Source organism: Diabrotica virgifera, chromosome 7 (assembly GCF_917563875.1).
Source record: "Diabrotica virgifera virgifera chromosome 7, PGI_DIABVI_V3a".
NCBI lineage: Eukaryota > Metazoa > Arthropoda > Insecta > Coleoptera > Chrysomelidae > Diabrotica > Diabrotica virgifera.
In genome coordinates, this window is record NC_065449.1 from 206362849 (window position 1) to 206434937 (window position 72089).

Consider the following 72089-nt stretch of genomic DNA (forward strand, 5'->3'; position numbering starts at 1 on the left):
TCACAGTTTCGTAAGAAGTTTGATTCAAAATCAAGAAAATTATTGTTCGTTGGATATGATGGATATTCATCAAATTATAGACTGTGGGATTGTGAGAAGAGAAGAATTGAAGTGAGCTGCAATGTAAATTTTGATGAAAACGAAACAATTAAAAATAAGAAGGAAAACTTTAGATTAAAATTTGAACTCCTAGATGATAATGAAGAAAGAGACTATGATGATATGTACGATATTCAAGAAAGTGACAATGAAGAGAGTTTAGACATGTCACAAGGTAGTAGGTCTCAAGCAACAGATCATGATGATGAGGATTTTGATTGTAATCTGTTCTATGATGCCAATAATGATCGTATTAATGATAGACAGCTACGTAACAGAAATACACTGTCTAAGCCGGACTATTATGGTGTAGCAAACTACTGTGACATACTTGAACCCATAAGTTATGAAAGTGCAATAAAGTGTGAGGACTCTAGCAAGTGGCAACAAGCAATGGAAGAAGAAATAGACGCCCTAAGTTTAATAACACATGGGACTTAGTAAAATTGCCCGATGGTGCAAAAGTGACAGACAATAAGTGGGTTTATCGTGTTAAGACTGACTCAGATGGTAATCCTGTTCGTTATAAAGCACGTCTGGTTGCACGCGGTTTTATGCAAGAACGTGGGATAGACTATGAAGACACTTTCGCGCCGGTTGTGCGGTATGACTCAGTGCGGATTTTGTTATCGTTAGCAGTGGAAAAGGATCTTAGACTTGCTAACTTTGATGTACAGATTGCATTCCTGTATGGTGACCTACCAGAGTGTGTGTATATGAAGCAGCCAACTGGTTTTGAAAGTAAGAAGTCACACAACTTAGTGTGTAAATTGAATAAAAGCTTATATGGACTTAAGCAATCACCACGATGCTGGAACCAGAAGTTTGTATCTTTTCTTAATACATTTGACTTTAGACAATTAAAAAGTGATCAATGTGTTTTTGTTGGTAATTTTGCAAATTCTGAAACTTATTTAGCAATTTATGTTGATGATGGACTTGTCATGTCAAAATCAGAAAGTGCTATTAATGAACTTCTAGAATCTTTAAAGCAAATATTTAAAATAACTGTAAATTTAAATAATAAATTACATTTTGTTGGACTTGAGATTGAACAAGATCTTAGTGCAGGTACAATTGCTATTCATCAACATAATTATATAGAAAAACTTCTTGTTAAATTTAATATGACTAATGCTAACCCATTAAAGATTCCTGCAGAGCCTAGTGTACCTTTGTCTAAAGTAAATATTATAAATTGTAATAAATCTTTGCCATATCGTGAGGCTGTTGGTTCACTAATATTTCTAGCAACCACCAGTCGCCCAGATATTACATTTGCAGTTAATCAGGTAAGCAGATTCTTTAATGCTTGGAGTGATGAACATTGGAAAGCAGTAAAACGAATTTTTAGATATCTGAAATATACTGCTCATTATAAAATTGTGTACCGAAAGACTACACAAATCAAGGTAATAGGCTACACTGATGCAGATTATGCTGGCTGTCTGGATACAAGAAAATCTACTAGTGGATATGTATTTATACTAGGCAATGGCCCTATTACCTGGAAGAGTCAAAAACAGAACGAAGTGGCACAATCAACGACAGAGGCCGAATATGTGTCCTTGGCTTTTGGTGTTAGAGAAGCTTTATGACTTAGAAATTTTTTAAAAGAGATTGGAATTGATGTCTCACCTGTCAACATCTTTGTTGATAATCAATCTGCCATTAAGCTAACACAGGCACAACAATTTCATAGCAGAACAAAGCATATTGATATTAAGGTTCACTTTGTTCGAGATGAGTGTGAAAACAAGAACATATGTGTAAGCTATGTCAATACAAGTAATCAGTTAGCGGACTTGTTCACTAAAGCATTGTCAAAGACAGTTTTTAACAATTTATTGAATAAGTTAAATTTGTCAATTTAAACTTTGTATTTGTTAATGTGTTAGGTCTTTGTTTTAGCATTTGTTGTCAAATCTTGAATAAGTGGGAGTGTTAATGTAAGCTCCCGAACTAATGTAATATTCAAGATATAAAGAAAAAGAAGAATTGAGTTTTTAAGGTTATGTTCAAGTTAGGTTACATGAATGTCACACATGTTTTAATTAATATTTTCAGCTTTCTCAGGCTAATTGTTTAATAAACTTTTTACTAATCGACAGGAGAGTTATTTTATTTATCAGGTATTTTGGGGAGACGGGCATTAACGACTAAAAACAATGTTTCATAATGAAATAAGTCCAAAAGACTTATCAAGAACTGATAGAATAAGGTTTGACCTTGAATTTAGGTACTTCGTAATTTCAAAAATGATATTTTATACGTGTGTTTTTAAGCCTTTAAAATTGTCATCTTTCGTTCTCTTTTCAGTTTTAAATTGTTTATAACTAGAAAACGATCAACTTTAGAGAAACATTACACAAGACCTTTTTTGTTAAGAATGACCTAAAAAATCTGAAATAATATTTGCCCGGGTCGAGAAGTTTTTTTTATTTATAAAAAATGTCATTTTCTAATTATTAATTAATTATAGTTAGGACAAGATTGGATCGGGCAACCCTTGTTTTTGTAATTGTTAACAGTCTAAATTACATATCCAATAATTTTTATCCATTAAACAGGGCCCGGATTACGTACACTCGATACGCATCGTATCCGCCATGTTTTCCCATAGCGCCTTACGGGAAAACATGGCGGATACGATTCGTATCGAGTGTTCGTAATCCCTATGCAGATTGGTGCAAATCGACCTTATATCGTATCTTAGACTAACATCTTTAGAGGCTATCACAGGTCTCCCTCCACTGGAATTATATGTATTGAATAGCCATACCAATACTACTGGGATTATACTTAAGGAATCCATCTTTGTGATGAACTTAGATATCATGACACCAAAACTAATCATCGCTGGGAAGATTAATACAATTGTACCATCCAAAGAACAAAAAGTTCCAAATATTAATGAGAACTTAATATGGTTCATTGCTGGATCTAAAACTGCCCTTCGTATTAGATCAGGACTCTTTGGGAAGGCATGTAATAATTATAATAAATCTTACAGCCTAGGTCAATATACAACTGTGTTCCAGGCTGAAGCTTTTGCTTAGGTGGCCTGCATGGATGAAATCATGAACGGAGATCCCAAAGGAAAGAGAATCAACATTTTTACAGATAATCAAGGTGCAATTATGGCAGTAAAGAACCCACTGACCAAATAAAATCTATTGAGGAACTGCAAAGATCTTCTCATCGACCTGGTCAAAGATATTAATCTATCTTTATTATGGGAGCTGGGTCATGAAGGGATGCATGAGTATAAACGAGCGCAGCTTTGTTATCAAAACAAGGCTCGAGAGAAACCTTTTTAGGTCCAGAACCATTCTGTGGTATCACTAAAAATTTTACAAAAACGAGGTGCAGAAGTGACTGATTCATCAAAAGATTCAAAAGGAATCGAAAACTAAGCAAGGGCAAATCCAATTTAAATCAAGTTTAAAAAAATATTATGATAAATATACCTTTATCTTGTGCGGTTAATAAAGATGATGAGATAGTTTGCTTTAATTTTCCAAATGTAGTTCCTCCATCGTTTTCGTTGGCAGTATTTCCAGCTCCGGGCTCCGTTGTTACACCGATCTGGATCTGAAATCAAAAACGTCACTATTAGATTTATTTCAATGGTTTTCTGATTTAAAAAATATATTTGTTGGTTGTGTATAACAAACTTTTGTGCATTCTGCGAATGTTAGCATGAGTTTATTTTTAGCGTACTTCAGCGTGTATAATATTCGAAGATAAATGAAATGGATAATATTATTAAATTTTAGAAATTTTTTTATTGAACTAAGTTGCTGACCGAACTTACTTCTTAAGGCCCTGATCGACAGGCGAGTAAAACCGCGGTTTTATTCACCGACAAGCCTGGCTCGCGGCTCGTCAGTTTGTTTTATTTTTTATTTGGCTCGTCGTTCAAAACTGCGCGTGTATCGGATGGCGAGCCAAGCCGGCAGTTTTCGACGACCGTTGAAGTGAAAAGACCAGTTTTTAATCATGGACATGCGAACTCTCATCCACGACTTTTTATTAGAATCTATATATTGCTTACGAGAGTGTTCTTGTTTATGGAAATGTACATCGCCAGAGTACACTGAAAAAAATATTGTACATAGTACCAATGAACGCCAATCATTGACTTTTTTTACATTGATTCAATGAAAATTTCGTTAATACTATAAACATGTAGTCATTAAGTAACGACCATATTCATTATTACAATGTAATTCTATTCATTAAAAAATAATGAATAGAATCATTATTCCAATGAATCTTTTTAGCTATCCAATGACTTTCTTCATAATACTAATAATTTGTTCATTGTATATATGAAATTATACATCAGGATTATGCGGTTAAATTAATGAATATAAAACGTTGCACTAATGTACAGTGTTCTTTAAATTACGAACTCGTTTATTGAATCAACGTTTTCGTAACATCAAATCAATGTTTTCGACTTTGATTAATAACTCGATACATTGTTTTGATGTAACGCTATCATTGTATTCATGTAATATACCTGAATCAATGATCAATTCATTGTAGCAATGATCTTGTACATAAACCGATACATTTCTTAAAACTCTCTAAGTGTTTTTATTGGTGTAAAAAATCACGTGACAACAGTTGCAGCCTCCTAGCAGACAGTGACCCTGCAGACTCTGAGGAGTGGTGTTTGGCACTAGTGATTTGGTTGGTTTTTCTAAGGTATGTATTTACATATATTTTTAACTATTTATAAATTATTTTGTTGGATTTCTATAAAAATAAGTTGTACTTCTATTTCCACTTTTGCAGATTGATATGGACTTTGGAGTGGCATTTGGAAATGGACTTATTGATGGATGGGACAGCAATAATTTCGAAAGAATTATCTCCTTTCTTCGGTGTGAAAGTCATATCAAAAATAAAACAAATACATTTTTATTTGAAAAGATTACCCATGAAGACATTACGGAATGTAAGTACCTATTTCATTATTCAATCCTGCATATTTAGTATTACTTAATTTTTGTTGTCTGTAAATTTTTCAAAAGCTAATTCGACACATAGGTAAAAGAAAATATGAACCATTTGAAAATATTTCTAAATGGTATAATCTTATAAAAGATTAGTAAATTAAATCTTTAGGTGATTAAACCGTAAATAATTGAAAAATATTATTAACCCTTGCAGTCGGTAGTATTTATCAAAGTAAAAATAAACATCTCAACATCTTGCAATTTTTTTCAGGATAAATTAAAATATTTCTATAAAAAAAGTGATACCCAAAAATACAACTATGTTCACTATTTAGATTTATTTTTTTTTATAATAATAATTAATATAAATTGTAGATGGCTAACATGCAGTTATTCTTTGGGTTCTACATCGATATTTTGTACGAACTAATAAAATATACCATCAGAGATTTCCAGTAATCATTCTTAAATCGAGAAGACCCAGCAAGAAGTCGAAGATCATCATATTAGATTTTTGAAATCAAAGAAAAATGCCATTCAACCATTTGTTTTTTGTATGGGTGGTGATTATTAATCCCAGAGAGATGTTGTATTTATGGAGATGTTATTGTAGATGTATTTATTTTCACGATATCAGGTATACATTTTTTATATAATATAAATATATTTTTATATCTTTTATAAGAAGAATCAATTTCTGTTATATTTAGTTATTCAGTTTTTTTCCAAATTACATTATAAAAAGTTGTTTGTGTTAAATAAAAATATATGTTTTTTTTTTCTTTAAACTTATAGATAGGTATTACTTAACATTAGTTTGAGAATCGGCAAAAAATCGTTGCTTCAACCTATATTTGTAATATTTATGTAGATATTAAGTCGCCATTTTGTTTACTTATTAACTATTTGTATGTTATATACAAATATACACGAAGATGACATTCACTGAACCATAAAAGTACGTAAATGTAATGAAAAAAACATTGATTCAAAAACGCATTAATTTTCGTCCAATGATCAGTATCGTTGGTCCAATGTAAGTAGATACATTAACTAATGCTCAAAAACATTAATTTTTATGAATTAGTACGTTCATTCAATGTACTTTCGAGTTAAGAATTAATGTACCGATACATTGATTCAATGTACCGATCCATTGATTCAATGTACCGATACATTGATTCTTAACTAGAAAGTACATTGAATGAACGTACTAATTCATAAAAATTAATGTTTTTGAGCATTACTTAATGTATCTACTTACATTGGACCAATGATACTGATCTTTGGACGAAAATTAATGCTCCCCGTTTTTGAATCAATGTTTTTTTCATTATATTTACGTACTTTTTTGGTTCAGTGTACAAAAACAAAGCAATTCGACTTACTGCATATGAAAAGTACAGGGGAAAAACAAGGAATGTCACATTTTATACATACTGAGATAAACACCAATAAAGGTTTAATTCTTATGATATCTAAAAACTACTTAGGAGATTCTTAGCAGAATTCTAGCAATTATTAGTCTATAATCTTAATATAACATTAATCTATATTAACTTATTAATTTAATAATGCACCAAAAAACTGCTAACATTCCTTATTTTTGTCCAGTGACGTGCGGACAATCCTGGTCCTTCGCCTGGATACAAATTCTTAAAAAATTTATATATAGACTGATCTTTCTGGTTATTGTTCTGAATCGATACTTTAGTCGATAGTACTCAGTTTTTGCTATCACATGGCGAGAAAAGCCAAAATTCATGGAAAAGTGACATTCCTTGTTTTTCCCCTGTACTCTTCATATGTTAAACTCTTAACCCTTAAGTACTAACATCTAAAATCAATGACGTAAACACTAACTGACCGCCTGACAGACGGGTTTAACATTTTGGTCGTAATTTTTGTTTTTGTTAAATATTTTAATGCAACAAAATATCTCGACAACTTACTGAAAGTACTGATTATCTAAAAAGTACAGTAATTGATCTAGTTTTTTTGTATTTATTAAAATACAAAACTTTGTAACAAGAATAGAAGGATTGTTTGTGTGACTTTTTATTCCTGAAAAAAAGTGTAATAAAAATGAAACAAATTAAAGAATCTTGATAAAAACTTATAATCGAGTTGAACAAAGAGTAATAAAGATGAAAATAAAAAAATTTAAAAAATATTAAAACAAAAAAAAACTGACAGGCACTAAAATTTGTACAGTGTAGCAATGGTAGTCAGTGGCAACATTTTCATCACAAATTGATCCCACTTCGCTTACGTCGTCTTCTACCTCATCAAGTCATTTCAAAAGAGTTTCCTTATATTCTTTATCCCCTTATTTCAACCTTTTGACGAACTGGGGCACATTATGTTTAATGACGAACTGGGCACAAACACTAACACCCCATCTGTTAGACGGAAATCACACTTTGAGTCTAAATATCTTTCGAATAACAACCTGCAGCAAATTGCCAAATTCAATACTAGTAAATAACAACCCAACTTGAAAAGTCATAAACGGATGACCTTCAAATTTTTCTAGGAAGGGAAATATCCCACTTTCAACAAACGATGCCGTCTGAGAGACGGTGTGTTAGTACTTAAGGGTTAAATATCGTAAAAAACATGAACCCATCTCAACTAGAGCCGATGTCAAGAAAAAAATTCAATCATTGCGAGCTTCGTACGGGAAATAAAGTAACAAGGTTACGACATGTTGGCTGTGGACGGTTGACACGACTGTTTTGCCCGCTAGTCGATCAACACCAACGAGCCGTGAGTAAAACCGTCGTTCTTAAAACCGCGGTATTATGGCTCGCACGTCGATCACCCACTTTAGGATAGAAATATAGTGAAGCAGCGTACCTCGCCTGGCACCTTGCCTCGATGCTCGATGCGATACGATATGTTCTGCCATGGCAAATATGCAATTTGTGGCGATCTGCGCGGCGAGTTGTCTGGCTAGGTACGGTGGTACGGTGCTTCACTATATTTGTACATTTAAGGTATGGTCTATCTACTGCGGATTTCGTAAGCGAAATATCTGCGCAATGCAGAGTCTGCATGGATTGCTTTGTGTTTATTAAATGCGTCTGTTCTATTTAGACAAAAAAGACAAAGTTAAATACATTACGGTTCTAAACAGATTTGTTACCAGTAGCGACCATAGAATGGTACGAGGTAAAATAGAAATAAGCATAAAGAAGGAGAGGTATAAGATGATTAAAAAGAAGAACAAATCAAAACCATGGATGAAACCATCAGATGTAGATAGTTTTCAGTAACGTATTTCAGATATACTTAGCAGTTCTGAAGCAGAAAGTAATATAAACGACTTAAATAATATATTAACAAATTCCTTACTGGAAAGTCAAAACAAATTCTGTCCTAGAACTCAAAAAGAAGAGAAGATCGGCCAAAATACCAGGTAACTAATGCAGAAAAGGAAAGAAATGAGAAGCGACACGGAAACTAAAACTAACGAACTACAAAAATTAAATAAAGAAATATCCAAAGCTATTAGACAAGACACTTGAAAATACAACCAAGAAAAAATCGAACATGCCAGTGAGAACAACAATAGCAGTATGAAAGTATTGAGAAGAACACTAAGAACGGGGACTAGTCAGATAATAAATATTAAAGATAGAAATGGTCATCTTACAACCAACAGAGAGGAAACTCTTAAAATAGTTGAAGACTTCTACAAATTGCTGTACAAAAACCAACACAAAGTAAATAGCAAAGAAGATCAAGTACCAAAAATATTAACAAGGAAAAAGGGCATTGTCAGCCAAGGATCAGAACTGCTACCGGAAATCACAATAGACCAAATAAAACTAGCCCCAAGAAAAGATAAGAATAACAAATCTCCAGGCGAAGATTGTGTAGTTACTGATGCAATCAAAATCGGAGGCACTTGTCTTTAGGGATGGCGGTTTTTGACAAAACACCGGTTTTCGGTTATACCGGTTTTTTTTGCTTACGGTTTAACCTAGCGGTTATAACCGGCTTTTGGAAAATCCGGTTTTCGGTTTTTAATCCAATAGGTTACAAAGTTACATTTACAATACACTTTAGTTTGCGATACTCCATTCGACTCGATATCAATATGATCAAAATTAGTGCATATTATCGAAAGAACATGTATTACTTTTAACACATTTGTATATTTGTAGAAAAGGTACATTTTAACTCGTTTAATACTTCCTGTATGAGTGTATCGTTTTGAAATCGTAGAGAAATTCTTGGAGATTCGTATTGGTAATGAGTAATTCGATATTCATAGTCAGAGCATTATTTTTGGTAATCAGAAAAAGTCATTCACCCACTTTCAATGTCAAGAGTTAAGTGTGAAAAATAGATGATGTTTGCGTCTAATTCAACCAGATCACTTCTTACGTAAATATTATGATTACAAATACCTTTTCAAGGAAATATTATAATTAAACTTAATAATTGTTTCTGGCTGATGTGAGATTGCACTTTCAGTTTGCTTCTGTATTTCATAAAATAAAATAAAATTTTGAATTGTGGTTTTGTTTGGAATAATTACTTGAGAATAATAATTGTGATTGGGATCCAAAATAATACCTAACCTAATCCTAATCACCGTAAAAACTTAATAACCAGTTTTTACTTTAAAAAGAAAGAACCGGTTATAACCGGGACAAAAAAACAACCGGTTAAACCGGTTATTGCGAAGTAAAAAAACCGGTTTTAGGTTTAAACCGGTAGGTTTTTCCTATCCCTACTTGTCTTCTTAAGAAAATAAAAAAACCTTTGTAACATGTGCCTTTTAGATAGTAATATACCCGACAAATGGCACAATGCTGAAGTAATTCTATTGTACAAAAAAGGAGATCCCCATGAATTAGAAAATTACAGACCTATAAGCCTTCTTAGTCACTTATACAAACTCCTTACAAGAATAGTAAGAATAATAACGAATCGTCTTAGGAAAAAACTTGATTTCTACCAGCGAATGGAGCAAGAGGGATATCGTACCGGATTTGGAACAACTGATTACCTACAGAGCATTAAAACGGTAATAGAAAATACTATCGAATACAATCGACCACTCGTTTTGGCTTTTGTAGATTTCCATAAAGGCTTTGACACGGTAGAATTTGACAAAATTCTGGAAGCACTACAAGCATGCCGCATTGACTACCGATACACAAGGTTAATTCACGATACATACAAGAACGCAATTATGTCGGTGAAAACACAGACTATATCCCAATCGGCAGAGGAGTCCGACAGGGCGATACCTTATCGCCTAAACTGTTTACCGCAGTACTAGAATATGCTTGTAAAAAACTTAACTGGGAAGAACGAGGCCTGAATATTGACGGTAGAAAATTAACACCTTTGAAATTCGCAGACGACATAGTTTTATTCTCTAACAACCTCAAGGAGATATGTACAATGCTACATGAACTTCAGTTAGTGTGTGCCAGTGTAGGTCTTAAAATAAACATCTCCAAAACAAAATTCATGACAAACCTAGTACCTAGCGGAAATATCAATATTGGAGACATCGAAGTAGAGTTAGTGGAAAAATACATACATATACCTTGGACACGAAATAAAGATTACAAGAGACAACCAAACATGCGAACTACGAAGAAGAATAAACCTAGTATGGGCAACCTATGGAAAACTCAAAGACATCTTTAAAAGCGATATACCAATTTCTTTAAAACGTAAAACATTTGACCAATGTGTGTTGACCGTGATGAATTATGGTGCCGAAACTTTAGCATTGACAGCTACAACTTCTAAAATGCTGCAAATAGCTCAGAGGAAAATGGAAAGGTCAATGCTAAGTATATCGCTTCGTGATCAAGTTAGAAATGAAGACTTAAGACGAAGAACAGGAGTTACCGATGTAATTTACCGAATTGCCACCCTGAAATGAAAATGGGCCGGACACGTCGCCCGAATCAGTAATGGGAGGTGGGCCACCTACTCGTTGGACTGACGATCTCTAGAAAATGTCAAGAAATTGGATGCAAACTGCTCAAAATAAAGCACAATAGACAAAAATGAGGGAGGACTATGTCCAGCAGTGGACGCAAAGGGCTGGAGAAGGAGGATGATGATGATGTTCTATTTATCGCGCACTCTGCACACGCAACGGAATCGTCCGTCGCGGACGTGGGTCGCTATTGACTGTGGGGCGATTTCGACAACTGGTCCGCAACAGTGAATGCAACATCCAACGAGACCAGTGCACAAGATGTAGAAGAAGATGCCTAATCGGAACTACCAATACACACCAACCCGTAGCAACAGCCATTCTGAAAGAACACCGTGACAGCGAAGCCCATCTAGTGAGACTGAAAGGGACTAATTAAAAGCAATTTTCAAAAAAAATCATCTCAGAAAGTCACCTTCGCAAATTATCAATATTTTTGTAGGAATACATCTAATCATATTATGTATGTATTAATTGTGCCAAGGACGTTTAATAAACTGTTTGAAGAGTAAAAAATCTCATTTAGAAAGTTCTTTTTAATCTCTTTTATTCGAAATAAAATTAATTATATTCTTTTTCATGAGTGAGCAATTCTATAGGTTTCATTTTTCCCGTTTTATTGGGGTTTCGTATTGATTACTTAGCTGATAATTGCTGTAATAAGCGGATTTAAATTTTATTTGAAAATATTACCTATAGGATCTATAAATTCAGTAAAATATATTATAAAATACACAGAAACAGAGTTAATTTCCATCAAATCTTATAGAATCTGGTCTTAAGGTGATACAGTAGCGATCAACAGGTAGCCAAAACGCGTTCCAAGATTGCGGCTATAATTTTGAATACTTTTTCGAGGAGATATTTGGCACACGTATTCGTAATATAATAAAGAATGGCGGTACAGAGCCCAATTTGAAAAATATATTAATATGTGGAAATTACTCTGTAATTAAATACAATATTAAAAAAAAACGAGCCTGTACCGCCATTAAGAAGAACAAAAAAATACACTTTCTTCAAATAAACTTTTTTATCCGATGCCTACATTTTGTGTCATTTTGGAACTACTAATGAAATAAAAAATTTTGTGTGTCACTGGCGAGAACTGCCGTTCTTTGGTAATATTATATAGCAGTTCCTTATCTTTTGTACATAGTAGATGAGTATAATTTCTATGACGGAAAATAATACAACCCTTGCTGACGATTATTGCCTACTATTAATATAGAATTTTCCTAGGAAAATTTAATTCTCTTTTGTAAAGAACATTGCAAATGCTGCGAAAATATTCTCCCTTATGCCATCTGCTTCACCTTATAATACAAGAAAAAGTGGAGGGAAAGAAATGGATTGGTCGAAAGAAACTTTCATGGCTGCGTATTATCAGGCAATGGTGTGACTCCACAGTAGAAGAATTATTTCGCGCAGCAGCCGATAGAGTAAGGTTTTAGTCGAGGCATTGAAGCACAAAACAAGGCCTTACTGTCGATTTTTGCCGCAGTAAGACGGATTTTAATGCAGTTTGGTGCGTTGGATTCGTGAGAATGTCAGGAAACTTTGTGAACTAATTTAATGAATAAGAAATCTCAAATTGCATTTGTACATGAAAAAAATGCATTTCAAAAGTGCATTTTGACATAAGCAATTATTATAAATTTGTAACTCGGTCAATAGTAGGAAAAATTGACCCAATTTTCTTACTCGGGGGTTTTTGGGGTCGCTGAAAACGAATATGAGGTCGTCGAGAGTGTGCAAACTACCTGGTGTCTGCAGCGGGTGTAATAAACGTCTTCCTCTGGAGTATGGTGGTAATTTATCATATAATTGGCTTAAACTCATTACTCGGGGGTTTTGGGCTCGCTGAAAATAAATATGAGGTCGGCGAGAGTGTGCAAAGTACCTGGTGCCTGCAGCGGGTGTAATAAACGTCTTACTCTGGAGTATTATAGCAATTTATCATATAATTAGTTTAAACTCGTTACTCAGGGGGTTTTTGGGGTCGCTGAAAATGAATATGAGGTCGGCGAGAGTGTGCAAACTACCTGGTGCCTGCAGCGGGTGTAATAAACGTCTTCCTCTGGAGTATTGTGGTAATTTATCATATAATTGGCTTAATCTCGTTACTCGGGGGGTTTTTGGGGTCGCTGAAAATGAATATGAGGTCGGTGAGAGTGTGCAAACTACCTGGTGCCTGCAGCGGGTGTAATAAACGTCTTCCTCTGGACTATTTTGTTAATTTTTTGGTAATTTGTTAAATAATTGGCCCACACTTGTTACTCGGAGGTCTTTGGGGTCACTGAAAATAAATATCGCGACGACTAAGTTCTAATTTCATAGGATATTATAAAAAACATGATTCTTTTGTTCAGGATCTCCATTTTCTTTAATTTGGCGCTTAAAATTATGTTGGCAGTATTGATACATTCTTGACTAATTTCATTTAGGATTTATTGCCTTTCTCTCTCACACGTTTGTATACACTAATATAACGGTTACACGTAAAAAAAGTTTAAAAACGATTTATAAACACGGTAATTTTCGAGAACAGCAAAAACGGTGTTACTCGCTCAGGTACTCGTGTCGAATTTTTTCGTAAAAAATATTGATTAATATATTTTTGAACAAATCATTTTAGTAATATATTTCTATGATAGTGTTTATAAATTCAAGTGTGTCTTTCATCAATAATTCAGGTAAATAATGGTGCTTATATATAGATGATCTAACTCGTATTTCATCTGAAATTCAAACTTACGATCTTTTTTCAGTTATCTCATTACTGCTCGTATCAAGTAAAAGTGATTGATATATAGGGTGAGGCAGAGAAAGGGCCTATTAGAAATATCTCGAGAACTTAAGGTAAGAGAATCATGAAAATTTGAATACAGGGGTTTTGAGGTATGAACTATTTAATGAAAATATTTTGGTCTCTATGCTACTTCCGGTTATACCGGAAGTTGATTGTAACTTCGTTTTTTTAAATGGGACACCCTGTATATTTTTACATTTTTGGATTCTGCTCGATGTCTTCTTTCTTTTGTTGTATGTCAGACTGCGGCAACTCATGCGGGTGAAGGAAGCATGGGTTAGTTTGTAATTTAGCCTGCAAAAATTGAGCAGGCTCTGATTGCACAAATATTGCATTGGACTCGAGAGTGGAAGGCAATAATGAAGAAGAAGATGATAAGGATGAAGAAAATGAATTTTAAAGATAAAATACGCTAAATTTTGTATAATGAACTTTTTAGCCATAAATATATTATAATAATAAAAATTTATGTTTATTTATAATAAAAATACCACCCTTTTCGATCACTATAGTTACATCGAAGAAAATGGAATAAACCAAAAACCCCGTGTAACGGGTTAAAACTAATTATATGATAAATTGCCATACTACTCCAGAGGAAGACGTTTATTACACCCGCTGCAGGCACCAAGTAGTTTGCACACTCTCACCGACCTCATATTCATTTTCAGCGACCCCAAAAACCCCCGAGTAACGATTTTAAGCCAATTATATGATAAATTACCACAATACTCCAGAGGAAGACGTTTATTACACCCGCTGCAGGCACCAGGTACTTTGCACACTCTCGCCGACCTCATATTCATTTTCAGCGACCCCAAAAACCCCCGAGTAACGAGTTTAAGCCAATTATATGTTAAATTACCACAATACTCCAGAAGAAGACGTTTATTACACCCACTTCAGGCACCAGGTAGTTTGCACACTCTCGCTGACCTCATATTCATTTTCAACGACCCCAAAAACCCCCCGAGTAACGAGTTTAAACTAATTATATGATAAATTGCCATAATACTCCAGAGGAAGACGTTTATTACACCCGCTGCAGGCACCAGGTACTTTGCACACTTTCAATTCAATTCAGTTTATTGATGTCAATATACAAAGTATTTACATAAGTCAAAGTTTCGCCGACCTCATATTCATTTTCAGCGACCCCAAAAACCCCCGAATAATGAGTTTAAGCCAATTATATGATAAATTACCACAATACTCCAGAGGAAGACGTTTATTACACCGGCTGCAGGCACTAGGTAGTTTGCACACTCTCGCTGACCTCATATTCGTTTTCAGCGACCCCAAAAACCCCCGAGTAAGAAAATTGAGTCAATTTTTCCTACTATTTACCGAGTTACAAATTTATAATAATTGCCTATTTCAAAATGCACTTCTGAAATGCATTTTTCTCATGTACAAATGCAATTTGAGATTTCTTATTTATTAAATTAGTTCACAAAGTTTCCTGACATTCTCACGAATCCAACGCACCAATCCGCATTAAAATCCGTCTTACTGCAAAAAAATCGACACCTCAATCCTTCAATGCCTCGACTATTTCAGGAAATTGTAAATATGATGACGGCCAACGTCTGAATACAGACAGGGCACCTAAAGAAGAAGAAAAAGATGTCATTTTACGAACCGATAGAGAAGTAGTGATTATATTTTTACAAATTTTGGCATGGTCACTGGTAACTTAATGGTATTCATTATGACCTCAAGATGTTAATATGTCAGTGTCCGTAATTTTCTCCTTTATGCCACTTGAAAGTTTTGTTATTTTTCACGATAAGGAACCTGCAAAAAAGATATTCTGGAAAATTTCGCGGAAAATAAGGGAAATGCGATTTTTAACAAGTAGCACCAGGGTTCAACTCTAAATTTCCCTTTCTTTCTGTTTATCTCATATGACATTTTCAGTAAACAAAAAGGCATAAGTGATAAAATCGTAGTTGAACTTCATTATAAAATCCTACAGTCTATCTGTAAAAACTATTTTTTATGTAGATATTAACTTGCTTTAACTTGTAACGTCCTTATTATACCATAATATTATAATCAAGCAAAAGCCGCTTGAGGAGGAGCTTTGCAATAAAAAATTCAAAGTGATTTGCTAAGCTGATGATGCGGTGATAAATCTGAAGATCAGGACAATCTAAGGAGACTAAAGAATAAAGGTTTGAAATAGTAGCAAAATTAGTTAATGTAGATCTCGGTAAAAGGCAGTCTACGGAGAAACAAATAAGTATATGATCATTAAAAGCAAAACACGAATTTACAAAACCTCTGTAAGGCCTATTGTGACCTACGTCACAGAAACATGAGCAAGAACAATCACGCCCAGATGCATGATGTGACTGGTATGATAAATATACATATAATCTTGGCGTATGCCTTCCAACGTGGTTAATTAGACTTATCATCCGATGTTGATCACAAGACTTTGCTCTTGTTTTTTTCGGTATGGCGACAAAAGTTGACTACTGTGAAGTCTACTACTTTTTTCTTTCTATTGAAGTCAATCGAAAGAAAATACCATGATTAGTAAGTCAATAACATATCGAGTTTTATATCTTAGTATCGAGTACAAATTTTATATTTTAGTATTACTTAATGTATATCTATGTATTATTAATATTATTTATAATATAAACATATTATAGTCAGAATTTGGTATTAGTCTTTTGAAGGTAAATTAAATGTAAGACCAAATACTTACGATGTCGGGATAGTATTACGAGGTTTTTTCCTGGTTTTCCCTCGTGATTTACTATGGAATCTCTAATGCAAGAATTTTACCGTCATCGTTGCATTTGGTTGTCGTTTTAAAGACAGGTCACATGCTATGTTTTTTTTGTGACGGATATTCTTGAGTTGGGACTGATTTCATGTAATCGAATGAACTATATTTTAGTAAAGTCGTCCCAGGAACGCAACTCATAAATGTAGGGTCGGTAGACTAAAGCACATAAGTCCAAAACTATAGATTTTCAGAAATTGAATAAAACTGTATAAAAAAATAATTCAATATTTCTTAAAAACAATTCTTAAAATTTCTTTTACAAATTTTGGCATGGTCACTGGTAACTTAATGGTATTCATTATGACCTCAAGATGTTAATATGTCAGTGTCCGTAATTTTCTCCTTTATGCCACTTGAAAGTTTTGTTATTTTTCACGATAAGGAACCTGCAAAAAAGACATTCCGGAAAATTTCGCGGAAAATAAGGGAAATGCAATTTTTAACAAGAAGCACCAGGGTTCAACTCTAAATTTCCCTTTCTTTCTGTTTATCTCATATGACATTTTCAGTAAACAAAAAGGCATAAGTGATAAAATCGTAGTTGAACTTCATTATAAAATCCTACAGTCTATCTGTAAAAACTATTTTTTATGTAGATATTAACTTGCTTTAACTTGTAACGTCCTTATTATACCATACTATTATAATCAAGCAAAAACCGCTTGAGGAGGAGCTTTACAATAAAAAATTCAAAGTGATTTGCTAAGCTGATGATGCGGTGATAAATCTGAAGATCAGGACAATCTACGGAGACTAAAGAATAAAGGTTTGAAATAGTAGCAAAATTAGTTAATGTAGAACTCGGTAAAAGGCAGTCTACGGAGAAACAAATAAGTATATGATCATTAAAAACAAAACACGAATTTACAAAACCTCTGTAAGGCCTATTGTGACCTACGTCACAGAAACATGAGCAAGAACAATCACGCCCAGATGCATGATGTGACTGGGATGATAAATATACATATAATCTTGGTGTATGCCTTCCAACGTGGTTAATTAGACTTATCATCCGATGTTGATCACAAGACTTTGCTTTTGTTTTTTTCGGTATGGCGACAAAAGTTGACTACTGTGAAGTCTACTACTTTTTTCTTTCTATTGAAGTCAATCGAAAGAAAATACCATGATTAGTCAGTCAATAACATATCGAGTTTTATATCTTAGTATCGAGTACAAATTTTATATTTTAGTATTACTTAATGTATATCTATGTATTATTAATATTATTTATAATATAAACATATTATAGTCAGAATTTGGTATTAGCCTTTTGAAGGTAAATTAAATGTAAGACCAAATACTTACGATGTCGGGATAGTATCACGAGGTTTTTTCCTGGTTTTCCCTCGTGATTTACTATGGAATCTCTAATGCAAGAATTTTACGGTCATCGTTGCATTTGGTTGTCGTTTTAAAGACAGATCACATGCTATGTTTTTTTTGTGACGGATATTCTTGAGTTGGGACTGATTTCATGTAATCGAATGAACTATATTTTAGTAAAGTCGTCCCAGGAACGCAACTCATAAATGTAGGGTCGGTAGACTAAAGCACATAAGTCCAAAACTATAGATTTTCAGAAATTGAATAAAACTGTATAAAAAAATAATTCAATATTTCTTAAAAAAATTTGTTGCCTTTTATGAGAGTGTGTATACCATATTTACTAGTAGCTAAGTATGACACTATAAAAAAGTATGGAAAATTGTTTTTCCTGACTTATGTTAAAAAGAACACAAGCATATATGACTTATGTCTAACAGAACAACTAGGTATTTTAATTTGTTACCACACAATATTTTCTTCAATCAATCCATGTTAGCTACATTTTCCTTACTAGACAAATCTACATAAAATTTATGTAGAAAAAAAATTATGTTATTATGAAAAAATTAATTTGGTATTAATGTTAGTAGAGAAACTAAGTTATCTTTTTTTCTGATACAACTGGAATGTTACTAGGTATAAAGGATGGGTACAGACCAAAAAAACAACTGTCATCAATACGCCTAACTTGACGCTCAACTTTGATGTATCCAAAAAGCATAGGCACCATGTTGGATAAGACCTATCATATTCACAGCAACTCGGATACATAATATTAAGAAAAATAAATATTTAGAATATTATAGAAATTTAATCAATGATGTATCAAAGTTGCGCCTGAAGTTAGGCGAGTTGATGACAGATGAGATTTTGGGGGTGACCCATAAAGGATGCCCTCCGTCTTAAAAAAATGTATCTTGTGAAATTCTGATTCCATTTGTAAGGTGTCTTTGTAGGATACCATTCCAAATTCCGTATCATAGCGGAGCCACCTTTTGTCCAACCATTTAAACTCCTTTCCATCTACATCTTTATTTCTGAATACCAAAGTCAAAAGTCCAAATAGTCAGTATTTCCACAACTTTAAATTTGTTACTGCTGGCCTAATAAGTTGACTTTAGTCCTCCAGTCACGAGGATAATATATTTGGATTTCTGTTTTATTTTTCTTCTTTTCTATTATCCCATGAACTGTTCAACTTCTAAATGGCTATGTCCGGGAACCATAAATTAATGGTCGATTCTCTCTAACTGTAAGTTATGTACAGCCCACGTAAACATAGAACCCACGTGAGAATTTCTATTCTCACCTCCACAGGTATCAGAGTAAAATAATACACTTCTTGTGTTATTAGATAGGTTTGTTTGAAGATGTTTAAAGAGACAAGATGCAATCTGATTCGCTCCTCTTGCAGAAGTAGATTCATGCCACTCATATCATACAGCTTTTCCAGTTTTATTGTCATGTATGGTCAAATTGAACGTCTACAACTTTATTAAAAGCTACATAAGAAGTCAATGATGAAGTCGGTAAACACTGTTGTAAATCACATGTACATATACACTTGTACGGTACTATCATTTTGATACGTTTGTGTGTCGTTTTTTTAGATTTGTAAGCTCGATATGCTGTCATTTTATGATTATGATGTTGAGAAGTTATTTCAGTTTTGGTTTGCTCATCTTGACAAAGTTGAATTTGTATTTTAAACTTATCACAAGTGTAGGAGGTATCAACGCGAGGTTTTTGAAACACTATCCTAATTTGTTAAATTCTTGGCTGTAAGTTTTTATTGAAGGGGGTTTGATAGACAAATAGTTTATATATTTTGGTAATTGTTAGGAGGGAAGGCAAATACTTCTTTGTTTTACTCTTTTTGGTGTAGTGACTTTCTTACGACGGAAGAGACAAAATATGATTTTTATTTCCTTTCTTTTGTCATTGGATATTTTATTTTTAGGTGCAGTAAGTTGTTCCACGCATATCATTAAATTTTTGTGCCACCTACTGAAGACTGTTTCTTCATTGCCGCCCCCTACAAACCCCTTAACGCAGTCCATCTATTACAACAAAATATGTATACGTCTTCATATGAAATTTCTGTTTTTCAGGGTCTATTTCGCGTTGTTTTTGAGAAGCTTTTTCTTCAATCTCTATTAATGATGACATGTAAGCAGACCTTTTTTTATATGTACCCATTAGCCAATATTCATTGGATATCGCTTCTTTCTTAACCATGTTTTAAGTAGGTACTTAAAGTTAAATATCTCTATATCCTTAAACAAGTAAGACCATAACGTCAGGTACTTGAGGTACCTAACAACTTAAGTCATACTTATAAATCAGCAAACCTGAGTATATCAGTTGTACTTTTTCACAAAAGTCAAATTATGTTCTTTATAACGTCTAAAGATTTATAGGAATTGAAAGGTTGAAAAAGTACGATACTTAAAATCAATGTGAAATAAACGTGTATGACTTATGTACTTGAGTCAGTCGTTGGAGAAAAAATATATAGACATGTGCATGTACAAAAAGAAAAATCGGTTTTTTTTTTGACTGATGTGCTTTAGTCTACCGGCCCTAGAAATATTGGCGGTATCATTTTAAAGTCTTCTACTTTAAAATGTATAATATACGTCTGAAATGCCAATATAAATGAGTCAGATTAAATAAATTATTAGAGGATTTTTTTACTTAGCAACAACATTTTTGTTTATTTTAGTAGTATTTTGTATTTTGACAACGAAACCCGATTTGGGCTTCGAAACGTTAATAAAATCTTTTTTTGGTAAAATTGTGGCTTATTCCCATTAAAAATAGTTGATTAAAAAATGCCACAAGAAAATAGCTTCAGGACAACATTAAGTTGACTACTTATTGCGGTATTTTGAAACTTACGTAAACAGCATGTAGTTCTCTTTGTCTTTGTCTGACAACTTATACATTTATGTTAAATATAATCTGGAAAACGTAATCCCATCTGAACGGTAAAACGTTAATATTGTTCGTCCGCTATAACTTTTCCCATGCGTCACGATTCATTTTCAAACAAATTAAGTCAAAACATAAAGTGGAACGTACGCCGATGTGTGTAGTATATAGTATACAGTATACAAAATGTATGCAATATGGTGCAAATGTCTGGAATAAATTCGATATTTCGTAAACCGGAAAGCATGATTTGAGTTTCCACTAGACTTGTGTTATGGACGGATTTTACGGGCTGTGATTGGTCGTATTCAAATCAATGACATAAAAAAATTTAAAAGAAATACGTCAACAACGGTATATATTAACCCTGTTTTCTCGTTTGTTTTTGTTTATGCAGTGTGTTTATGTTATACAAAAGAAAAATATTGATATTTTAGTTATTAATCTTGGATTTTGAGACTATTTTATACGTTTATACTTGTTCTTTGGTATTCATTTTTAAACAGCCATATTATTTCCAGCAAAAGTTATGGAACGTTTACAGATAGTAATATTTATAAAAAAAACAAATTACTTTCTGTTTGCTTCCTATTTTTGTAAATTTTTAAAGCTTCCTCTCAGACTCATCTGAGTATAAGGTGGTTAATTTTTCCGAAATAAATGGAAAGGATGGCGCATTTAATGCAGTGATTTGAGCTAATATAACAACACAAGAAGATGCTCAAAATTGTCAAAAAGAATATGAAAATGTTAATAAAGTAAATTTTAGAGTTCTAAGAACTTATCCAAATGATTCTATGAAGCTTGTTTTCAAGGTAAATATTGATGTTAATATATTCACTTTCTAACTTTATGGGTTTTATATTTTGTAGGGATGAATAATTAACATTGGAGAGAATTTTTAAGTATTTTGCTAAGCAACAAATTTTGTGTTCATTTTGATTTAAAGTTCAAAACATATATTCATATATTGTAAGATATTAAATAGATTTTTTTATTGCAGAAAGACTATCGATGCCATCACAATATCAGGCTAATTTGCCTTCATCAAAGACAAAAAATCCGTCATCTAAACATGTTAACTGTCAGGCATTTTTAAGAATTACAGTGAAACAATCGAGTATGAAAAGGTAAAGTCTATTTGCTAATCTGAGACACAACTACTGTCTAGTGACTTTGGTAATTTTTTTTTGAGAAGTTAGGTTGCTAGACGTAACTGGAAAAGACTACACAACCGAACATAACTACTAGTAGCCAATATTATTATTAACAGTAAACAGGCATAAATAACATAACATACACCATACACCAATCAATAATTATTTATTTACACCTTTATAATGTATTGATAACAGATGAGAAAAGTATTTATTGTACAAAATAAAAATATTTTATAGAAAGAAATTCCACAAAATTTTATGAGTTTAGTATACACTCCCATTATTTCCAACAATTATTTTTTTTTTGTGAAAGATTAAGTTGATTTGAGCAGTTAATAGTATTGGGTAGGAATTTTTGTGTTGTAAAGACAACACATATATTACGATTACAGATATTAAAGCTGCTTTTGATTCTATAAATAGAGAAATAATATGGTCAGTAATGGAAGACCTGCAAAGCCCACAAAAGATAATAAGCGTGGCAAAAAGTACATATAAAAGTATATAGAAATGTACTGGCCAAAGTACAAATAAACGGAAACAGATCGCCAATAATAAACCTAAGAAGAGGAATAAAACAAGGGGACAGTCTCAGCCCAGTTCCATTCATATTAGTAATGGATCGAGTAATGAAGAGTGCTAAAAGAAGGTCAAGGCAAACAGTCAACAATAGGGTATAGGAATTTAGTACCAGTGAAAATGGAAGGATTACTATATGCAGATGACCTAGAAATAATAGGAGACGATAAAGAAAAAATGCAAAAATTAATGAATATATGGGTGGAAGAAATAGAAAATTTGAAAATGGAGGTAAATGTAAAGAAAATAAAGACCATGATAGTAACCCAAAAGAAAAGGGAAGAAATAAACCAAACGTTATTTAGTCGCAAAAATGAAATAATGGAAACAATCTCGACATTTGAATACCTGGGAGTAATAATATCAGAGGATGGAGAGGTAGACAAAGAAATCCCATACAGGGCGAAAAAAGCAAATAAGATCTACTTTGCACTAAATAAAACAATATTTGGAAAGGAAGAAATAGAGAAAGAAATAAAACTAAAGGTATACAATGCAATATACGTACCAACTTTAATATTATGCAAGTGAAACATGGGTAAACAATGCAAAAATAGACAGTACAATAAGCGCAGCGGAGATGAAGCAGTTGAGAAAAATAGCAGGAAAACCAAAATTGGACAGAATAAGAAATGAGGATATTAGACAAAGGCTAAGACAGTAATCGATAATAACGAAGATCCAAAAAAGAAATTAATTTGGTATGGACACATTAACCGAATGGACCTGGGAAGACTACCAAAGCAGGTGATGGAATCAAAAAGGTATGGTAAAAGAAGGAAAGGTAGGCCAAGAAAAAGCTGATCGATCAGATTATAGAAATTGGGCAGGAAAAACACATAAACAAATGAAAGAGTTAGCAAAGGACCACAAGAAACGGAAGAGATGGATAGAGGATGAAAAGACCTCCGACACCCCTGAGGGGCATAAGGAGTTTCGAGAAAGAAGAATTTGTCACTCAGATAGGTTCTTCTAAACTGTGGTGGTAATTCAATGGCTTCTCCAAATAACGCTTCAACAGGAGTGGATCTCATGGCACCTAGACAAACAATCAATTGAATTCAGCAATTGATCGTTACATTTATTTTATTTAATAAATTGGTGCCAGCAGATGCATATAAGATGCTGGCATAGTCTATGATCGACCTTATGTATGATCTACAGAACAGCTCACTAATAAAAAATTTAAAAAACGTTCTATTTGTTTTTTTTTCTCTATACCTACCATTAATTCCATCACAAAAGTTAGTACGACTGTTTATTTTATGGCAATTCATTTAATTAAATTAAATATGTATTGCAGTTTAGGCAGGGGAATAGCCACTCTCGTATTAAAATTTCCTTCTGAAGTTCTTACAACCCTTAAACTTTTATATGTTAATACTTTGTTACAGTCTCGGAGCCAATTTAGTACATCAGATCAAATAAGTCTGAAAGTTAATCACACATTTTTAAGACACAAATAAATATAATATTATCTCTTTTATAAGTATAAATTATAGTATTTATTTTCTTATAACATTATTACCCCCTAGTTATATAATTTTTGCTGAATGTAGATCGGAGAAAACTATAAGTACTTAATAAAAAACAGCATACAAAGTACGTAAATACTCTGAAAAATATTAACTTTACATTTATAAATATATTTATATGTATTATAATATTTATTGTAGAAGAACTATAACTTTACAAATTTAAAATGTAAAAATATGTATAACCTTAAAACTGCACCTGTCCTTGATTTGAATACGACCAATCACAGCCCGTAAAATCCGTCCATAACACAAGTCTAGTGGAAACTCAAATCATGCAACCGGAGACTTCAAGGAAAGATCCCGAAACAGGTCGATTTTTATTTTTAAAGTACGATATTTTGGCATATATTTCATACGAGTGACGTCATCCATATAGACGTGATGACGTAATCGATTATTTTTTTAAATGAAACTAGGGGTCGTGTGATAGCTCATTTGAAAGGTTTTTTAATTCTCTATTCAGTAATATAAATATTAACATAATTGTTTATAAACAGTGTCCAAAAAAATGTTTTAAAACTAAATTAATTGACAAAAAAAGAAGAATGTATGTAATTTATTTAATTCAAAATATATTTTACTATTGTCAGAAAACAGAAAAAGATGTTTATTTGACAAATAAGCATTGTTTTTCGCTTAAATTCAATGTTCAAACCAGCTCCCGCCAACCACCTGCCTCATGAAAGTTGGAACATTTAATTTCAGCGAAAAGCAATGATTATTGGTCAAATAAACATTTTTTTATGTTTTCTGACACCAGTAAAATGTATTTTGAATTAAATAAATTACATACATTCTTCTTTTTGTCAATTAATTTAATTTAAAAAAATTGTTTTTGGACACTGTGTCTGTGTATAAACAATTATGTTAATATTTATATGGCCATTTAAAAAAATCGTCGATAATGTCATCACGTCCATATGGATGACGTCACTCGTATGAAATATATGCCAAAATATCGTAATTTAAAAATAAAAATCGACCTGTTTCGGGATTTTTCCTTAAAGTCGCCGGTTTACGAAATATCGAATTTATTCCAGACATTTGCACCATACTGTAGACACATCGACGTTCGTTTCACTTTATGTTTTGAATTAATTTGTTTGAAAAGTAATCGTGACGCATGAGAAAAGTTATAGCAGACGAACAATAATAAAGTTAATTTTACAATATAAAGTTTATAATTATTCAGTTTCCATTACTTTAAAAACTACAATTGTTTAATCCGAATGTTCATTTTTGTTCTATTGTTATACACAGACGAACCGAATAAATACAACCCATAGGTTCGTTGTGTTTACTGTTTTATAGCATTAATGGAAATTTATTTTACTTTTGAATACACATTCAGCTTTGTGTTCATTGTGGTTTTTATGTTGTAATTTATCAAAATTATTTCCATTTAAATTATGACTGCCAGATACAGATATAATCGAACTGAACAAAAATATTTATAACTCGCATTAGGTGAAAATGGTGATTTAATATCTTTTGATATTTTATACTGTCGACTACATTGAATAAATACAGATCTGGACTCGCGAAATATTAAAGTTTTGAAGGTAAAAGTAATTTTAATTTTTTTTTATAGATATTTTGAAAAAACTCAAAATGAAATTTTCATCTGCACGCCGGGGTTTTGTCCTAGTTGGGTCGGAGAGAGCAGCATATGTGCCTCCTGATGAGAGACTAATAAGTTCGAAGCCGGTGGAGGTGCTTGCTGCACTCTCTGGTTGAACTGGAATAATGATGCGGCTGTAGTTTCGTGTTGCAACGAAACTGAAAATGGTTATTAGTTTTTGATTTACATGTTTACTCTGATTGGAGTACGAAGGGAACCATTCTCGTTGGAACTTTACAGCGCTGAGTAGATGGGACGTGAATTATAAATTGTAAAATTCCCTCATCTTCCTTAGTCTCAGCATCCGTTATGGCTTGCAAATTGTAGAAGCCTCGGAGGTGTTACCAGAGAAGGTTCCCATTGTTTTCAGTCTAGTAGGATGTAGAATATCATTTTTGGATGTTGTTTTATGTGCTATTACAGCGTTTCCCAACCGGTGGGTCGCGGCGTGGCTCTTACAGTAGCTGAGTGGCGTACAGAATACAGAATAGCGTATCATCATGGGTGAGGGATGGGTCGCGAATATGAAAAAACATCAGAAAGTGGGTAGCCAGACATAAAAGGTTGGGAACCACTGTGCTATTAGATTGAAAACTTAGTTTTTTTGCTAGCAGTTGCCGCTAGGGCATCCCTGCCATTTCGTTTGTTGCAATCCGTGACTGCACGCCGAAGTTTTGTCCTAGTTGGGTCGGAGAGAGCAGCATATGTGCCTCCTGATGAGAGTCTAATAAGTTTCGAAGCCGGTGGAGGTGCTTGCTGCACTCTCTGGTTGAACTGGAATAATGATGCGGCTGTAGTTTCGTGTTGCAACGAAACTGAAAATGGTTATTAATTTTTGATTTACATGTTTACTCTGATTGGAGTACGAAGGGAACCATTCTCGTTGGAACTTTACAGCGCTGAGTAGATGGGACGTGAATTATAAATTGTAAAATTCCCTCATCTTCCTTAGTCTCAGCATCCGTTATGGCTTGCAAATTGTAGAAGCCTCGGAGGTGTTACCAGAGAAGGTTCCCATTGTTTTCAGTCTAGTAGGATGTAGAATATCATTTTTGGATGTTGTTTTATGTGCTATTACAGCGTTTCCCAACCGGTGGGTCGCGGCGTGGCTCTTAGAGTAGCTGAGTGGCGTACAGAATACAGAATAGCGTATCATCATGGGTGAGCGATGGGTCGCGAATATGAAAAAACATCAGAAAGTGGGTAGCCAGACATAAAAGTTTGGGAACCATTGTGCTATTAGATTGAAAACTTAGTTTTTTTTTTATTTTTATTAATATTACGTACCTTTTTCGTTGAGTGTACTTTAACTTCTTTAATCCGTCTGAAAAATACGGTTTTTCGAGGTTTGCAAAGTAGGCTTCCATTGCAGCGATTAACTCCTGATTCGCCTTGAATTCCTAGCTGGCGAGTGATTTTTTTTAAGTTTGGAAACAAAGATAAGTCGCTCAGGAGCAAATCTGGATAATATGGTGGATGGGATAACAGTTCAAAGCCCAATTCGACCAATTTGGCCATTGCAACGTGAAAGTTAGAGTTATCATGGTGAAAGAGAACTTTTTCTTCGGTAAATTGGGTCATTTTTTCTGCAATTCGGCCCAATAAATCGGTATAGTACAGCACTGTGACCGTTTTGCTCTTCTCCAGGATGTCGATGTAGATCACACCCGGTAAATCTCAGAAAACGGTACCTAGCTATCACCTTTCCAGACGATAAGACAGTCTTCGCCTTCTTCGGAGAACGTTCGCGAGTTGACGTCATTTTTTCGACTGTTCTTTAGACTTTGGTGTGTACTAGTAGATGCATGTTTCGTTAACGTTTATGAAACAACATAATATAAACTCCTTCGGATTACGCTTGAATAGCCTCAAACACTGTTGCTCTCGTTGTTCGGAGTGAGCAAACGCTGAATCCATCGCCCCGACAGCTTTCTCATGTACAAAATTTCATGCAGAATATACTCCAATAGCAAATAATATCTCATAACGAAGGCACTAAAATAAACCTAAAGGGTGTACTGGCCGACGTTCGTTACCCATAAAGAAAAATTAAGCCAAAATACCAAAGAGTTACTAAGTAAAAGAAGACAACTGACGGAAAAATACGACTCCAACTACACAATACCGAAGAAATTAAATAAAGATATCCACCGATCAATCCGAAAAGTTTTAAGAGAAAAACAAATACAAGAGAAATAACTCAAATAATTCAAGAAAACAAAAGTTTAAAAGTTTTGCGGCGAAACACGAATAACATTGGCAACAAAAATATGTACAGAATAAGAAACAAAGACAACAACATTGCTACGAATAGAGCCGAAATCCTTAAGGTTGTCGAATCATTTTATCGCGAAATGTATGAGACCAACAACGCAAAGCAAGATCAGCCCCTGCCCAAAATCACAAACCAGGGATCAGAATTAATGCCAGAAGTAACACCATACGAAGTTAATCCATTAACGCCCAAATTAATTTTTTTTTGAAGTTTTGGGCAATTCTTATATATCTTAAAGATGTTGGTTAAAACTGACTAAAAATAATTTTTTTTTGTAAAATTTATGTACAGGGGTTAAAAAAAATGCTGATACCATATGGTATCAGTGGGCGTTTAGGTTAATTTTATTGCAAAAATTAAAACTAAAATTACATGTTGGTAAATAAAAATTACAACATGTTCTATTATTCATTTTGTATGCAGTGCTGCAAAACAATTAAACATAATCCCACGTTACATTTTTGGCACATTGTTGGGCCAATAATTTACAATATCTAACTGCACATCGTCTTCTTCGGCAAGAAACTCTTATATGAAATGATCTACAGCATCAAACCGTACATCTGGAAAAATATTCTTGTTAAGAGCAGTAGTTCTTCTAGCTCTTTTTGGAGCGGTACCATACTTGTTCAAATAAACTTATACGATTTCCTGTCTATAATTCGCCATCTATAATTCGCTATATAAGCCATCTATAATTCAGTAGGAAGCTACTGCTTGGTCTATAAGATCAGTTCCCCCATCTTATTATTATAGCCATCAATTCATTGAGGACGAGGCAGCAATATGTTTCTTTTTTCTTTCTGAGAATATATCCGAACCTGTCGTAATGGTTGGATAACAGCATTTGTAGAACACATTGTCACCACTGACTTGGCCATCCAACGAATTTGTGGAATACTATTATTCTTTTCAATCACTTGTTCATACTTCTGTCGATCCTTTTTTTTAACAAATTTTTGCTAGTCAAAGTACATGATCGGGATATACGATTTTCTCGTATCATGCCTAGAAGGATATATCTAATCTATATCCTAGATTACGAAGGAAGGAAAACAAGTTTATGCCGTTTTCAGTCGTTTTAAGGAAAACGAGTTATTTGTATGTAAAAATGGTAAATTCGGTTCTTTTAATTCTTGAACCATAAGAATCAATGGTGTTGACGCTTTGGCAAACAATTTCTGCTAAACGCCCACGGATACCATATGGTATCACGCTAATTTAGGGCTTCATATCAAAAGAAAATTAAAATTTATTCAAAATATTTATGCTCAAAGCAAATATTTCATCTATTTTTACATTAGCGTTTATACCAAACTTTTACTAAAATATGCAATACTACTGCGAAAATATACTTGCGCCCGTCGAACATCCATAATTTTGACTGAAAATAAAAACTGTTCAGGAAAAAACAAATTGCACACCAATAAAACCTACAGCAATCGGCTTAAAAATGGATAGAATGAAAGTGTGTCATGTCTACTAACCTTGAAACTGAAAATATTCGAATTCCCGCTAAAACAATTCCAGTGGAGCCTCAATAATACTGAGAGGGATTTTGATACCATATGGTATCCGTGAGAGCTAATGGGTTAAAAAGACACAAAAAGACAAAAAAATGAAAGATAATAAATCCCCTGGCGACGACGCAGTAGTGATCGAGGCAATCAAACAAGGTGGAAATAAAATTATCCAGGTTTTGGCCAAACTTTTCACCTAATGCATTTACCAAGGAAAAACACTTTCTCAATGAAACAATGCAGTCATTGTTTTATTGCACAATAAAGGTGACATAGCAGATCTAAAAACTACCGTCCTATCAGTCTGCTGTCACACATATAAACTTTTCACAAAAATTATCAAAAAAAGACTGGAGACTAAGTTAGACTTCTATAAGTCTACAGAACAAGCTGGGTTTAGATTCGGATATAGCACTAACGACCACTTACTGGTAAAAAAAAACTTGATAGAGAAGTCGGCGGAATAAAATAAACCATTGGCACTGATATTCGTGGACTACGAGAAAGCGTTCGATACCATAAACCAGCAGAACATGTTAAAAGCATTGACAGAATGCCTAATAGACCATCACTACACTAACATGATAAAATATATCTACCACAATGCAACGGCTAGCGTAAGACTCTCTGATCAACAAACTAATAAATTCTGTATGCAGCGAGGAGTACGGCAAGGAGACACCATCTCACCAAAGCTGTTCACAACCCTTTTAGAACACACTTTTAAAAAGGCAGATCTGAACGAATATGGTATCAATATAAATAAAGAGAAGAGATTCGCAGATGACATCGTCCTTATATCCGATCGTATGGATGATGCAATATTAATGTTGAACAAGTTATATCACGCTTCCTTAGAGGTCGGACTAAAGATTAATATCAACAAGACGCAAATAATGACTAATTTGGTGCTAAATCGTAATATTGTTGTTGATGGAATGGATATTGAGCAGACTGCATCTTATAAGTACTTGGGACATGAAATTCGGTTGGGAAGAGATAACCAGACGTGCGAGCTCCCACGTCGCATAGGATTATCCTGGATAGCGTTTGGTAAACTGAGCTATGTATCTAAATCGGACTTACCCATATGCCTGAAAAGGAAAATCTTTGACCAGCGTGTATTGCCTGTACTTACTTATGGAGCGGAAACATTAATATTCACAAAAAAGGTAGTGAACAAGATTCACATAACTCAGAGGGCTATGGAGTGCGAGATGTTGGGTGTCTCCCTGAGGGGCCGAATCCCAAACGAAAAAATACGTCGTAGAACAAAAACAATGGACGCCGTCGAAAGAATCGCGTCGCTCAAGTGGAATTGGGCAGGACACGTCGCCAGACAACCGATGGATAAAACGTATTGTCGAGTGGAGGCCACGAGAAGAAGCACTACGGAGCAGAGGACGACTACCAACCAGATGGGCTGACGATCTGAAGCGTATTGTCGGCAACTGGATGCAAACCGCACAAACGGAGAAATATAGAAAGAGCTAAGGGAGACCTATGTCCAGCAGTGGACGAGTACGGGTTGAGATGATGAATATGATCCACGCGGTGCTTTGGGGATGCCTTCTGTTTCAGCTATCTCGCTCACCTTCAGTCGGCGGTTTTCCAACACGTGGATTTTTTCACGTTATCCTCCGTGGTAGCCCTTTTAGGGGCACATGGGAGAGCGACTTAGAGGTCCATTTTACCGGCCCCTTTTGATTTCCCGATAATCGGGAGTCGGTAATTTGGATTTCCCGGGAATTCCCGGGAATCGGAAAATTTAAAAATAAAAAGAAGAAATTGTTTTTGTTTTAATTTTTTTAATGTAATTAGTAAAAAAACGTATAAATTTGATTACAAATTAAAAATGTCTAGAAAAATTCAAAATTTTAAAGGAAATTTAAAAATAGAAATATTATGAATTTGTGTTTAATCTGAATTTTCGTTGTTTTTATTATTGAAACATGTTTTAACCTTTGGATGACCAAGCGGGGGAAATTGTGACCCCAGCGTATGTTTTTCTTTAATAAATTCAAAAGTATTTTCAATTTTTAACTCATTATTTTTTTATTTGACTTTAATATCATTCTAGATATCCTCATATTTTGAAATAAAAAAAAATCCCTATATTTTACGAATAAAAAATATAATCTGAAGTTGATGTTTAGTAAAATAGCGTCGATTATGTATAATTCCAAGTAGTTTTACGCTAATGACGTCGACTTTGCAAAGTAACAAGACACTTACTCAACATACACACTACACATGATACTAATACTCATGTTGTGACTGGCTGAATGACATAAAGTCCATGCCATAAAAAAAAACTCCATTTTTTTTGTCATTTTTGACATTTTTGATCTGGGGTCATTTTCCCCCTCTTGGTCATCCGTGTAAAAAAAAGGTTGGTCATCGGAAGGTTAAAAAACATAAATTGTTGAGTGTTTGATCTTTCAGGCTGGCTCTTTTTTTTGTAAAGAAATTTGCTGAAATTGAAAAGACATTTTCTGTTGATGTAGGTCTGATGCTTTTTAGTGCAGTGAGTAAATTTTTAAACGTCCGGTCAGCTGATTTGCAATAAGATAATAACAAATTAAATTTCCTATGTACTAATAATTCTTCATAAACATAATTTTAATTCAAAATAAATATTTATGTTATAATAATTCTGGATCCTGGATGCTTCCAAATGAATCGGATCATTGCATAAACAAAAGAATGTTTATGCTGACGAATATGATGCATTCTGATTTAACGCCAAAATTGGAAGGTTTAAAATATAATTGAAAAATAAATGGTCAAAGATAAAGATAAAGGCAGTTTTTGTTTTCATTTGATTCAGAGTTGGACCACCATCTCCATATAGCTATTTCAGAATCTATGCATCCTCAGTGGAGCTAAGCAGTCACAACTCTAAAGCAAAATCAACAAATCCTGCCTATTTAAGGGAAAACATCGCGATGCAATGAATCCACCTTTTGAGACGCAAAACAACGACATCTCCCGTAATACGAGGAAGACAGAAAGCCCCAGATGCAAAGGTTATTACTTTTATACAATTAGAATAATTGAAATAAAAATAATAAACAATAATTTAAATCCAAGACTTTTCGTTAAGAAACTGCTTTCTGGCTGCATCCCGTATCTCCGGCTTTTACAATATGTAAGCACAAGAGACGACGAATATAGAAGAAAGCAAATAAAGGACACTTAGGCCACGTATTTACCTTCTTTTCGTGTAGGAAATGGACCGAAAGACAGATTCAGGTACTCATATCTGAGTAAAGATGAAAAAGATAAAGGCAATAAATATTTTAGAATAATTTAAAATTATTCTTAAGCAGACAGAGCTAATAATTGTATCAGAATCATTTATTCATTATGAGTTAGTAATTTCTCCGCTCATAATTTAAAATAAAATATTTAAAAAAATCCCGTGAAATTTGTAAGAATTCCCGGGAATCAGGATTTCCATTTTTTACTAATTTCCCGGAAAATTTGTCCCGGAATATCCTGGGAATGCAGCTCTAAGAGCGACTTTAAAAAACTGAATTAAAAACTGGAGTTGACTGGACTTGACTGAAACTTATATATCATTACTATGTGACCCTTTGGGTGCATCAGTTCTTCTTTTTAATTTTTGATTAATTTATTGTTAATTTATATCTAATTCCCATTATTCTTGCTTTGTTTGATTTTGTACAAGTTGAAGCAATGCTCTCCAGTTTTATTTATTATTTTACTGATTTTTAAGTTTTACTTTTTTTTATTGTTGTTACATTGATACATAAATTTAATACATACAATCACATGTAATTATAGTACATAATTTTTTCTATAAAAAATAAACCAATTGTTTAATAGTTATTTATCATATAAGTGTTAAAAGTACAATTATTTTAATGCACGCATGTGAAAGTTTGCAGAATGAGCGAAGCGAATTCTGCAATTCACATGAGTGCCTTAGAATGTACTTTTTAACACGTATATCATACATTATTTTTTCTACAAACGTCTTATATATCAACAATTATAATTTATTCATTCTCAATTATAGAAAATATCTACAAAAGCTTTTACTTGAACTTGACTGACATTCTATTTTTATATTTTTCTTGACATTACATCAAAACTGCCTATACTGTCAATACGTAAATCATAACAACTACAGAATAACATCTATTTTTATTGTTGTATATTCTAACAAATTTTAATAGCTTTTTTCTACAATCGTGTTAAAAATGCAATAATACAGTTTAAATTAAATTTTAAAAAACCTTTTAAACCACCTTTTTCAAATTGCATAAGTTGTGCTATTAATATTAATGTTAATAAATGAAATATAAATATTTTGACGTTTCACAATTTAACAAATCACTTTTAACTGCAGGAATTTTTACAACGGCTGTAGAAAAAATACTGTTTGATTTCATTTTTTATTAAAATCAAACTCAAATTATTATTTAAATCGATTAAATTTATCAAAGCCATTGGATTGGTTGCACCATTGTATAGAAATTGCTTTATATATCCAATATTAAAATAGTTTTGTTGATTAGCTACTCAAAATAATAAATATAGAATTATCACAATACACTTCAATGAAAATTTAAAATAAATGGTCATATTAACACATTTGTGTTTCTGACACAAATATTGCTTTTTTAGATGTATGGAAATTATTAGAGGGAAATGTTAAATTAATCAAATAAATAATGGATACAAAATTATTTAATATCATTGGCGAATCTAAAAATGACTTCTCATTTCTCTAAATTATTATATTGTTATTGAAAATTCAAAATCCATTTTATGTGTTTATAATATATTTAACAATCTAAAAAGCAGTTAAACTAACGGATATAGTAACAGCATTGACAATCAAAATAATAAATGGAATAAATTATTTTAGCACTCTAAAAAATACAATAAGGTAAATTAGTTAGTCGAAATGGGAAAGTAAACACAATTGAGAGAAAAACGAACAAGTTGGCTAAGATATTTGGTTAATAGAAAAAATATGGAAAATTTGGGAAATACGAAATGCCTTACTACAGTCTACAGTACATGAAATTGAGGAGGGTGACGCGTACATTGTACATATAACAGAATCTACTAATGGTATGAGGTGAAAATCAAATACGCGTCGTTTTACTAATCAGAAAATCAAAATATTATCGATTCAAAACAGTGTAGCAACTCTCTTTATTTTTCGGTAATATTCGGTTTTTTAGAGTGGTCCAGTGGCACAATCAAAATCTCAATTTAAATAATAAATATGTATAGTCTATGTTTAAATAATAAATATTTATAGTCTACATCGAAAATTGAAGTTGGGAAGTCCCCGCAGAAACCTTCTGGGAAATGGCTCTCTGTCAAATGATCTGAAACTTTGGGTTCTGGTAGTCCTTGATGTGTAGAACAAAAGACTCAATGGACGCGTAGCTCCAAAAAATCATGGTTTTAAGATATAAGCCTCTGAGGTTATACAGTGAGGACGTTTAAGTTGGAATAAATTCATTTTCTCGAGAATGGGCGACTCTAAAGGCATTATAAGGCGGTTGAAAAATGCAGGAGTAAAGAAACAAACGCTCATATGGTATTCATTGATCTTGAGAAAGCATATGATAGAGTTCCTCGAGAGATTCTGTGGTGGGCACTCGATAAGAAGGTGAATATGGGCGACTATAATGACATTATAAGGCAGTTGATGGAAAAATACAGGAGTAAAGAAACAAACGCTCATATCGTATTCATTGATCTTGAGAAAGCATATGATAGAGTTCCTCAAAAGATTCTGTGGTGGGCACTCGATAAGAAAGGAGTCCCTGGTGAATATGTAAAGATTGTGAGGGATATGTATGAGGGAGTAACGACTAGTGTTAGGACAGGTGTGGGAGAGACTGATAAATTTCATGTGAAAGTAGGATTGCACCAGGTCTCGGTGCTTAGTCCGTATTTATTCTCATTAATTTTGGACCAGATAATAGCGAAACTACAGGGTAACATTCCATGGTGCTTAATGTATGCTGATGATGTCGTGTTAGTAGGAAATAGTGAAAGAGACTTAGAACAAATACTGGAACAGTGGAGACAAGCTCTGGAGGGGAAAGGTTTAAAACTTAGTAGGACAAAGACAGAGTATTTGCAATGTTCATTTAAAGATGGAGTTACTACAAATAACATGGTATCTTTGGATGGTGAGCAGATTGTAAAAAGCAATAGTTTTAAGTACCTGGGATCGGTATTCGGTATAGAGAGATATATCGACAAATAAGGTACGAGGTTAAGCGAGCAAAAGAGGACTGGATGGAACAAAGATGTCGTGAAATGGAAGAACTACAAAGAAAACATGACGAGTTTAATATACATAAAAAGCTTAAAGAAATTACCTACACTCAGAGAAAAAGAACTCCTCACTTTATGAGAAACTCCAAAGGTAAAATAATTCTCGACTTGGATGAAAAAAAGGAAGAATGGACTAACTATATAAAAGAGCTCTTCCTGGATACGAGGCCACCACTTAACATCACAAAGTATACGAATACTGGTCCTAGCATTTTAAAAGCGGAAGTAGAGAAAGCCATCAAACAGAGCAAAAATGGGAAATCTCCAGGCCCTGACCAAGTACCATCAGACTGGCTCAAACTTCTGGATGACGACAATGTCTTACAACTAACAAACATTTATAACCATATATACGACACTGGCATGATGCCACAGATATGGTTAGAGTCTACATTTATTCCACTCCCAAAAAAACCTAATACATCATCATGTAAAGACTTTAGACTAATTAGTCTCATGAGCCACTCCCTCAAGCTACTTCTTAAGATAATTCTTAATAGAATCAAGCAGAAATGTGAAGAGACAATGGAAAACAAACAATTCGGTTTCAGAGAAGGATTGGGAACAAGGGAAGCTTTGTTCTCAATGTTAACATTACTTCAACGATCATGAGAAGTACAGAAACCAATTTACGCCTGCTTTATAGATTTTGAGAAGGCGTTTGATAAAGTTTAACATGATAGGTTGTTTCAATATCTAGAAATGATTGGAATAGATGATAAAGATCTGAGACTTTTACAACATCTATATTGGAATCAAGAAGCTTCTATTCTAATAGACGGCAAAGAAACAGACAAAATTTGCATTCAAAGAGGTGTCAGACAGGGTTGTGTGTTATCCCCAACTTTGTTTAACGTATACTCAGAAATAATTTTTAATGAAGCCTTGGAAGGACAATGTGGAGTTCGAATCGGGGGTGAAACTATTAACAACATCAGATATGCAGACGACACCGCGATCATGGCTGAAAACATCGAAGATCTTCAATTCCTTATAGATCTAGTCACTAGAGAATGCTCCAATAACGGACTTAACATAAATGCAACAACGACAAAGTTACTTGTGGTTAGTAAACAAGACGTCGGCCCTATGCAACTAATTGTCAGTGATGAATCAATAACAAAAGTTAACCATTTTAAATACCTAGGATGTTGGATAAACGAGACACTAAATCCGGATGAAGAAATTAAAACTCGTATAGAAATTGCAAAAGGAGCATTTATGAAACTTAGATCTATTCTGAGCAACTCTCAGCTGAACTTACAACTAAGAATCAAGTTCCTAAAATGTTATGTGTATCCTGTATTACTATATGGATGTGAAACCTGGATCATGAAGGTTAACATGATAAACAAATTAAAAGTCTTTGAGATGTGGTCATATCGTAGAATGCTCAGAATATCTTGGGTTCAACGCATTTCTAACAGAGAAGTCTTAAACAGAGTAGGTCAAGGCGAAGGTGACTTAATGAAGATGATAAAAAAGAGAAAACTTGAATATCTGGGACATATAATGAGAGGTAGCAGATACAGGATGCTGCAGTTAATACTCAATGAAAAGATCGACGGAAAAAGAGGAATTGGTCGAAAGAAATATTCATGGCTCCGAAACCTTCGTCAATGGACTGGGTTATCAGCAGATCAATTGTTACATGCCGCACAAGATCGAGAACGATATCGGCAAATTGTTATGGAAGCTACCCACGCCTAAAAATTTGGGCACGGTACTTAAAGAAGAAGAAGAAGGGATCGGTATTACAGAGTAATGGAGAAATAGATGGAGATGCATGCAGTAGAATTAGGGCTGGATGGATGAAGTGGAAGGAAGCGAGTGGTGTGCTGTGTGACAGGAAAATTCCAATGAAGTTGAAGGGAAAATTCTATAAAACAGCCATAAGATCAGCTATGATGTACGGAACTGAATGTTGGGCAGTGAAAAAGAAAGAGGAACAACGAATGCATGTGGCGGAAATGAGAATGCTTAGATGGATGAGTGGAGTGACAAAAAGGGATAAAATTAAAAATGAGTATATTAGGGGAAGTCTAGGTGTGGCACCAATTGATGCCAAAATGAGAGAGCATAGGTTGAGATGGTTTGGTCATGTTCGACGTCGAGACGCTAATCACCCAATACGAAGAATTGCTGAAGTGCAGATTCCTGGAAGGAATATCTGTCACATATCGAAAATTCATGTAATATTTTTTGCAATGAATCATGGCTCACTTTAAGAAAATTGACGATAATTCTATTAACTTAAAATAACGTTGAGAGTCAGAGCCATATTTGTCATATCAGACAAGTATGGCAGGGACTGATATATTTCATGTGAAAGGGGGATCGCATTAGAATTCAGTGCTTATATCTTGTTTAATCTCATTAGTGTTGGATCGTATAAAAGCCAAGTTTCAAAGTGAATCTTTATTTGGTGTTTAATGTATGCTAATGTTGTGAGTACAAAAATACTGAAAGAAAATTGAGGGTCTAAGCTAGAATTGGTCTTGTTTTACGTCGGACGTTTCAATTTAGATATTTTTAATAATTAATACATATTGAAAGTTTTTCTCTCTCTTATATTATGTTTTACAATTCAAACTACATCAGTCAGTAGATATTTCATTCAGTCATATATTTAATTGGTCTGGTGTGTGTGGTTGGGTTATTGACTGCGAAATATATGGTTCCATTCGCCTAATCATATTTGAATTTGATTCTTAAGATAAATAAATTGTCGTGTTTAATTTGTTTTGTTTTCCATCGAATCCTATGATCAAACCAATTGTTACTTTTTTTTTCTATTTTTGAGAAACAAAAAATTAATATAAACATCTAATCAAAAAATATTATCTCAATTTTTTAAATGAAAAAAAGTTTTGTTAAATTGTGAAAATTTTTGAAAATGGGAAATTTAGATAGTCAACGCCTAACCACCGCAACGCAGCAATAAATTCCCTGACCTAATTTAATCTTCAAAATTATAATGCAAATTAAATCAACCTATCCTATATTCATCAAACCAGCCTCTTTAAAACAAAAACTCCTAACAAAATATGCGTTTTCCTGTAATGCTGAAGGGAAAATTTTTAGTATTATCTAAGTCCTCTGTCCCTTAATACGATCTCTTATATCCACTCTTGTATAAAGACCATCTCATGTTCCTTTCATAACAAAGTTTCTCATATTTTGTCATTTCTAGGGGATCAGCATTGTAAATCCCTGCATGTTAAAGGACATCAGTTATCATTGCAGAGGTTTTTTTATGATTTTGGACCAGCCTAGGTCAGTAGCGTTTCCGTAGACTAAATAGAGTTGGTTTTTTGAATTACTAATACTACAGATAATGCAATGGAGTTAATAATAAATTCAATAAAACATAAAAAAAGAGTATTTTTTGATATTTAGTTGATTACCTGTATACAGGATGTTTCACTACAAAGGATTTCCGACTAACAAGGTAAGTGAAATGTCTCCTTCAGAATAGACGCTTCTACGTAACGCTCCAGTCCAAGAACAGTCGGTGGAGGGACCAAAAAATGGACTACCACAGGGAAGTGTCCTTGCACCGATTCTATACAACATATCGACCAACGACCAATTCATACACCAACAAACAAGGCAATTTATTTACGCTGATGATACAGCTGTGGCAGCTCAGGGAAGAACCGTCAATGAAGTCGAAGTGAAACTGACAGATGCCCTGGGAGATAGCTCTATACTACGATAAAAACCATCTGAAACCCAATCCCACAAAATCCCAGGTATGTGCTTTCCACCTTAGAAACAAGCATGCCCGAAGGCCGTTGGAGGTGGAATGGCGTAGTCATATGCTGGAACACAACGAGACGCCAAAATACCTTGGCGTCCGTCTCGATAGAACACTGTCTTACCGATACCACTGTCAAGATATCAAGAAGAAAGTAAGTGCCAGAAATAATATCATCCGCACGCTAACTAATACTAAATGGGGAGCACAACCACACACTCTCCGCATTTCTGCCTTAGCATTAAGTTTTTCGGCCGCGGAGTTTGGAGCACCAGTATGGGCAAACTCTGCTCACGCAAAGAACGTCGACGTGGCTCTAAATGAAACGGTTCGTATAATATCGGGTTGCCTGAAACCGACACCTATTAAAGAGGTATACCCCAAAACTGAGATTGCTCCACCACCTATCAGCAGAAAAAAGCAGGATATGGACCGAAAATACCCCTTATATGACCACCAAACTTAGCCAAGCAGACTAAGATCTCAGAAAAGCTTCCTGAAAACATCAAGATCCATCCCCGAAGCGCCAGAGACGGGCCGAATACACCTATGGCAAGCATCAGCTACCGCGACACATTTTCCTCCCTCAGAGGAAATGACAGCTGGACACAATTTACCGTATCCGACTTGGAAAGCGCTAAACAGACTAAGAACCGGTGTTAAGAACCGGCGTTTCACGTTGTGCTAGTAACCTGAAAAAATGGGGATACCAGAAGGACGATACCTGCGACTGTGGCGAGTTCCAGACCAGCCGGCATCTACTATCATGCATAGAGATGAAAGAGACCTGCACAGAAGAAGACTTAATTATAGCAAATGACAGGGCCATCTATGTAGTCAACCATTGGAAATACAGAATTTAAAGTTGTTGGTGTTCCGGACACGGAAAGTAAGTAAGTAGTGTGTTTCATTGGGAAACGGAAATACTTGAATGGTGGATAGAGATCACCGAGGCCGTTCTAGATATACTGTGTTTACTGCTTCATCGATTTTTATAACTGAGTTACGGGGTGTTTTATCAATTTTGCCCTTTTCTATCTGGACCCATAACTTTAGAACCACCTTGTATATATATTTTTTTATTTGGTACTGCACAACCCCAAGACTGCGGGTTGTGCAGTCTTGGCTGACTGCACAACCCGTTTCTATTTCAAATGGTGATCCTTGGTAGTTTATTCAGTGGGTAGCCCCATTGTTCTTAAATCTGACCATTTCCCCACCGTATTCTTAAAGAGTATTTCAACGGAGTGTGTTGAGGCGCGCTTCACCAGTTTTCCAATTTAAACATCGGCAAAGAGAAATAACAAATATATAATAGTGAAAGGAAAACAAAGAACATTTGGCATCCCACATAACTGTAAAATTAATATAATATATTTACTTTGTGATAAAATCGGTCGGACCAACTTGCCCCTAGAGTGTCGAGGTACACCGCCAGTGTTGGCGTAAGAAATATTAGTAGGTTGGTTAACCTTCCGATGACCAACTTTTTGAGGTTATATGCGCACTCAGACAGTATGGCGTTTAGTTGCTAAATCTTTCTAAAAAATCCACGAGGAAAAAATTTCCTGTAGTTGGCTGTATACCATTTATTATAAAAAACCATGAAATCCTTTATAAAAGGTATATTTGTTAAAATCCCTATACAGGGCTACATCATAAAACAAACAGAACTAGTTTTCAATCGGTTGACCGATCATTATCAGTGTTTCCTAAAAAGTGTATAACCTGATAAAATGATGCAAAGTATTTAAAATTTTGACGTTAAAGAATCACTTTTTTTAGTAAAATCAATAATAAAAGAGTTATCAGAATTGACATAACTGAGTTGTCCATAATTTTTCAAAAAAAAAATTTTCTTCAGTTAAAAATATGTAATTGCATATTAACATATAGTTTTTAATTACAAACAACTTTCATTATAGCAATTTTCAATAATGTGAAAAATAAAGCTACTTTACTCTTGAGTGAAATTCAAACTTTTTGACATACCTCGTATAATATTTATAAAATTTGATTTATGATGGTTGAATCTCACGTTTTGAACCATGCAGAACTTTTTATAAAGAATAACTTTTTTTGTAAAATTAATAATAAAAAAGTTTTCCATATGGATAAAACTTACAGGGACATACTGTATATTGTTTACATCTGTGGTTAAAGTGTAGATAAATATGCAATCTGTAGGAAAATTATTATACTTAATTATCGAATAGAAATTAAATTATGGATGTTACAACTATTTTATTTTACAATTTTATTCTTAATAAACATTTGATAATTATCAATTAACCAATAAGGATTTAGCAACCTTAGCAAGATATGTCGAATGAAGTAGGTCTGGTGGAAATCCGTGACTGCATAAATATAACGTCAAATGTGACATTATTTTGTAATAAATTATTTAAAATAATTTTAATTCAAACAAATTAAGACAGTGCATTAATTTTTTAACTGATTTCTGTGTAATTTGCTTAGATATAAGGAATTTAAATTGATTAGTAGTAATTAAATACAGTTTAAAATTTATAATTTATTATTATAATAAATCTTCGTTTGGAAATTGTGATTTTTATGTTTAGCAAAAACTGTGGTTGTAGAAAAATATAGTGTGTAACACGTGCAGAAAGGTAATTTCTCACCCTTTTGAATTGTGGCACTCAGAATAGAAATATGCTTTATTGTCACTGAAAATTTTTACAATTTTATGGACAAAGCTTACATACAGTCAAAAGAAAAATAATATCAACAACAAATAACAAATACCTAACAACTACAATTTACTAAAATTAGATAAATCGTCAATATACAGTAAATATGATATAAAACCAAAGACAAAAAGAATTAATTGCAAAATTTATATAAATTGCAAATTGAACATACAACAAATAAATTACAACATTAGGAATTGACAGTTTAAGCTGCTGCGTATGAAACCCAATTTTCTTAGTTATTCATTAAGAAATTCTTCTATTGAATAATATGGTCTTTTAGATAGGTAGGCTTTGGTCATTTTACATAACTTTGGGAAAGATGATGCAGATTTAAGTTGTAAAGGGAGATGGTTGTAAAGTTTTTTTGCGGAATATAATATAGATTTCTTAACTAACTCAGTGGATGGGATCGGTAAATATATATCAAAGATTGAATTTCTGATGGAGTAAATAAGATTGGGCCTTGCTGGAAAGACATGAAGGTGTTTACGAATTAAACAAACCGTTTCTAGAATATATAAAGATGGAAGTGTTAAAATTTCGTGATTTCTGAAGTAACTTCTGCAATGTGTAGATCTTCTGAGGCCAAACAGATATCTTATTGCTCTTTTTTGCAATTTAAAAATAACATCACTCAAACAACGAAAAATATGTTATTTTAGAAGATGCTAAATTGAGTTCCCTTGAGACATATCTTATTGCATAGCAAGCTGAGGCGAGTTTCTTACTTAACGAATCGATATGAAGGGACCATTTGAGGTTGCTGTCTAAAAAAATACCAAGAAATTTTACCGAATCAACGGTACTGATCTGGCTGTTATTAAGAGGCAAAGGTTGAAGAGCTCCTTTATAGGATAATGCTACTGTTTTGTCTACATTAAAAGAGAGTAAATTAGAGTCAGACCAGGTCTTTATCGTCAGTAGATCCGAAGTTATAGTTTCATGAAGAGATGGAATAGTTGAGTTGGTCCAAGTGATACTGGTATCATCAGCAAAAAGGAAAATTTTCCCATCGATTTTTAAATTAGTGATGTCATTTATAAAGATAAGGAACAGAAGAGGACCCAATATTGAACCTTGCGGTACTCCACATACAATGTTTTTGAGACTAGAGTCAGTATCATTTGCTCTAACTAGTTGTTTCCTATTATTCAAGTAGGATTGGAACCAATTCAAAGAAATACCTCTAATTCCATAGAAATTTAGTTTCTTAATCAAGATGTCGGGATTTACACAATCAAAAACTTTGGCATAGTCACAAAAACAGTGGCAGTATAAAGATTATTGTTTAGTGCTTGGTAAACCTCATGTAGTGCAGAAAACATGGCATCAGTGGTACATTTATTAGTTAAAAAGCCGAACTGATTTTGAGATAAAATGTTGTTATCAACAATAAAAGAAAAAAGTCCAGTTTTAATGAGTCTCTCAATAATTTTGGAGAGTGCCGGTAGTAAGGCAATAGGTCTATAGTTGCAGGCATTAGATTTTTCACCACCCTTATGAAGAGGAATAATAATGGCTGTCTTTAGGCACTCTGGAAATTTACCTTTTTCGAAGGAATCATTAATTAGTGAGACGAGGATTTCCAACACATTTTCTGTGAGATTAGAGAAAATTTTTATAGATAGTCCATCAGTACTACAGGATGATTTGCTTTTGATACTATTGATTGTTTGGGTCAGTTCAGAGTTATCGACTGGTTTTAAAAAGAATGAATTCGAGACCTTTCTTGAATTAGGGAGATAAGAAATGGGATCTTGTTGTGGCAAAATAGTTTATATTATATTTTTACCCACATTAACGAAGTAATCTTTTAGACTCTCAGGATTTGGAAGAGAAAATGATTGAGCTGTATGAGTTTTATTTCGAAGATCGTTTATTATAGACCAGGTTTCTTTTGCATCACTTTTAGAGCTTCCCAGACGATTTTGATAATAGGCTTTTTTAGCTGATTTGACAAGTTTTAGATATGTTGTCCTGTACTTCGTGATATATTCAGTGACAGAAACATTGGTAGTAAATTTCTTGATGTATAGAAGTGAACACATAGTCTTGGCTGATATGCGGATACCTTTCGTAACCCAAGATTTCCGATGTTTTGGCTTAATAGGAATTAAAGGAAATGCCGTATTGAAGATGCAAAAAAGCTTATCTAGAAAAACACTGAAATTATACTCCACGTCTATAGACGGAAACTGCCACTCAGAAGTTAAGCATCAATTTTGGAATTTACGAAAATTCTGGGAGGAAAAAATCCTAGCTAAACGTCGGGTTTTTGAGGAGGGTTTGCTGAAGGTGTTAAACTTCGTATACACTGCTTCATGATCAGATAGTCCCGCATTAATAGCTGTAGAGCAGACATTAAGGGGTGAGAAATCTGAGACATGGTAATCGATTATGGTAGATGTAGTTTTTGTAATCCTTGTAGGAGAATTAACATGCATTGAGAGACCATACGATTCAAATATGTTGACCAGGGATACTTGGGTAGCACAAGCAGCAGCATAATTAATGTTAAAGTCACCACATAGAATTTTTCTGCTTTTATGAGGCAGGTCATCTAACAAATTTAGCAGGTTCTGAAAAAATAGTTCCACTGTAGAGTCAGGTGATCTATAAATTCAAATAATGTAAAGATTAAGATTTTTATTATAAACTAAGGAAAACTCAAAGACGGATTCACTTAACAAAAAGTCATATTTTGTTACCAGAGAAAAATCATTATTTCTAGAGAGAATTAGGGTGCCTCCATGAGCCGAACTTGGACGATCATACCTGGCAATTATGGTATATTTTTCTACAAAAAAAGGCTCGTTGACTTCAAGCCAGTGCTCTGTAACCGCAACTATCGGTGAAATCCTAATTCCTCCAGAAACAAAAATAATTCATCAGTTTTATTTCTCATAGAACGAATATTAATCAGAACCATGCCAAAGTTGTCATCACTAAAATAATTGGAGGTTTCTAGTCCCTCAGAACACGTCGTGTTGTTTAAAAGTTTCGCTTTGGAGAGCCAGTGGAATAATAGCTTAGGTGACATTCCCTTGACTTTTGTTAATGTATAACTCTTTCCGAACTGAGATAGGACCTATAAGCGGCAAGATCAGCTTCCACTTCAGCTGGACCAATTGCCAAATGCCGTAGGCATGGTTAAATTCTAGAAGAACTTTTCTTAGTTCTTCGGTCTTAGTAGGTAGTCCTTCGGAAGCCAAAAAAGTTTCACGCTGGTGTTGGTGTATCCATCATAAAATACAGAAGAAGGCTGGTCGTGTAGAAAAGTAAGGTGTAGTTTAATTGCTTTTAAGATATCCGGTTCCCTTAATCTTGCAAGAAGATATCGACTGTTAGAGTTATTAGTTAGCCTAACTCTTGGTGGTGCTAAAGGATCCAAATTTATGGATGGTTCCAGAATATCTTTCTTAATAAAATTGATATGGGAACGGAAAGGCTCTTTTGATTTGCAAACTGTGATGGCCTGCTTGATTGTAAATATATTTGTGTTTTCAACTTCATTTTTATTGTTGCTTGGAATGATAATTGAATTTTCCAAGCTAACAGGGCTTCTGATGTATTTCGGATTAATATTTTGTTCAGATGAAGTCTTTGGTTCAGAGTATGATGATTCTGTGGACCATTTAATGTTGACACCAGGTGGCCAAATTTCCTTATTAAATAATAAGTCGATAGACGTTTTAGATTTTATGCCTATTTTGAATGAGGAACCAGTTGCTGTGTTGGCGTCTTGAAGTAGGGCGTAACATCGAATATATTCCTTAATACCTAGCTTCTCTTTAATGAAGTGAACTACTTGAATAGGGGTGTAAATTTGGGTTAAGTTGCTAATAACGACAAAGTAACATTTATCTTCTGCAATTTTTGATTTTTTGACTGGAGTAGCTTCGAAATGAGTGTCTTCAGTTTGGGTACTTGAGGTGGCATATACTATGTTTCTCTTCACTACCTCTTTCTTCGTTGGTGTAGCAGGTAGTTTGTGTGAAAGATTACTCATTTGATTAGATATTCCACTCGCTTGCGCTCGTACCGCAACTTTTCAAACTTGTGAGAAATTACTACCTTTCTGCACTTGTTGCACAATATACTATTAACTAAATACGTTATGATCGTAACTTATTTTGCAGTTGCATTAGTATCTCGTACTATTCATATTTAAATTCTTTTAGATTTATTTTGAATGTGTTCAATCTGTTTTTATATATTTTATTACTGATTTATTTCTATACAATTCCCTTAACGATTATTTAATAAATTTTTATGAATGTAATAATACTCACAATCCACTCACATTCATAACACGATAAAAAGTATTAACGTTTTAACCACTCGTTTATCCAGATCTAATTCCATAATCATGCCAGTTCCAGTATATGATCGTATACAGTCATTAACCTATATTTAAGTACTTCACTGCATCATAAAGTCCACAAAATATACGAGTAATTGGAAATTAATAGGGTGTTTTGGGCATAACGAGCTCTTTGCGGTATACAAAATTATTCCAGTAATTTAACCAACATAAGTACCTATATTTCCCAGTAATCAAAGAGGGCATGTGAAATTCTTGAAATAACAGCAGTAATTATATAAATATATAAATATACAGGGTGTTTGGTAAAGAATGGGCCATAGCTTAACCATGGATTCCTGAGTTTAAAACTTACCTTAGTACGAAAGTTGATACTAACCGAAATAGTTAAACTTTTATTTTATTTATTCTTGAATATTTCCTAACAGGCATGGGGTAATAATACGAAATTTGGTAAACGGGGTTTTTTTGGGTCGAGAAATCTAAATTCGCTACCAAAAATGATGTATTACCCAGAGGGCGCCACATACCCCTTTCAGCGCTCATTTAATATGTTCATATTTTGTATTGCCCTCTGTACATACTTTTTGAACCAAAACTTATATTCTGTTAATATTTTTACTTAAAAAAGGTATACTACAATCATCTCGCTAAACTTAACCGTTTTCGAGATAAACGCATTTTAAATCTGCGCGACAACCTAATTTTTTGCATAATATCATTGTAGTTACACCCGAAAAATTACTTAAAACCATAAAAATTTCCAAAAATGTATCGCAAATTTCTTCTAATGAAATTTGCGATGCAATGACATAAATTTGAGAACTGGCACAATTATTATGTTTTTAAGTTATTTTTCGGGTGTAACTATGTACATACAATGATATGCAAAAATTATGTTGTATCGCAGACTTAAAATGCGTTTATCTCGAAAACAGTTGAGTTTAGCAAGATGAATGTAGTATATATATATATTTTAAAAAAATTTTAAGAGAATAAAAGTTTTGATTCAAAAAGTACGTAGACTGGAGGATAAAAAATTGAACGTATTAAATGAGCGCTGAAATACGTATGTGGCGCCCTCTGGGAAATACATCATTTTTGGTGGAGAATTTAGATTTCTCGTCCCAAAAAAACCCCGCGTACCAAATTTCGTGTTGTTATCCCATGCCTGTCAGGAAATATTCAAAAATAAATAAAATAAAAATTTAACTTTGACACCCTGTATTTCGGTTATTATCAACTTTCGTACTAAGGTAAGTTAGCTTAAATCCACCTATTTAAACTCAGGAATATAAGGTTAAGCTATGGCCCATTATTTGCCAAACACCCTGTATATATTATTCTGATCTGCTTTTCTTCTTGTCATGTAATTAAGCTGACTTTTATTTATTACATTAATTAATCAATTACTTTAAGTGTCAATTATAAAGCAAATCATATTTACTAAAAATTTTTAGTAAACCAACATTCTCAGGGCTAATTTATTGTATGAATTACCTTAATTTCTTGGCTTCTAGTATTTCTCAGTTACTTGCTTTATTCAGGATAAACAAGGAAAATAAATATACTCAATACACAACATATAATTTTTCAAATACCATTTATTTTTTATGCCATAAAACATATAAAAAATCTACATAATCTGATTGCGAAGTCTATAATATAATCTGATTACGAAATCAACTGTACTTTGCCAATGGGGATGGGTACGTATTTTCGGCTGCAATGGTATTTAAATGGGGATTCATTTTTTTCGAATCCTGAGAAAACTAATAAATATTTTTGAAAAATTTAAACGCACAATGAAAGATTGCGTTCTTACCGAGGGCGTAAAGTACCTGAGAACTTCTATAATGTTTATTTTAATAAGTTACAGGGGTGAAAAACTAAGAGAAAATGTAGTGTGATTTTTAATTTCAAATATTTCATTCAAAAGAAACTTTTTATATATTCTAAGGGAATTTCAGCCCTCGATAATAATTTAGTCTTTCACTCTGCGTTTAAATTTTTTAAAAATATTTATTAGTTTTTTCAGGATTCGAAAAAATGGACACCATGTCCGTGGTTTGATTTGTTCTAGCATCAGTTTCAAACGGTTTGAAACCATCAGCGAATAGTGGACCAGCGCGAGTAGAGGGGATGTCACTGGTGACTGTATTATGTTCTCTCACTGACCATTTGTTTGCTGACGGTTTTTGACTAGTTTGACTGTTTGCTAGAACAAACCTGATATTTCCAAATCAAACATTCGCTATCTTTGTCATACAACGCACTGAGTCAAATAGAATATAATGACAAGACAGTGACAATTTTAAATATTTGACATGGCATCGGGAATATTTTGAGCTGTTGATTAAATAATAGTCGATCGGATAGCTCAGTGCGACTAGCGGTTGACCCACACTTCACTTCGCCGTGAGGTATGTGCGTTCAAGCCCAACCCAGGCCAGTCGGAAAAACAAAAAGGCTAACGCGTGAGTATAAAATTCTAAATGTGAATCTGGCGCTTAGACTGGAATATACGGGCATCTGATCGACCTATGAGGGAGCAGTACGGCAAGGAATAAGGGCTTGCGGCTCGGTGAAACTCCCCCAGAGATCCCTACCGAAGAGCGTTGACGCCTAAGAACGGTGTATACATACATTAAATAATATTGATATAAGTATATTTATGTGATTTAGTGTATTTGATAAATAATTGATTTAAGACGTGAACTTAATGAAAAGTTATTTATTGTTTATTATTTGTGGAAGAGCCAAGCAAAGATCAGGATCAAGAGAAGAGCCAAGAATCAGGATATATTCTGTGATCCAAGTATTTTGTTGTTAAAAATGTTCAAAGTTGTAAGCGTTCCATAGTAGCAATATATTATTAAAAAATCACTTTAACACTTTTTCTCTTTTCTCGATTGAGTATTAGTTTTTGTTGTACATATAAATTATTACAATCACTGAATACATAGTTAGTAAAATAATTATCACATTTATTAACCGAATTAATAATTTGCAATTATACAAATATCAGTTATCCAAGAACATTTAAAAGCCATCTCTTTAAAGTTAATGATGACATTGTCAAGAAGAATGACATTCTAGTAATGTTTACATATCCATACCTGTGTGAAGTTTACTACACGTAATATTCTGTGTAAAGACAGAAAAAGTAGGGATAGCCGTAAAATATTTGCGAATTATGTACCGATGGCCTTAAGCTAAATAAAAAAAAAAACACTTGCACCTTTCACCGTCAGGTAGATAGGCTTATAAACAAAAAACAAAACTGTGAAATACTTCTAATTTCTCGTCTTGAATTATTATTAAAAGAACCTTTCGTAAATTGTAGTGTTTTGCTTACTTCCAAATTGCTTGTCATTCTGGCTAGTTATTATCACAAAATCAATGTAAAAAACCCCTCGTCCTCGAATCCAAATGAATTATGTATTTCATCCATAAATAAATCGGTTTTATTTTCTAAATAAGAACTCTATCTCACGGCACTTTCGAGGAGCTCTTATTTTTGCAGATCAATACTTCCTTCCTCTTCACATTGGTTTCGTATATATGGAATTTTGGTTTATGAAAAATGTCGACGTTGAATATAAAATGAAAGAGGACAAAATGAGATAATAAAGCACGAACTGTTCGAATGGGGCCGAAATTATTTCTAGCTCACATTTTTATTTCGTGCGACGTAGGCTAACTACGATTTTATTTGAATTATTTTTTATTGCATTCTTGATTATTTTTTTAAAGCTTACACTCCATACTTTGTTTTTATAGCTGTATGTGCAAGACTTTTATATAATTCATTTTATTTAAGTATATAATTCAATGTAAAATAAAACTAAATGATGCTTTTTTCTAGATTTTTACAAAGACAATTTATCATCATCATTGTCTCTACAACCCATGGTGGTTCTTGGCCTGTTCCAGAATCAGCTTCCATTCCTTCCTATCCCTCGCCTTGTTTTTCCAAGACTGTAATATGTTCCAATTGAAAGAATACCAGACTCTAATATGGACGATGTGCAGATGTAAACATTGATCACAACGCGGTAGTCGGTAGTGGCTAACATAATGTACTAGAATTAGTTAAGCTAGAATAGAAAAGATAATTCCAAACTGAACCACTGTCCAAATTCCAAATAAAACTCAATACAACCATGTAAAATCTATTGAATATTGCATTGTCATCGAGTTCTGAGCTGTTCTAAAAATTTCAGATCTCTAGCTAGTCGAGAGGTATGTTTAAAATCGATTACCAGATTTTTCCCGGACAAAGTGGCAAAAAGACAGACAAAGAACGGCCGAAGTATATAAAAACGTGGTAATAAAATAGACCGTACAGACACAAAAAAAATTAAGTTGCAGTGATTAGGTGTAGGAATATGTCAAAGATATATTAAAAAACTACGAAAGTAGTTGTGTGTGTGTGTGTGTGTTTGTGTTTTATTGGCTCTGGTTTTAGCAACCAAACTGCTGGCCAGAAACTGGCTAGTGAGCCAATAATAAAAGTGAAAGAAAATTGGATGATAGGAGATATCCTGCATAAAATGGAGTAGACTATCCCTACGGCCCATAAATAACAGACGAAGAAGTAACTATGATCATTAAGCAAATTAAAAATGGAAAATCACCAGGACTTGATGAAGTGCATAATGAAATTTTAAAGATATTAGAGGCATACCAAATCACAACTCTTACGGAGCTATTCAAAAACATATTATGACTGGTCACTTACCAAAACAGAAAATTGGCTTACTTCGGTCACCACTATGCGTATTAATAAATATCGACTTCTACAGTTATTTCTACAACGCAAGATTGAGAACAAGAGGGTCCCTGGACGTAGAGATGTATCCTGGCTCGCCAATCTTAGGAAATGAACTGGTCTAACGTCAAATGATGTATTTCGAGCTTCTGTGAATAAAATAAGATAAGTCAATGTGGTCGCCAACAATGCTAGAAAATAGGCACCTTTACAAGAAGAAACTGTTGGTTAACTTACAACTAATTCTCCAAAGAATACCAAATAATATCCAAACACCAGTTTGAATTGTGGCGGCCATAGCGCCGTGGCTATGTACTGGCTTAACGAGCCAGAGGGCTCGGGTTTGATCCCGGCAAAAATGATTTAATTTTTAATTTAACTGAGCTGCCACCGTACTTTGGAAGGCACGTAAAGCAGGTGTGTGTTAGCAGGTTTTTTCTTTCTGAAATATTTCTTGACAATATACTCCAGTTCCTGTCCTCTGATAGTATATTTTCAAATGAGGTCTGCAGTTTCTATATAAAGTGCTTTAACACTGACGTAAAAATTCGCAAATAGACTAAAGTTACAGAACGATCCATGGAACGTGCAATGCTGAACAACCTTGAGACAGGGACGTGCAATGCTGCGTTTGAGACCACATAACACACCAATAAATCAGGCAAATACCAGGAGTTCAAGAAGTCATCGAAAAAGCTACGACGGTTAAGTGGAATTGGGCAGGGTACTTAGCTAGAACGCAAGATAGATGGTGGAAACGACGAATCATGTAATGGAGGCCCAGAAAGTCGAGGACGACCACCGACTAGATGGACTGACGACATAATAGAGTTAGTGGAGTCACTGAAGGTGGATATGAGCTATTACCTCCGATTTCGTTGAACCTCCATCGATTTGCATGAAAATTGGTGAGTTGTTAGAGGATATCTCAAGGAACAAAGGTGACATGGTGCCAACTTGCGCTTTTACCCTGGGGGTGAATGATGCCACCCCTTCTCGGGGGTGAAAATTATTTTATTAAAAATAACCCCATAATTCGATAGAGGGACAAATTTCAAGCAAAATTTGTTGTATAAAGTTATTAAAATAAATCAAAACTTTTTAAATTATTAAAGATCAAAGATTTTAATTTTTCTTGAGAAAAATGCATGTTTTTAACCAATTTTTCATCAATAACTCAAAAAGTGTAAGTTTTCACAAAAAACTTATTATTATCAAAATCGAAGCTAATAAAAAATGAAATAAACCTTTTACTAGAAAAACCTTTTAATGTTAATTAAAAGTGAGTTATAGATAATTGAATGTATATTTTTTTTCGGCGAGTAAAAAACTCTAAGTATTCAAGCTGAAATAATAGTTCAGGGAAATAAGGAAAAAAAATATCCTGTTGATGACACAACCCCCTCCAGGCTGAAACCAAATTTTTTGTGTAGTATGGACATATACAGGGTGAGGCAGATAACTGGCCTATTAGAAATATCTCGAGAACTAAAGGCATCAGAATCATGAAAATTTGAATACAGGGGTTTTTAAGGATGATCTATTAAATGAAAATATTTTCATCTCTTTGCAACTTCCGGTTATACCGGAAGTTGCTTATAACTTCGTTTTTTAAATGGGACACCCTGTATATTTTTATATTTTTGGATTCTCTTCGATGTCTTCTTTCTTAAAATATGAGGATTTGTAATGTTATACAGGGTATTTTAAAAGATATTTATGTTTTTTTATTAATTTCGTAGCAATGTTCACACCCTGTAGAATTGTAGTAGTTTGACAACTAAAACTTTACTTCGGTTCAAATGATTTTTAATATAGTCTACTATTGTTAAGAATCATTAGTATATCTAAATTTTAAATTTTAGTATAGAGGGTTGGTCGAAACTCGGAATGAGTATTTTCTGAGTTTTCTTAAATGGAACACCCTGTATTTTAGTATTGTAATGAAATGATATTTTATGGTACTTTTTTATTTCTTAAGCATTCCCTATACATAAATGCTTTAATTTGTGCTTAATTGTTAGTCGCACCAACAATCTTAACTACGTAGGTATTTTGATAGCTAAACCATTATTGGTAATTTTAAGGATCAGTCTGGATTAATATGTATTTATTTCTGAAAAATTATTTGTAATTGAATATTTTCACTGCCAACCTAATAAAATTTTACGTATTTTTTGTTGCAATTAATGTTTAAATTTAATCACCAATAACTCACAAATTAAAGCAGTTAGGTATAGGGAATACTTATAAAGTAAAAAAGTACTATGAAATATCATTTCATTACAATACTACAATACAGGGTGTTCTATTTAAGAAAACTCAGAAAATATTCATTCCGAGTTTCGACCAACCCTGTATACTAAAATTTCAAAATAAGCTATACTAATGATTCTTAACACTAATAGACTATATTAAAAATCACTTGAACGTAAGCAGAGTTTTTAATGTCAAACTATTACAATTCTACAGGGTGTGAATATTGCTAAGAAATTAATAAAAAAACGTAGATATCTTTTAAAATACACTGTATAATATTACAAAATCTCATATTTTAAGAAAGAAGATATTGAGGAGAATCCAAAAATGTAAAAATATACAGGGTGTCCCATTAAAAAAAACGAAGTTATAAGCAACTTCCGGTATAACCGGAAGTTGCAAAGAGATGAAAATATTTTCATTTAATAGATCATCCCTCAAAACCCCTTCATTCAAATTTTCATGATTCTGTTACCTTTAGTTCTCGAGATATTTCTAATAGGCCAGTTATCTGCCTCACCCTATATATTAATAACCTATATGTTTCCTGCAGCCGATTTTGATGATATACATAGTTATAAACAAATGAAGATCAAAAAACGGTAAATTTTCGCTTTTTTCGTCTATTACCAAAAAGTTAGGTATTTTAAACAAATTTGAGAGTGAGAAACTCATAAACCGTATAAAAAACTTTAATATGGCGTTTGCTGAATATGTCTATCTTTATTGGTTGTTTAGAAAATTGCAAAATAAATTATTGATTTTGAGTTTTTATAAATATTTATAACTTATGTAAAAATTACCTTAGAACGTTCTTATTACACGGAATGCTGTGACTTTTTTTTTTGAAAAATGGCTTTGGTAGAGCCTATTAGCCAGACTTGTTTGTGATTGATTGCAGATTCATAGTCATAAATTTCTTATTTCATAACATAAGTTAATGCTGAGACTTCTGGTGCTTAAATTATATCCTAAATTTCAAAGCAATTGGTCAAATAGTTTAAAAGGTATTTAATTTGTTTATCCCAAATTAATTTTTTTTGCAACTCTATAAGTCAGAAGATGATGAAGTTACACTAATACTTTGGATAGTTTATGAAAGAAGAAAATTTATACTATTAATTTAATTAAAAAAAATGACAAAAAATAATTCTAAATACTGAAGAATTATTTTGCAAAAACATGTAAACTAAAAAAAAGGGGGGGCCTTCGTCCCTAATTGTCCTAGGACAATTGTTCTTCTTTTTAAATGTGTATAAAAATTCAGTCTTTCCAAATATGAAAAAATAATTTTTCTACGGGTAACGGTTAAAAAGTTATTCTAATTGTTTATAAGTAAGCCAAAAATCGACGTGTTCTTGCAAAATAATTTTACACTGTTTAAAATTACTTTTTGTCATTTTTTTTAATTAAGTCAATAGTATACATGTTCTTCTTCCATAAACTATCAGAAGTCTTACTGTAACCTGATAATTTTCTGACTTATAGAGGAACTGGTCCGAATATGGGCCCCCCATTTGTTTTTCTATTGAAACTGGCTTATTATATTTTTATAGCAATGTCTAAATATCTTTTGTACATGCTATAAGATCTTAGAAAAAAAAACTGCTAACTATATATTTTTTATAATAAAGTTTATTTATTTTACGGGTAATTATATGACATGGGACATATTTTTCCAACAAGGCCAGGCTGTCTGGAATATGGGCCCCATTCAAAAACTAACAAAATTTTTTTTTGACAACAAAAATGCGAAATAATTTAGCCAACAGTTTATGCTTAAAGAACAATAAACATATCCGTGAAAAAATTAAATAAAATCATCTGCAAAAATCTGAAACGTAAGGGTCTTTTTCAGCTCCGGAACACTGTTCACGTGCCCAGAGATTGCACATTAAACATTGAACCCACGTTTCTCCTCTAGTATCATTAGAAAACTTTTGTTCACCAAATAGACATGTGGCGTCATTGCTTTCAGGAGAATACCTACTGTCCTATGTCTAAGTTGAGAACGAGAAGTTTTCCTTCCTCTTAAAGACGCACGCTTCGTAACTGATGGAAGGTGAAAGAACGAATGGATTCATGAATATTTTTGAACAGTATTCTGACACAGTTGTTGCGTTCGTTGTGTTCCTTAATGGTCGATCTGGGTCTTTAGAATGACTTGTTCCTTGATCTTCTGAACGAACTGTTATATTTTCTGAAGAAATAAGTTTCTGCAAGGTCACGTGTCAATCCTTCCAAATAAGTTTCAGTCGAGTTACAAGTTTTCTCAGATTCAAGTTTCTCAGCACTGAAATTAGCATCAGAAAAAATGGATATATTTATTGGCCCTATTCCTACGTTACTTTAAACCCATTGGTAGCTATCTCTACCGTCTGGCATTTCAGAAATGCTTTTTCCAATAGATCTGCTAGATATATGCGGGCGGTCTGAATATAGGCCCCTAGCCCATATTTACGTCACACAAAGGGCCCATATTTCAAAATATGTACGTTCAAGAAAAATATTAACTTATGATTTTGTAACTATTTTTTGTTAATAATCTACATTAAAACCCTTTTCCTCCCTTTTTCTGCCACACAAGCATAATATATCAATTCCAAAATAATGTCAATAAACACAAATAACACGTAATATAAATTTACCCAATAAAATTTTTTCAAGAGTCAAAATCAAACGGTCGACACTGTGTAACAACAACATATTTACTGGTCAAGGAATCTGTAAATATATGACAAGAGAGGGGCTTTCTAGTATATTTGGGCATTTTCTAACAGATAGCACTACTTGTTTCATAGATAGTGTGTGGGCCCATATTAAATACATAGCCCATATTCGGACCAGTTCCTCTAGTGTTGCAAAAAAATGAATTTGGGATAAACAAATTAAATCACTTTTAAACTATTTGACCAATTGCTTTGAAATTTAAAATATAATTTAAGCACCAGATGTCTCAGCAATTCGTGTAATAAGAAGATTCTAAGTTAATTTTTACATAAGTTATGAATATTTATAAAAACTCAAAATTTATGATTTATTTTGCAATTTTCTAAGCAACCAATAAGGATAGACATATTCAGCGAACGCCATATTGAAATTTTTTAGACGATTTATGAGTTTCTTACTCTCAAATTTGTTTAAACTGTTATACTTAACTTTTTGGTTATAGACGAAAAAAGCGAAGATTTACCGTTTCTTGATCTTCATTTGTTTCTAACTATGTATGTCATCAAAATCGGCTACAGGAAACATAAAGGTGATTAATATAGATGTCCATACTACTCAAAAAATTTGGTTTCGGCCTGGAGGGGGATGTGTCACGAGAAAAATCTTATTTCTCTGGACTATAACGGGACATTGATGCATTTTATAACATAAACTTATTAAACATTTGTCAAAATACTTAAAAATATCTATCAAATGAGCCCCCAAACATGTTGATAGCGTTAAAATTTATGCTCCAAAATGTTTTCGTTTATCTTTTAATAATTTTTCCAAAAATTGTTTTTTTTTAATAACTCCGTTCGTGTGTACGATATACGGTTCATCTAAAAACTGTTTGAAAGTTAATTCGAAGTGCTATTTAAGCACGTTGAAGCTAATCTTCTAAACCCCTTACTTTTTTAAAAATAAAAGGTTTAATTACCCCGGTTGCATGGTTCCCACAGCAAAAATTTAAGATTTAAACGTTTCTATCTCTTGGCACAGAAAAAACTAAAATTTCATTATATATATATATATATATATATATATATATATATATATATATATATATATATATATATATATATATATATATTACGTATATTGAGTATTTTTGGAGTATTATCAAAAGAATATGAGAATTACAATAATAGTCCAAGTAATGAAGCTTAAAATAGGACAAAACCTCGCAATTTTTACAGAATGGATCGATTTGCTTGAAAATTTGAAAATAATTAGTGGATAGTCCAAGCATCAAAATCTATATGATGCCAAAAGGCGCTTTTACCATGGGGGTGGTTGCCACCCCATGTCGGGGGTGAAAAATTTTTATTATATTTTGACCGCAAAAGTTGGTAAAAACATTCATTCTAAGCAAAAAATGTTCTATACATTTTTTTGATAAAATTAATAGTTTTCTATTTATTCGCTATCGAAAGTGTTAGTTTTATATTAAAAAAATTAATGTTTTTAATCAATTTTCTGCAAATAACTCAAAAAGTTTTTGTTTTATCAAAACAACTTTGCTTAAAAAATGTACCTTTTGAAAAAATCAACAAAACCGTGTTTTTAAATTTTCTTTAAGACCAATAGTAATCGAGCTATACTTTAATATATGTTAGGTCTTCTTCGGCAAATGCTAAATATTGTAGTTTCAAAGTCAAAAGACGGGAAAACTATGCATTTTTCGAGGATCACTTGTTTAAACTAATTTGAAGTATTTAAAAATATCTATCTTCAGAAATAAAAAAAAAAGTCTTTAGCTCAAAAATTAGGTGGCTTATAATGAAAAGAATGTCAGACCCTATATTTTTCAGCGAAAAAGTGATCGAAAGCAAACCCCTAATCACTACGTTGATTAAAATTAGTCATTGACCTTATTTCTTCTTCTTTACTTATGTATTATTAATAGGTTCTAAAAGGTTAACTGGTTTAGAATGATTAGTTTTTAAAAAAATGGAGTCAAAAGCAAATATCGAATTTTTGAAGTTTGGTAAAAAATTCCTTTTTCTTCAGAATAGAAAGATTATCATCAGAGATAAAAAAAAATATTTAAATATAAAATTGTAGCTTATTTAATTCACAAGAACTTCGTTTGCAATAATTTTCTCTACGGTAAAAATTGAGTGAGCTATTGACAATTAAAACTTGTAATAACATGCAAAAATCACCTTTACCACCCCTTTCAAAGTCACCGCTTCTTGCGATTGAGGATTTTAAAAGGATTTGGTATTAACAGTCTTATAGATCTTGTAAAAACCTACCAAATTATTTTTTAACAAACTTTCTAAGATAAAAATTAAAAAGGTTACGGTTAAAAAATCAATATATTTTTTTCAAAAAAAAAAAAGAAATCCAATTGGAAGCATAATAATGTAAGTTGGCTTTGCTTTTAGTCATTGGCCTTAATAATTCTTCTTTATTTATGTATTGTTAATAGATTTTAAAAGTTTGACTGGCTTAGAATAATTAGTTTTTAAAAAACTAGAGTTAAAAGCGAATAACGACTTTTTTTAGTTTGGTAAAAAATGCCATTTTAAGGGACTAGATTTAGATTAGATAAGATTTAGATTTTGATCCTTGAACTATCCACTACTTATTCTCAAATTTTCAAGCAAATCGATCCATTCTGTAAAAATTGCGAGGTGAAATGCTTCGGTTCCTGGACTATAATTTTAAGAATTATGATTTTTTTAAATTATATCTATTTTTCAAAAATATGCATTCTAAACCGGTCAAAATTATCGAAAACATTACTTATGCTAATATAAAGAAGTTCTTGTAAGGATTACTATAAATTTTAATTTTTGTGGAAATGGCGTATTTTTTATTTTTCACTTTTTCCTAAAAAATTCGAAACGGTTCTTTTATTTTCATTATAACTTACCTAATTTTGACGCTATTACCTTGTTCTGAAGCTCATTTGATAGGTATTCCGAAGTACTTTGACAATTGTTTAGCAGGAATATTTTATACATTGTATCGTTTTTCTCGTTAATACTTAGATTTGAGTACTCGTCGAAAAAAATACACATTAAATTGCCAATAACTCACTTTGAACTAACATTAGTTTAGTTCTTTATATGAGGAATGCATTTAATTTTTTATTATCTTTAATTTCAGTAATTGTAACTTTTTTGTAAAAGCTTATAGTTTTTGATTTATTATATACGTGAAAAACCGATTTAAAACATGTATTTTTTTACGAAAAAATAAAATCTGTGGTCTTTAATAACTCAAAAAGTGTTGATTTATTTTTATAACTTTATATAACAAATTTTGCTTTTAATTTGTCCCTCTATCGACTTATGGTATTATTTTTAATAAAATAATTTTCACCCACCAGAAGGGGTGGCATCCAGCCCCAGGGTAAAAGCGCAAGTTGACATCATGTCACCTTTATTTCTTGAGGTATCCTCTAATTACTCACCAATTTTCATGAAAATCTATGGAGGTTCAACAAAATCGGATGAGAAAACCTTCAGTGACTGCACTAAGTAGAGGGAAACTGGCTACAATCGTGGACGCGATTGGCGGAGTGATGATGATATAAAGTGCTTAAGTTTTTGTGAGCAACGTTTTAAACACTTTGGAGAAATGTCCATAATAGTGTCGCTCTTTCATTCTATAATTTCCTCTTGTCATCAATGTCATCAAGCTGTATTTCTTCTTCCATTTTCTTTAATACCATATTTTCCGTGCTTTTTAATTTCATCTTTGTTCAAAGATTTTCCTAGTTTAATTTTTCAATAACATCTTTTCCTATTTATTGTTATTAACAGAGTCAGGCAAATATGCAATATTGCATATGCATATGCATTTGCATATTTTTGTAGTTTATTTTGAATTTTGCATATACTGGTATATTTAAAAATAAAGTGCATATAATAGGGTTTCAAAGCGAATTTATTTAAAATCAATGGGAAAATCCGAATCAAAACGAATTTATTTGTTTATAGACCAGAGAACTAAGGATTTTCCCGTGACATCCGTTGATACAGGTATCTAAGAACTGCTTTGGGTAAATTTCGTTACAACATTATCCAATATAAAAATTATGCAAAAGATCAAACGTACTTTTTACCTTATAAACAATATATCAACAATTAAAAATCGCTATTTGATTTTAAATATTAAACGTGGAGACCGGTAAGCTATATGGAAAGGTGATACAATTTTGCTAAAGAAGCATAGAAAATTCTTTAAAATGAGTGTTTGAAAAGTTATTTTTGTTAATTTGTTGCTTAGTTATTGGGAAAATAGCTTCAAAAGTCGATTTTTTGAAAATAATTAATAACTTTTCTAAAAATACACAAAAAACTTTAATGTCGCGTGAGTTTAGCAACAATATCACAAGTATTCAGCTATTAAAATTTCAAGAAATTTCACTTAATAGTTATTGCAAAATTGAAATTGTTTATCCCAAAAAGCTTGTATCTATGGCGTTATTATGCGTAAACTATTAGGTCTACATAAATTCTCAAGACATCAAATCAAAGAGAAAGGCACATTTTATCAAACTAGATTAGTTTTTGATTAAAAAGTTTATAATAAATGTTGTAAAATAATGTTGAAAAAGAAGTGTTATTTTAAGCTAATAAACAATTAAAATAACTCAGACGCATTAACATGTAGGAAGTTAATTTTTTTTATTTGGCATGTTGGTATTCTTATACAAACTGATACAAAAATATAATGCCCTACGACCCTTAAAACTCGAGTTAGCCACTTTTCTTCAAAAATTCACCGGGGCTTTGTTTATAAACATTAGAAAATTTAAAAAGCAACATTTAAACGACTGAAAGATCATATTTATACAAAAAGAAATTCAAAACGATTATTGTAAAAATGAGCCGTCCATGATGCGCCAAATTGAAGGGTTTAAAAGTAAAGCGATTCTTTCGCTCTTGATTTTATTATCAAAAACTTAATTCACAACTACACATTTATAAAAGTGGCAATACCTCCGGTTCTAATGAACGAAAATTGATTTTCTTTTTGAAGTGAATACTTCTCATCGCTTGATATGGAAATTTGTCGCCAAATACTCAATTCGTATATGGCGTCATAAAAAAAAATCGTGACGCGAGTGGTAAGCTTGCGGTATACCGTAATATAAATATTACAGTGCGTCCATAAAGGGACGCATAAATTCATTATTTCGTAAACCAGCGACTTTAAGAAAAAATCTCGAAACAGGTCGATTTTTATTTTTAAATTTCGATTTTCTGGGATATATATCATACTAGTGACGTCATCCACCTGGGCGTGATGACGTAATCGATGATTTTTTTAAATGAGAATATGGGTCATGTTATAGCTCATTTTAAAGGGTATTGAATTATCTATTCAATAATATAAACATTAACATAATTATTTATACAGAGTGTTAAAAAAGAATTTAAATTAAATAAATTGAGACAAAAAGAAGAATGTACGTAATTTATATAATTCAAAATACGTTTTACTGTTATCAGAAAACAGAAAAAAAATTTTTTTTTGACAAATAAATATTGTTTTTTGCTTAAATTCAATGTTAAAACTACCACTCACCTGCCTCTTGCCCTCTTGGTACTTTGAACATTTCGTTTAAGCGAAAATCAATGTTTATTTGTCAAACAATTTTTTTTCTGTTTTCTGACAGCAGTACAATATATTTAGAATTAAACAAATTGCATATATTCTTCTTCTTGTGTCAATTGATTTAATTAACAAAAATTTGGACGCTCTTTATAAATAATTATTATGTTAACGTTTATATTCGTGAATAGAAAATTGAATACCCTTTCAAATGAGCTATCACATGACCCCTATTCTCATTTAAAAAATCATCGATTATGTCATCAACCTGTGTAGTTTAAAAACCACAATTAAGCCAGTGAAGAATTAAAAATTCAAAATCCATATTTAGTTTTAGTATAAAAGAATGTCTCGCACAATATTTTTTGAAAAAACTGACCAAATCAACCCCAAAGGGTTGAAACCACCTCGACCCGAACCAATGATATAAAATTCGGAATATATACTTAGTTTTACCATAAAATACGTATCGCACTTTATTTTTTGGAAAAACTAAATAAATCTACCCCTAGAGGATTGAAATGACCCCAAACCCAGCAAATACCGCCAAACCACCTGACTAATTTAAAATTCGGAATCTACATGATTTAGTTTTAGTATAAACCCATGTTTCGCACTAGAGTAAAAAACACAGAACAAATCAACCATTAAGGGTTGAAACCACTCCGAACCGAACCAATGATATGAAATTTGAAATATATCCTTAGTTTTACCATAAAAATACGTATCGCACTTTATTATTTGAAAAAACTGGATAAATAGACACCCTATAGGGTTGAAATTACCCCAAACCCAGCAAATACCGCCAAACCATCCCACTAATTTAAAATTCGGAATTTACATGATTTAGTTTTAGTATAAAAACATGCTTCGCATAAGATTAAAAAAAATCAAAACAAATCAACCCTTAAGGGTTGAAACCACCCCGAATCAAACCAATGATATAAAACTCGAAATCTATATTTAGTTTTACCATAAAAATACGTATCGCACTTTATTTTTTGGAAAAACTAGATAAATCTACCCCTATAGGGTTTAAATGACTCCAAACCCAGCAAATACCGCCGAACCACCCCACTAATTTAAAATTCGGAATATAAATGATTTAGTTTTAGTATTAAAACATGTTTCTATATGGTTTAAAAAAAAACAGAACAAATCAACCCCAAAGGGTTGAAACCACCCCGAGCCCAACCAATAATATAAAATTTTCAATCTATACTCAGTTTTTCCATAAAAGCATGTAACACACTCTACTTTTTTAAACTGAACAAATCAACCCCAAAGGGTTGAAACCACCCCATCCGAACCAATAATATAAAATTCGGAATCTATAGTTAGTTTTATTATAAAAACATACATGTCTTATGTATCATAATTTTAAAAAAAATTTAAAAATCACCCCTATAGTGTTGAAACCACCCGAAGCTAGCCAATGATAGAAAATTTGGAATCTATATTTAGTTTTACCATAAAAGCATGTGTCGCACTTTATTTTTAAGAAAAACTTAATAAATCACCCCTCTAGGGTTGAAACGACCTAAACCCAGTTGATTATTTAAAATTCGGGATCTATAGTTGAAATCACCCTGAAACCAGTCAAACAGTAGAGAATTCAGGATCAAGTTTACCATGAAAGTATAATATGTATACGGTATAACACCTGCCGACACAGGGGAGATGTCACCTGGTGATTTGCCGCCTTCCTGGAAATGGCAGGATGGATAATGAACTAAGGACGACAACCCCCTTGGAGGATGCACAATGGGTCAATTGTGGCCTAAGTGCTGTGGGACTTGAGTCACCCTCCCTACTCTACAAATACAAATGTATACGGTATACCACAAGTTTACCACTCGCGTCACGATTTTTGAATGACGCCAAATATGAATTTGGTATTTGGCGTCAATGACAAATTTCCATACCAACCGATAAGAAGTATTCACTGCAAAAAGAACATCAATTTTCGTTGGTAAGAACCGGAGGTATTGCGCTTTTTATAAACGTGTAGTTGTGAATTAAGTTTTCGATAATAAAATCAAGAGGGCAAGAATCGCTTTACTTTTAATCCCTTCACTTTTGGCGCATCATGGATGGCTCATTTTTACAAGAATCGTTGTGAATTTTTTTTGTATAAACGTGATCTTTCAATCGTTTCAATGTTTCTTTCCATATTTTCTAATGTTTATAAACAAAGCCCCGGCGAATTTTTGAAAAAAAGTGGCTAACTCGGGTTTTAAGGGTCGTAGGGTATTATATTTTTGTTTCAGTTTGTATAAGAATACCTAAATGTCGAATAAAAAAAATTAACTTCCTACATGTTAATGCGCCTGAGTTATTTTAATTGTTTATAAGCGTAAAATAACACTACTTTTTCAAAATTATTTTACAACATTTATTATAAACTTTTTAATCAAGAAATGATCCAATTTGATAAAATGAGCCTTTCCCTTTGATTTGGTATCTTCAGAATTTATGTGAACCTAATAGTTTACGCATAATAACGCCATAGATAAAGGCTTTTTTGGATAAACAATTTCAATTTTGCAATAACTATTAAGTGAAACTTCTTGAAATTTTAATAGCTGAATACTTGTGATATTGTTGCTAAACTTACGCGACATTAAAGTTTTTTGTGTATTTTTAGAAAAGTTATTAATTATTTTAAAAAAATCGACTTTTTAAGCTATTTTCCCAATAACTAAGCAACAAATTAACAAAAATAACTTTTCAAACACTCATTTTAAAGAATTTTCTATGCTTCTTCAGTAAAATTGTATCACCTTTCCGTATAACATATCGGTCTCCACCTTTAATATTTAAAATCAAATAGCGATCTTTAATTGTTTATATATTGTTTATAAGATAAAAAGTACGTTTGATCTTTTGCATAATTTTTATATTGGATATTGTTGTATCCAAATTTACCCAAAGCAGTTCTTAGATACCTGTATCATCGGATGTCACGAAAGAGGCCATTTAATTGCTAATTTCTCTGGTCTATTATTCATGGTTCAAATACCTTCGTACCTGATATTTCTGTGTGAATTAAGGCATCCAGAATTGGTCATTGATATGGGAAAATTATTATGCTCAGCATGCAGTAAGTAAATACAAAGTAAACCTAAATATTTTAAATTGCATAAAAATAATCAAAAAACCAAAACACATACATTTTTAATTTAAAATGCTTTAAATAACCCCCTATCTAAAAATTATTTAATTTACTGTAGAAATTTTTTTGCAGATTCCATGCAAAAAAAATTCCAAATAGTCCAGCATTGCAAAACTGTTTTACACGCAGGTAAAAAAAAATAAATTAGAATCGGGAGATAAAAAGCAAGATTCGATATCTAGGTGCTTAAAATCAACTAATCTGAAATCAAGTGAGCAAGAGACATTTAACCATGATTTGTTCGAAACATTGTTAAGCTAAAATATATCTTTGTCCAAATTATCAAACGAAAATTTGCGAATATTTCTTGGAAAATACTGCAAATGGAATATTCCAAGTGAAAGAAGAAGAAACGAGGTCGATTCTGTAGGTATATTCTGCGGTACTGAGCAACATAAAATTAGAGACAATAGGAGACAATTATTTTTATGTATGTGTGGATGAAACAATTGATTCTTCTGGACGTTACAACGCACATTTATTAATAGGATCTCTTAAAAATGGGCAAGCTTGTAAATTGCATTTAATTGCTTCCAAGAAGTTGAGTAAAACCAACGCACTAGGTAACAACTTTAAGGTTTTTGCAAGACAGTTTAACATTTTTTTTTCTTTCTTTAGCTGTTCCCAACGAAAAATTTTTATTTTTTTTTTCAGATGCTGCACCTTATATGGTTAAAGTAGTAAAATTTAAAAAGTAAAATTTAAAGAAGTGAAATTTAAAAAAATTTTATCCTCGTTTAGTACATACAACTTGCCTAGCACATGGTTTAAATAGGGTCGCAGAAAAAAATTGAAATACATTTCCTCTTTAATAATTTTATTTCAAATATGAACAAAATATCTCTTAAGGTACCTATAAGGTATCAGTTGTATAAAGAACATTTGCCGAATCTTCCTCTTCCACCAAAACCTATTGTTACTGGATGAGAACTTGATGAACTGCAATGTTTTATGCAGAACTTTTTGCTGAATTGAAGCAAGTAGATTCTTCCGAACCACTTATACTTTTCAAAGAATTGGTGAAAAATAAAATAGTACCACAGAAACTTTCATACTTAAAATATTATGTACATTCATTCATATTTGACACAAATAGTACATGCATATATATGCATATTTCACATAAATAAATGCATATACATGCATATTTGACACAAATAAAATGCATATATATGCGCATATATCTTCCTTTTCAGCCTCCATATTTGCCTGACTTTGGTTATTAATATTGTTGATTTGGTCGTCTATTCTTTGTTACTACTTAATTCAGTGCTAGTAATGTACTACCCTTAAAAAATATAATTTTATTAATATTTTTACTAAAGCTGGGCGCTAATATTTCCATTTATAAACTGAAAAAAAAAACAGAGTAACCAAAATCGCTTAATGAATCTCCCTACTCCATATTTAACTTCTGTTCGGCATACATATATATGCTAATTAAAAGATTTTTTGAATCACGCTAGAACTGCGAAACAAACCGTCCTCCATAAATCAACAGTTGAATCAGCATTTCAACAAAAAAAAAAACGAGAAACAGAGAAGAAAGAGGCACACAAAGCGAATTTGCTCGCGACCTACGCCATTCGATCGATAAAAAATAAATTAGGCCCAAGGAGCCAACCATAATAAATAATTTCTAGACTAAATTTGATTATAATTGCTTGTCATCAGTGAATGAGGCTTCTTTACATACCTTTTTGCGCCATTTGGGGTAAAAGAACGTCTTTTTTAATAGTAAAGTGGCTTCTTTAAACACATTTACGAAGTGCTCGTAAGTTTTAATAAATAAATAAATAAATAAACAAGGAATTGGACTTCGTAAGTCGTAGGTTTTTACCCAAAGTAACCGAAAGTAGAACTGGGAGTCGATATTTGAACGCTTCGTGTAACTTTGCATCGATCGATATACGATTTTACTAATTTTGAGTCATTTTGACTAAACTTTCGGTCATCATTGTTTAAACAGAAATGACTTCAAAACAGGAACTAAAGATTAAAACTCAACTTTTCAATACGCTTCGATTGATGTTTTACATGTACTATTTCTGCGACTATAACAGCACTTCTAGTTAGAACTTTTTAAACGGAAATGATATAAAAACCAAAATTTTACATTTGTTCTCATCTTGCTAAGGCGCGTCGAATGATATATCGCTTATACTATTTCCGTGACTTTAGAACAGTTCATACGGTTGCAACTCTAAAACCGGAAGTCCGATGTCAAATTTCTCATCCTTAGTACCATTCTTGGGTTATAAGCTGTCATTTGACACCTCATTTGTCATTCTATTTGTATTAATAATGGAGGAGTTGTATTCGCGGACGCAAGACAGATGAACAGACAGTCATGAAACCGGAAGTATATATTTGTTCTCATCTTGCGAAGTAGCGTCAAATAATATATCACGTGTACTATTCCGGTGACTTTAAAACAGTACTTCTGGTCGCAATTATAAAACCGGAAGTCCTAGGTCAAATTTCGCACATTTAGTACCATCCTTCGATTGTAAGCTTTCATTTGACACCTCATTTGTCATTCTACCTGGTATAATGATGTAGGAGTTATATTCGCGGTCGGACGGACCGACAGACAGACAGCCTATGTCAAATATCACACCTTTGGTACCATTCTTGGATTATAAGCTTTCATTTGACACCTCATTTGTCATTCTACCTGGTATAATGAAGGATGAGTTATATTCGCGGTCGGACGGACCGACGGAAAGACAGCCTAGGTCAAATATTGCACATTTACTACCATCCTTGGATTATAAGCTTTCATTTGACACCTCATTTGTCATTCTAGCTGTTATAATGACGGAAGAATTATATTCGCGGTCGGACGGACCGACGAACAGACAGCCTAGGTAAAATATTTCACCTTTAGTACCAACCTTGGATTACAAGCTTTCATTTGACACCTCATTTGTCATTCTACCTGGTATAATGACGGAGGAGTTATATTCGCGGTCGGACGGACCGACGGGCAGACAGCCTAGGTCAAATATCTCACCTTTAGTACCATCTTTGGATTATAAGCTTTCATTTGACACCTCACTTTTCATTCTAGCTGGTATATTGACGGAGGAGTTGTGATCACAGACAGACAGACAGACAGACGGACAGACGGACGTGGATAATTCAAAGTTTTCACATTTTTTCAAAATTGGGTGAAAACAATAACCCCAGAATTAGATGACGAAATTGAAATACATGAATTAGAGGTTAAAACTGCGGCAGTTACAAGAGAAGAAATTGCTACCACACATAAATTATTAAAGAATAGGAGGAACAGATAATGTACTCATCGACCTGATAAAAGCAGACACCGAACAATATATACATACGCTACATAAACTTCTGAAATACCATGGACTAACGAAGAACTGCCAAAAAAATGGAAAGAGGGACTGATAATAAAAATACCAAAAAAGGGAAATCTGAGCAACTGTAAAAATTAGCGTGCAATAACACTGTTAAGTGCCACAGCCAAGGTACTAGCAAAAAAAATTGCTCGAAATAATGAAAGAAGAATTGGATAAGAAACTGAGGAGTACCCAAGCAGGCTTTCATGCTTAACGCTTCACTATAGATCCCATAAGTAAATGAACCTTACGAATCATCCTCGAACAAGCCAATGAATGGCAGAAAGATATAAATATAAGTTTTATCGACTTTGAAAAGGCATTCGATCAAGTCAACAGAGAACTTTTCTTCTTCTTCTTCTTCTTCTTCTTCTTCTTCTTCTTCTTCTTTTATATAAGCAGTACTGCCCCTTTTTCTTCAACGGTGCCTTTCATTCTGCCCCTAGGTTGTCATTCCATCTTTTCCTTGGGCGTCCTATACTTCTGCCTAATGATGACTTGTCCCTGGCTATCCTTACTATCCTTGATTCAGACATCCTGCTTATGTGCTCATTCCACTTTTCTTTTCTGTTCTTTACCCAGGTATTTATATTGTCCACCCCATATATGCGTCTGATTTCCTCATTTCTTATCCTATCCTATAGTCCTTTTCCAGAAATCCTTCTTAAGATCTGTATTTCGTTGGTTTTCAGATGTCTTCGTGTTTTGCTTGTATCTGGTCTTGCTTCGGCTGTGTAAGTCATAACTGGCCTAATAACTGACATATATATCCGGGCCTTTGTTTCCAATCTTAGGTGTTTGTTTTTCCAAATTGTGTCATTTAGGCATCCGGCCGTTCTGCTGGCTTTAACTATTTGGTCTTTTACCTCTTCTTCGATATTAGCGAGGTTAGCAACCTACCTATCGTAAAATGAAGCAATGCTCAAAGAACGAACGAGTCAATAGAAAACAAAAGTAAAAAAAAAATTAAGACAGTATGGACTAACAGCAAACATTATTAACCTGATTAAACTAGTTTATGAAGGATACAAAGCTAGACTAGAACACGAGGACGTAACACAGAAGAAATAGCTATTGAAAACGGTGTTAACCAAGATTGTATCTTATCTTCTACGTTATTCCTAATTTTGGTAGACTGGATTATGAGGAAACCCTTGAATCAGCTTGAAGATCTTACCTGTTGGTATGCCTTGAAGGTCTACCTGTTAACAACCACATAACTCACATGCAAAACAAAATCTATAAGCTAACACAGAATTCCAACATGATTGGTCTCCAGATAAATGCAGAGAAGACAAAATTCTTAAAAAAACGATAACCCGCAAATTAATAAAATAACAAACAAAGGTAAAGAAATGAACGAAGTAGAGAAAGTTACTTGTTTGGGATTGATCATGGAAAGAAAAGGAGGGTGCACGAAAGACAAAAATAAAAAGCAAGAATAACAAATTCACAATTCGCCTCAATGCGTTAAATAAAATCTGGCAAACAAGTGAAATATCATAAGCAACAAAAATTAGTGTATTCAATATCTGTGTCAAAAGCATCTTTTTCTACGAAGCACGACGAAACGAACTTGAAAGCACGACGAAAGCACAACAAAGAGGCTACATACTTATATAAATAGATCCTAAAGAAAGACCCTAAAAATTTACTGGCCTAATAAAATCGAATCTAGAACTATAGAAAACAACAAATCAAACCAGTATAATAACAACAATTAAGTAAAAGAAATGGAAATAGATTTGTTATACGCTAAGGGAAGATCCTAATAATATCACAAGACAGGCACTGAATATCAACCTGAGGGGACAAGGAAGAGGGTAAGACCAGATAATACCTGGACGAAAACAGTAACCAAAGAACATAAGCGAACACAGAGAATCGCTTCTTAAGATGGGGGAAGTGAAAAACAAAGCAAGAAACAGAGAAGAGTGGAAGAGAGGAGAGAGATAGAGAGAGTGAGAGGAGAGAGAGAGAAGTGCGAAACAAGCCGTCCTCCATAAATCAACAGTTGAATCAATAATTCAACAAAAAAAAAACGATAAACAGAGAAGAAAGAGGCAGACAAAGCGAATTTGTTCGCGACCTAAGCCATTCGATCGATAAAAAATAAATTAGGCCCAAGGAGCCAACCATAATAAATAATTTCTAGACTAAATTTGATTATAATTGCTTGTCATCAGTGAATGAGGCTTCTTTACATCCCTTTTTGCGCCCTTTGGGGTAAAAGAACGTCTTTTTTAATAGTAAAGTAGCTTCTTTAAACACATTTCCTTGAGGCTGAATAGGAAAGTAGGTCGTTATTTTCTTATCTATTATGAAAAACTTAATTGAACGCGACAAGCTGGTGGAGAAAAGAAACTAAGATATCAGCCAGATATTATATCTTTTTCAATGGATAGTATCGATTGATAGAATATTGTCAAAATGAAATGTCTATTTTGTGTTTTTCTGCTACTAATATATCAGGGGTGGCCAAGCTGGTTGATAGTCCGAGCAATTTTTCAAAATTTGAAATATTTCACGAGCCGCAATTAAACAATTATTTAAAAAGTGTAAAAAAGTGTAAAATTTTTTCTCTCAGTGTTTGGATTTTACGAATTTTAAAGCGAAATAAAATGGTTCACATCGTTGTTTCACATATGCAAATAATTCTACAAGCAGTCTTTACTATTTCAGGATACTACGATTCTTTATAATCCTTATATATTTTTCTGAGACGGCCTACTAATGTTCTACCATGTGGTCTATTAAAATACACTGGCTTTAACATTTTGTCTTACTCTGATCTTACCACATAACCTGCCGATCTTATCCGGTTAGCTTTTATATGTATGACGATGTTTTCAGTACCATACACAATCACCAATTCAGCTTTGAGGCACCTTCTCTACTCTCCTGTCAATAGAATTTGCAAATCCTCGTACAGTAGCACCCTGATAAGTCGGCATCCGATAACCCAAAAGTCCGGCTAACCCGGACCGATTTTTATCAGCAAAACAAACATTTGTTCACTTTTTTTGAGTTTTTTACCAAGAAATAAACAATACTGTATACAACTGTACGTAATTTAGATGTAATGAGCATACGTATTTCATGTTTTTGCAATTGTAATGTGTATTTGTTTATTATTTATATGTATTTTATTAATTTTTACCATATTCTCCGGCTAACCCGGATTTTCGATAAGCCGGATCGGCCGCGATCTCGATTAATCCGACTTATCGAGGTTCCACTGTACTTGTCTTTTAGGGCTAAATATCATTCTGAGAACTTTCTTTTCGAAAACCAGCAGCAAATTTATATTCGCTATGTAGATTCCATGTTTTAATTCCATATTATGTAATAATAGGGCGAATAATTATTGGCATGCACAATCTTAATTTAGATTGTCTTTTTAGCAGCTTAGATCTTAATAATGATAATAAGGAGTATAATTCTCTATTAGTCCACGCAAGTGTAATTGCTGAAAC